We start from the raw sequence: 72,089 nt of genomic DNA on the forward strand, positions 1-72,089 counted from the left end.
TCTTATACTTAATTTCCACTCATACTTTATCTCTGTGTATTACCTGGACCTTCTGTATTCCTAGATAGTGATCCACTTAGCACTGAAACAGAGATGCTTTGACTTAAACTGACTTGACCCTGTTGACTTACTGGAACTCAATCAGCTCAGATGCAAGCACTCTAGATTAACTGGTTTGAGAAGAGAGTTTAATGTTGTATCTTTTCTTTATAATCAGCATTTCAGTTACTTCAGATCTCTACTGTTTCTCTGCTAGATTTTTTTAAAATCTGGGTCTCTGCAGACTCTCATGCTCCCTTGCCTTTCTTCTGTTCTTAACTCCCAATAGTCTCTCCCGGATTCTTCCTTCTGTTATCTTAAGTGCTTTTATTCTATCTGATCAGCTTTGTGCAAATCTTTTTAAAAAATGCTAACTTGACAACCTTAAATTAGATGTACAGTTTTAGAATGCCATCTGCTTTCATCCACCAAATGGGGTTATGACTGAATAGCAAATGAGTAGGAGGGGTACAAATGAAGCCTCCGGTCCTCTGGGGTCTGCGCCAGCAGAACACTTTGAAGCTTGGGTTGTCTGCCTTAAAGTGACTAAGTAAAAAACAGGACATCTGCCAACACAACCTTTAGAGTTAAGTGTTTCTTTCTCTTGTTTTGAAAGATCGTTCATTTGAAGACAGAAGGTACACAAAGCAGTGTTGTTATTCATAGGAAAATATTGCCAATTTTGGTTACTGCCAGCCAGTCAGATTCAACCAGAAAATCCCACTGGTAAGACATTTATAGTATTGGCTATAAATTGCACTATTTAGCCCATCACTTCAAATTCAGTTTCAGAGCAGATGGAAGGACCATCCTCCACATCTGGTAATTTGCTTGGACCAAACCATCAGAAGGCTTTCTGATCTCACGTCCAGCTTTTGAGCAAACAAACACGTTCATGTTGGTTGTCCAAAATGCTGAAGCAGGAAAGGATTTATTTCAAATTTCATTCCTGGTGTCTGTTCAGTGTCTGATGGGAATAGAAGCAAAGTTGTATAAGCTTCTTAAAAACATTCAGAAACTTTCTAGAGCTATAAAGAAGGGAGTGCTTTCAGGTGCCATATATGTTTCTAACTTTTGTATAGACTGTGGCAGCCAAGACCTCCAGGTGTTAAATTACACTTCCAACAGCCTCAGACTGCATGGGCAATGATCAGGGACGATGGGAGTTGTAGTCCAGCAATATCTGGAGCACACCACCTGGTTTAGACATTATAGCATGGATGACCAATTAGAGAACTGGGTTTTGAATCTGAATCCAGATCTCCAGTTCGTTCTTTTTCTGAAAAGGAGAGGACTTTCCTGTGGTGAAAATATGACCAGGGACTTACTGCCAATATTGGTTTGACTTTGTGAAACCAAATTGTCAATGTGTATTTTAAAAATGAGAAGCAGCTGCACTAGAAGCACTAGTATCACATATGCATAGGATTGACAGTGCATGGCCTTGAAACATACAGAGAGCTGTTCAGCTGGTTTGGCTCCTCCAGTCACTATTGTACTGTACTGAAAGAAGATAAACTTTCCAAGAGTTATCCTGGTACACAGATAAATTTGCATGTTTGATTTGAGTGGAAGCCAATTGTTAGATGCATGCCTGAATTGAATTTAAATTTTCACAAAAAAGGCCATTTTGAAGATAAAGCATAGCATCTAGTCTGCTTAAAGCCAGTATTAATACATGATACTTGATGCATACTCATGCAAGTGTCCCAGCAGAACTGGGAAATCCTGCGCAAGAGCACGGCAGCCATTTTGGGCGCCATGATCTCGCATGATTTTGCACTGTGATCGTGCCCCCTAAAAGTGCTTTTTTCAGGCCCGCAATCTTGCATGGCATCCCAAAATGCATGTTTTTGGGGGTTTGTGCTCTCATGCAAGAGCACAGCCCCGGAAAAAACACACCTTTTTGGTTTCATGATCTTGTGTGGGTCACGCGACTTGCATAGGAGCATAGCCAGGAAGACACATGTCCTGGTTTTGAGAGGGTTCAACCTCTGCCACACCCACATACACATGTCTAAGACTTTCCTAACATGAAGGAACTCCACGTGCATATACTGGTCCAAGTATAGAACCTTGTGTCATACATGGAAAAAGTATTGCCAGTGGATGGGCATAGGAGTTTTGAGCATCAGCCCACTGTTCCCATCACCATGTGAGAGCCATTCATATGAGCACTCCTATGGAGAAATGACTAAAGCAGTTACAGACAACTGACACATGCACTCGCATTTCTTGCATCTTGTCCTGAGAAGTGGTTTGTGAGTTTCCTGCTTTGTTACACCAGAAGCGCCGTAAACAGCTACACATAGTCACACATGCAGCTGCTTATCTGTCTCTTACCTGCAGCATCCAAAGCAGGTATCTTGTTCCATCAACAAGAGAACTTTCCACCCTCCCACCTTGCACTTAAAAATAAAACAACAACCACGCAGTCTTTCTGCTGTCTTTCAATGGCAAGGTTTAACATGGGGCGGGGTTGGTTGGGATTTTGTCATACTTTATCTTGATATTTTCAGGGTTACATTTTTAGTGTTTTTTATGCTTTTATCTTTAAATGGTTATAACACACAGGAAGCCAAGATAGCACAAAATAAAAATAAATGAGCTGACAATACATTAACAGAAAAACCTATGCAATTGTTTCCCCATGTCTGTTCAACTGTACTTTGCCATGGCAACAGAGGCTAAGCGACAATATGACTCACACTCTTTAGCTGCAAGACGAAATGGTAGAGATGAATTAAGAGATGTAGATCATCCAGTCCTGTAGACCAGCACTTACTCACCAGGCCAGTTCTGTACCTGCTGCCACCCACTGCTGTGCAGTCTACTGGTTCCCACAAGCAGCAGCCAGTTGGCTTGCACAAACAACTGCTCATGCCAGTCGTCTATTCATGTGAACAGTACCACCTCAAACCCAGTTTCGTATCCTGTACCCAGAAAGGATCCTGTACCCTGTACACATTCTTGCAGAAGGTAGCTGTTTGGATATTGCCTAGCTCAAAGAGCAACATGTGATTTTTAGCAGGTTTTATTAGAGTGTGTGCTGAAAATTTATCTTGTCTTCTTTGTTTTACCAGCCTTCATCAGTTAATGAGAAGATGAATTTTGTTCAAATGTTATGAAAGAGGAGTGAAAATATTAGTGAAATTGCTAGTTTCAATGTTTTTGATGCTTTTGCTTTAGTTTTGAGGTGGTCAAGAGGTGTTTGTGTGCGTGTCTCCTTCCTTTCATTCTGTAAATAATTTCACTAGTGTTCTTCAGTCTGTCTGTCCAAGGGGAAATCTCTAATTCCTCCCATGGGGCTTTTCAGGAAGCACAAGCAGTCAGGGAGGCTGCAGAGAGCTGGACAAATAAGTGGAAATCTTATTTAAGGCAGTCCTTCAAGTAATCAAAGTCTAAACTGTGTTTGTGTGTCTGTAAAATGGGCAGCCTACTTTTAAATTAGGAAATGATACGATGCTCAGCTTTTATGGAATGCAGTGGACGCTTGGGTTGCGAACGTGATCCATGCGGGAAGCACGTTCGCAACCCGCAGTGTCTGCAACCCGCAGTGCCGCGTCTGCGCATGCACGGGTTGTGATTCAGTGCTTCTGCCCATGCGCAAGCGCCGAAACCTGGAAGTAACCTGTTCCGGTACTTCCAGGTTCAGTGCGGTGCGCAACCAAAAATCGCACAACCCGAAGTGTCTGTAACCCAAGGTATGACTGCACCCTTTTTTGCTTTATCCTACTTGATCTGCTTTTAATTGTAGAAGGATAGTGCAGATGGCCTCAGAACTGGACTACATGTTATTCTTGCTCCCCAAGGACTCATGCCAAGGTCTTTCTCATACTTGATACCTGAAGCTGTTGTATCAGGAGATGCCTAGTATTGAAGTGAGCGGTGTGGACTTTTTTCATGCGAAATATGTGCTCTACTCTGCTAGTACTACTGAGCTGTTCTGGTTGTCACGACTTACCTACAAGAGTTGAAAGAAATAGTGGAATAAATGCAGGTGAAACAAAATAAGGTTGTTCCAATGCCTAGAAAAACAATTACGTTGAGAAAGGCATTCATTTTAATAACCTGTCTACACATGTGCAGTCTATACATTTCAAAGCTAGTGAATTATTTTGCTAAAAATAGACGACAAAGGAATTGGCAAATACGACAAGCCCAACAGCTTGGTAAATTGCCTTTGCAGTACTAGACCCAAGTAGCCAGCTGCCATTTACTATGATCCTTTGAGCTGCTTCAGAATTACCCTTTGGAGAAGGTCAAGAGGAATGTGACCATGTAAATGAGAGGAATAATAATTTCATCTTGAAGCCTTCTCCACCACAAAACAACTTGATGATGGAAACATTCCATAGAACCCTGTCTTAAAGTTGGCTACTAGAGTAATCAAACACAAGAAATATCTCTCAATCCAGCAAGATGTATAAGCCAGGGCTTCCAGCTCTCTACTATTCCTGCTTTGATCGAAGGCACTTGGCTTGTTCTAGAATGAAAAGACCAGGCCCTGACAATGTAAATGTGTGAATCTGTTCACAGGACTCCTGCTGTTACTTTTATCATACTGTGCTTTCCTATTGTGTATAGCTGCATGGTTAGGTTTGATTTTTCAACCAAAAAAAAAAAAAAGAAAGAAAGAAAAGAAAGGGAAAGGAGGCCTAGAAATAATAATAAACAGGTGCTGTGCTCGATTAGTGGGCCTCTTCATCTTTCACTGAGGCACAGCAGCCATTTTGACAGCTTGCCCAAAGCTTGAATATCACAGTCAATTTTGTACATTACAGTGCATGTAGGCTTTCCAACTGATGTCTTGCTTTGCTGAAATAATATTTCTCATTATTCTTGTTGCAGCTCCTCTATGGGCTAATTAAATTCAAATGTAGCATATCCCGCAACCCATAGAAGCATTTGCTGTCATTAGCAGAGTTCTCCTTGGTGTGAATCCTAAGGTAAGTTAACATACGTAAATTCACAGAAGGCTTGTTTCCTCTCCTCCTTTGACAGCCACATGTAACCCCCCCCCCAAAAAAATCTTTCAACATGTCTTTCAACTTCATGTATTTATTTATTTTTCTTACCCCCAAGCAGGGAAAAGGGTGGTGCTGTAGCCTCCCCTCCAACCCCCCCCCCACATCAAACCCCTCCCCCAGTGTCTACAAGAGCCAATTCTTATTCTTCTTCTAGCTGGGAAAGAAAGGGAGATTCCTTGTTGAAGTTCCCACCCCCCCCCTGCTTCAGGAGGGTAGGAGTGAGGAGTTAAGTTCTTTTGGACCTGCTCCCGAGCAAGTAGCCACAGGCACCCTGTTCCCTTTGAGTTGGGCTCCTTGCCTCCTGCTCTGTGTCCTGGAAAGGGGAGCAATTGTCCGCTTCAAGGCAGCAGCTTCGAGAAGGTAATGCAGCTGCTCCTGAGGTGGGGAGGAAGGCAGGGGCAGGATAACTGAGTCATTTTTCTCTCTGGACGGCTGGCATCCTCTGTGCCCCTCTCCTCCTCAGTTGGGGCTGCTGTGCTTGGAAGGGGGGGGGCGCAAGTACGCTTTGGGTCTCCCACATAAGGAGGGACATTCCTTCTGCTGCTCAGTGGAAAATACGTATGGGAAATTCTGGACATCCCTTAAAATTAAAACCCCCCCTCAGGACGCCATTTTAGGCATCCGATTTCATGGCATGTATTTTCTGGACATATGGCAAGCCTAGGGTAGTCAAGGGACCTTCTGAACAATGCAAGGGGGGGGGGAGAAGGGGGCTAGTGGGCAATGGAAGGGATAGCAAACATTCCCTCTGTGAACTTGCTTTAATTAACATCTTCGAGTCCATTATATTCCTGCATTCATGCCCCATTGTTTTCTTAAAATGAATATTGACGCTGTATGTCATGTCTTAAATACAAAATAAAGCCTCGTAGATGTAAGTTCAATGACAACAATATAAGAAGAAGAAACAATGTATAGAGTGTGACTCCTACTTAATATTCTAATGATTGCAATGCTGCTGTTTCTACATGGGTAATTCCTTTTTCTTCATTCTTTCCTCCAGTCTCTTTAGTTAAACTTAATTCTCTAGCCTTTTATTTTAGAAGAATTTCAAATGTTTTCATTAGCGCTTCATTATTCTGGAGTTGTCTGTTAGAAGCAAAATTATCAAAACTCTGTTGCTGCAATTAACATATAAATTATCTTCCATTTTACAGTAAGAAGCTCCCCGACCCCAAGGTTGGGTTTATTCCAGTTTCCTTTAGACTCTAATTTTCCTGGGTGCATTTTAAAGTTTGTCCACACATAATCATAGTAAACAGGCATACACTATGTATGTGCATAAGTGTGTGTAAGTATGCACCCTCTAATAGAGAACTCAGCTAGTGTGCACTAACAGAACTGGAACAAAAAAGAAACATATCAAAGGACATATCAAAGAGCGGAATAAAAATGCTTTAAATAAGTGAATAAATAATAAATCCTGAGGTTTCAGTTTAGAAACAGTAAGATATTTTTTGATTAACTGTCAACAATTTATTGAAAATAATTTGTTTGGAATGGCAAGTTCAAGAAAAAGAAACTGGAACCATTACAACCTTCCTATGTCAGGTTTGTAGGAATTGAGTGTCATGAGGATGTGAGACACTAGTGAGAGTCTTGGAGGTAGTAACTAATGGTGGTCCAAGTCATAGCACCACACTCCCTGTGCAGTGGCTATAGTTAAGGTGTTATGAACAAATTCAAGCAGACAACAATGTGGTCTAGAAATGGCAACAATTTTATTGTTTACAGGTGCAGGTGGAATTTTGGGTGTATATCCATTTCAGCCTCTTGCCAGAGGGCTGAAGAAGCTTCAGCTTTGTGCCAAGGAATATGGTCTCTCCCAAGACACTGATCTACTGAGGTGGCCATCCTAAGGTCCCCACTGGAAGCTGTATGACCCATCTGCCCCCATGCTTGGCTTCTTGACAGAGACTTCCACCTAGATACCTCTGACAGAGTACCCCAAATAAGCCGCTGGACTCTTAACAGGTAAGATGTGGTGTCAGAATGCAATGCAAGAAACTTCCCCTTCTCTCTGAAGCTCCATGTTTGGGTGTGTGGAGTGGACGGGTAAGCTTTGCCATTTGAATTTGTGCCAATCCTGGCAAATTTTGAACCAAAAGAAAGTGATTACCTTGCTATATACAGAGCCTTGATGGCAAGAATAGCACAAACCTCAACAAACTTAAGTTGAAATGGGGATTGTCTGTGCTAATGTTATAACCTTCAGTAGTCGTATCAATGTTCTCCAAGAGTTCCATAGGCAGTTTTGTTGTTTAAAAACTCCAGTTGAAATTGGAAGCAATAGCACTGAAGAGCAATCGCTTACTGTTGTTTTTTGCAAGGAAGACTTTTCACCCATGTTGTATTTATTTTTTTATTTTATAATAATATTTTATAATGTTGTATTTATTGTTAATATTTTTTTTTTTTGTGTGTGTGTGTGTGTACATACACACAGCTATATTTATTGATTTTGGGTTTTCTGTGCTAAAAATACTGCAGTTTTGTGTGTTTCCTCTAATAACTTTTGTACTTCATCAGGAGGAAATGCTTAAGAAGTGATATTGTCTCTATTTTCACCTGAATAGAATGTCTCTATTTTCACCTGAGGAATGTTGGCAGAAGACAAGGGTTTGTTGGCAAAGGAGTGTAGGGAAAGGAGCAGGCCTCATCTTATTTCCGATGAGTATTGTTGGTTGTTTTTGCTTGCAGCTATGTTTCCTTGAGTGCTTGGGCTTGGAGGCTCAGACCTGGTGTTATGGGGACAAAGATGAGTCATCTTCAGTTGCTTGGAAACCAGTGGAGCTGCTGGTGGGTTGGCTTAATGCTGTGGGTTAACTGTTGCTGTTGCTTCACCAAGAGCTGAAACATGAGCAGTTTCCCTGATGCTTTTCATCTGTCTTGGAAAAATTGACCTTGGTAAAATATCTGGTCTTCAATAAATCAGCAACATCTTGAGGGATGTTGGGCCCATTAAATTGTTGTTTTAGGGGAGTTAGGATAGCTTGTGAAAAATAGTCTCTGGGAAGGATTGATGAGAGGCTATGAATCCTGCTGGATTTAATTGGTCAAGGAAGAAGTCAAACTGGGACAAAAGCAGGATTGTTGTATGACAGGGGATGTGTCAGTGAGCAGCTTTAAACATCATCTTATCAGGGGTGATATTTGTTCTCTAAGAAAGGCTGCAGCAATTGTTTAAAGTCCTGACAATTGGGATTTGGGAGGGAAAAGAAACAGGAAAGCTCTAGGCTGCCTCCTTCCATGCCAGAAGCTCTGGTTGCTGTGATGTTTGTTGTGTGTCTGCGGCTACAGTCCTGCACACATTTATCTGGGAATATGTCCTGTTGAACTGAGTGCAAATGATTGCAGTCTCTCCATCTCTCTCTCTCTCTCACACACACACACACTCACTCACACACACAGCATTTTGTTATGTACACCAAGCAAACAACACTCCCTGCTTCTAAGGTCTTCAGAGGCCCAGTCCTTACTATTTCATGCTTTAGTCCATCTAGAGAATCACAGAACTAGTAAATAGATGCCACTGGTTGGATGAATTGCATGAGGAATGGGCCTGTTTTAAATTACCAAAGTGAGGGGAGGGAATAGGAGCGAGGCAGATAACAAACTGTAATTGAATGATAGTGATGCAACTATTTCATAAATGCTACACCATTTGCAGATAGAAAATTAGATGCTAAGTTTGGTGTTTTGTTTGTTTTCTCAGGGGCAGCAGTTGCAAAAATGTTTTTTGGGGGTGGGAGTTTCAGGCATTAAGTCAGTGCATGTTACTCTTCTTTTATTTTGCCAACCATTCTGACAGTCGAAACAAAATAAAAAAAATCCTTCCAGTAGCACCTTAGAGACCAACCAAGTTTGTTATTGGTATGAGCTGTCGTGTGCATGCACACTTTTTCAGATAAGAAGAAGTGTGCATGCACACGAAAGCTAATAACAAACTTAGTTGGTCTCTAAGGTGCTACTGGAAGGATTTTTTTTATTTTGTTTCGACTACAGCAGACCAACACGGCTACCTTCCTGTAACTACATTCTGATAGTGGCAGTGAAAGTCCCCTAGGTGGCTGTCTCTTGTCTCCCCAGAATACCTAGGATATATCATTCCAGTACATTCTGGGAAAAATTGGAAGCCACCAGAAAGCTTCCAAGAGGTACTATGCCTACATTTAAAATGCTTAAAGTATATTAATAAAGTCAAGGTTGTAAGCTTATGCTAAAATTTATAGTGCAAGCAAACGAACACTAGATGATTTTAATGTAAAATATTACATAGTGATTTCCTTCTTTTGGTATTTTTGTTCATAAAGAAGTCAAGTTACAGTATGTGTTGTATGATTTCATCATAGCAGTTTGAACTAATTAGATTGCCCCGCAGGAGACTTATTGACTAATACAGGAATTAGGGCCTCATAATTGCTGACGCTTACCAATAAACTCTGATTTAGCTGGCTGCACACACTTACACATGAGTACGTCTCATTCATCCCAAAGGAGTTTTCTCATGAAAAAGCATCATTTATATCTTACAGAACTATCTCACTCAAAAAGATTCCATTACTACTTTTGGAAGTATAGTTTTAAGAGAAGCAAGGTTCATGTCTTAAGAACACAGTGCAATAAAGTGCCCCTGACATAAAGGCATATAAAATTAGCATTTGATCTGGGAATCCTTAGCTTGGGCAAGCACACCAGTTCCTAGGAGCAGAGGTGTCTTTGGCCCCCTCAGTCTTGAGGAGGCTGAGTGTGGAGCCAAGTATGGCAAGATTCAGTGGCTGGCTCCTCCTTAGCATGAGAAAGGAAGCTGCACTGTGCTGGGCTCCGCGCTCTGCCTCCTCCCGATGATGCAATATTGTGCAAGAGCCACACACCGCATGCATGACATCACACACACATGCCATGTGCATGATGTCACACATTTGAGATGCATGCTGGTTTAACCTATCTTTTGGAATGTTTCTCCCTGTATAAAACCTCTGCCTCATAATTTCATTTAGGACAAGAAGAATGACCTCCAGTGGTAGACTCTCAAGTTTTGGTCTTCAAGAGTCAAGGACAGATGTTTGTCTTATAGAAAGATTTTGACTGATGTTCAAACTTTTGTTTGGGGGTTGAATCCAATGAAGTTATTTTGTTCACAGAATAGCTTCTACTTGCTAAACTGAACTTTCCCTCCTCTGTATGCCCCCACAAAATCTGTTCCAGAGGATTGGGGGAAGCCCTACAACAGATTTTCTTTTTGGGGGGAAGGGGAGTTTCCACTGCATGAGTGGGAACATTTTAATTTATTTAGATTTTAGAATCTTGTGTGTGTGTGTGTGTGTGTGTGTGTATTTGTTGTTGTTGTTTAGTCATTTAGTCGTGTCCGACGCTTTGTGACCCCATGGACCAGAGCACGCCAGGCACTCCTGTCTTCCACTGCCTGCTGCAGTTTGGTCTCATACAGCCTCAAAAGGCAGGTGTGACTCCAGTGTCCTTTGAAACTCTGCCAGGGCTGGGTGCCAGCCCTGATGCCCATATTCCACTCCCTTAGAGGGAGAAAATGAACTCTCAAAGAGAGGAACATACTCTCTCACACACAACACTCCCTGTATCTCTATAGCCAGTCTACTGGGGAAAGGGCTTTAGCCCTAGTCCCTAGATAACAAGTGGGAAGGCCTTTCAGGACATACCCTGTTCCACCAGGAATATATTTCACGCTGGTGTGTATTTCAAGTTCCACTGGAGTAATGGGGCTTCTGTCAAAACCTGCACCCCCTCAGGAAGCAGAAATCAAATATAAGATTGTGCTCAAAACATCTTTCCTGATTTAGGAGTGCTTTTTAACTATTTGACTGAAGCACCACGACTCAGAAGAAAAGAAAAGCAGAAAGATATAGAGCCAAAAATGAAGCTCAACTGATATAAGTTAAATGGGTTATGTGATTCAAATAGAGCCCCAGGATTGGTATGTAACAGATATGTTTTTTTAAAAAATCAATTCAGTTTTCCATTATTCCAATGGAAACAACATGGTCTGGTGCTCTGGTGTGTGTTGGCTGTACTAGTATCTATGGTTACAAGCACTTAGCCCCATAAAATGCTCGGTCATGTGCAGTTTGTCTGGGATATCTTTCCTTTCTACATAGCAGAGTTACTGATGTTGCAAAAAAAGAAAAGGGGGAAAGCAGAAAACTGGTGTGTAGAGAAAGCGATGGAATGTCTTAGACCTTTCTCCCTTTTCTATTTTCCCCAATAAGTCCAGCTCCCTAAGTTGAAATTTACTCTGTAGGAGTAGATATAAAAGATAGAAGTGTAAAGACTTCAAAATAAAATCACGCCTGTCTTCCACTTTAGTTTTTAGTTATTCTGTTTGCACTTCACAAAACAAAAAAGCAAGGGGGATAACTTTATGTGTAGCAACATGTGTAGTTTAAATCTTATTAAAAGCCTGCTTTTGTGTGCATGGTTTTGATGAAGAAGTACATCACACTATTATTAGGATTTGGAGTGAAATGGCTGTAATATCAGTGTTACAACTGTGCTGGAAATACAATATGCAAAAGAGACTTGTATGTAGTTCTGGTTGAACAGTTCATCATAAATATTTGATGCTGAGAGCCTTTTTTTCTTCACTTTATGAATTATAAATAGAGGATACCATAAACATTTTGATTTGCTATAGAAATAGATACTTTCCAACCAATATGCTTCTATACAATTATGTGCAGATATGGCCAGCTTTCATCTTGTCTTCCTGAAGATTTTGCTTAGAGGGAGCTCCTGTGAAATTTGTCTGATACATGCAACCAAGCGCATGTGTTCTGGAAGCATAGGATCATCAAGGTTGAATTTGCTGATCACATGATGTCGGAGGTGCTAGAGAAGACAGAGAAAAGGAGGCAACATTCTGTGTATCATTCTGGATTGCTCCCCACATTCTACTATACAGGTACACATGCTGCATGCTGCAGAGCATGGGTTTGCCCATTGATAAATGAATCCATATTTTGTAGCAAAGGTGTTTTATGAATGGTCACTTATCTGGTGATAGTTGGCTTGGTAGGAGTAACTAAATGTTTTTTATGTGTTTTATCAGACTGCAAACTAAACTGCACCATCGTTTAAGAGGGATATAGACAAAATGGAGCATCTGCACAGAGGGGTAGTGAAGATGATGTGTGGCCTGGAGGCCAACTCCTATGAGGAAAGGCTTAAGGGGTTGGTATGTTTAGCCTAGAGAAGAGGTAATCATGAGATGATATTTCCATTTACAGTGGTACCTCGGGTTATATACTCTTCAGGTTACATACGTTTCAGGTTACACACTCCGCTAACCCAGAAATAGTGCTTCAGGTTAAGAACTTTGCTTCAGGATAAGAACAGAAATTGGGCTCCAGCGGCGCGGCAGCAGCAGAAGGCCCCATTAGCTAAAGTGGTGCTTCAGGTTAAGAACAGTTTCAGGTTAAGAACAGACCTCCAGAACGAATTAAGTACTTAACCCGAGGTACCACTGTACTTAATTCATTCCGGAGGTCTGTTCTTAACCTGAAGCACCACTTTAGCTAATGGGGCCTCCTGCTGCCACCGTGCCACCACCACACGATTTCTGTTCTCATCCTGAAGCAAAGTTCTTAACCCGAGGTACTATTTCTGGGTTAGTGGAGTCTGTAACCTGAAGCGTATGTAACCCGAGGTACCACTGTATTTAAAGGGCTGTCACACTGATGGACCAAACTTTTCTCTGTTGTTTCAATGGGTTTAAATTTTGAGAGAGGGTGTTTTGACTGAACACTGGAAACAGCTTCCCATGCTAGAATGCTGGAGCAGATGGCACTGGAAAATAGTGGCCTCTCCTTTCTTGGAGTTTGCACTCTGCTCCATAGGCAACTGGTTGGTTGCTGTGAGAACAGAATGCTGGATAATATGGGCCTTTGGCAGTAGATTTCCAGCATAGGTGGGGGACTTTTGAGGTCCCTTCTAACTTCATGGACCTATGATGTGGGATGCTGGATATGTGGCCCATGAGATAAAAGCACGCAGGAGGAGTTGACGTTATGATATAAAGATTATTGTTTCAGTTAAGGCAGAGGAGATACGAATATTATCTGGTGCTGCTATATTGGCTTCCTCATAGATTATGTGAATAGTGTTCTGAGGCTGGTGCAGTCACCTGGGGTAAGCCCCACTGAATGCAGGTGGAGATACTTCCAAATAAATATGCATTGGCTTGAGCCTTCAGTGCTGCACTTTGTATTGGTAAGCATGTCAGCCTTTCCCAAGATCTGCCTGATGTGGGGGGGGGGATGTGTGTGCGCGCACACACACACACACAGTGAAGAGGAATATGGGACTGGCAAATTACCATAGATATGTGATACACCAAGTCAGATGATGAGAGAGGCAATATGCAGACTAGCATGATAGCTTGGCGGGGGGGGGGGGGAGAAAAGGTAAAATCACTGGCGGCTGTTCATACAGAATAGTTTGTTGTCATAGATTTGGGATCCTCAGCTGCTCTGTGTATGTGTGTGTATGTGCACATCTCTCTGCAGTGGAGAGATCTGAGTCAGCCACACCTCCACATTCTTATTAATAGATACACTTTAGTTCTCTCATCTCCTGCTGTCAATTCCTTAGATTGTTAGACAATCCTACATAGTGTCAAAAAAGGCAAGGGAAGGAGACAGAATTGAGGGAAACCCACTCAGAAATTTCAGCTTCTTTCTGCTCTCCTCTTAAATGTCACATAATTGCATGCTGCTTTCTTCCTTCCATTCTTTAGGGCATAGAGAAGGGAAAGGTGCACACACACAATCAGAGAGTTGCTGCTGCAGTATATGAACCTCTGAAGATGACTTATGCTGTGTCAGCCCTTTGGCCCATCCGGTACAGTACTATTACATCACAATGGCAACAGCTTTCTGCCAAGAGTCCAGTCACAGGTGTTTCCTAGCCCTGCTGTCTGAAAGGCTTGAATGAAGATGCTACAAACTGAAGTGGGATTATTCACATTAAAGTGGCCCCTGTGGGAATGACCTCCTAATCCCAAGTGAGTTTCATCACATGCAAGAAAACATTTTCAATATTTATAGCAGGTGCCCTCCCTCTGCAGACTGGTTTGCAGCCTCCCAGAAGTGATGGGAGGACAAAGTCCTGGCTATATATTATACCTCCATCGGCTATGTTCCACCTGCAATGTCAGAAGCAGTATGCCTCTGAATACCAGTTGCCGGGAATTGCATGTGCGAGGAGTCCTGCTCCCCCCAGTGCTGCTTGCAATGGTTGGCCACTGTGACAATATCCTGGACTAGATGGCGCATGTGTGCATGCGCGCACACACAGTGCTTTAGCTGAGATTCCTGCGTTGCAGGGGTTGGACTAGATGACCCTTGGGGTCCCTTCCAACTCTGATTCTAGTCTGTGATCATAGGCACAGGTTGTATATATGTGTAATTAAACTATATATCATAAATATCACACTCTCCGTTCTCCTTCATTTCAAGGAACCCAAACACTGGTTAAGCACTTGAGGTGGTGTGCAACAATATATCTCTTTTTTGCAAAATCAATCCAAAAGCTTTGGGAAGACCCTGAATGCTTCTGAAGCAACCTCCTTCCGTTTGGGACTTGTATGAAACAAATGCACACCCCTAATAGCCACAGAAAGCTGTGGGAAACTCTAAAAAATGGAATTGTAAGGGTAGGTTTCTAATTCCATGGACACCAGTGATTAAGCATATACAACCAGGGTAACAGATGTTTCAATTAATTAACAAGTGAGCAAGAAACAATACGCTTTTTAATACTTTTCAGCTAAGTGTGCCCAGCTGAGTTCACAGCTCAGGCAAAGTTCCACTCAAAATGTGAGCTTGATATAAAAGAGGATTATTTCATATTCCTCTCTTTCTCCTTACCCTGTAGCTTGTCCTCCTACTCACACTTCTATTTAAAGGCTCATAAATCAGTTCAAACTTTTCACTTTTAAAAAAACCATCATTCTATTTCTATAAATGACTAAATGATGTCTCATATTATTATTATTACAAAGAATGGTATTAGAAGACAAATGGATTCCTTTCTTTCTTCAAAATGTTCACCATTTCATTGTTTTTGATTCCATTTTGTATTTATTTCCGACATCATTTTATTTTTCCCAAAGAAAGAAAGGAAAAACGGATAAATGTTTTTGGAAAAGATAAAACCAATTGTACATCTAAATATACGAATAATGGGTTGGATCCAAAGAACCCCATTACTAGGCTATGCTTGAAAAGTGTCCAAAACCTGCAACTAGTACAAATGCTGCAGTCAGGTGGCTGCCAGGTGCAAGGCATTTTTGTCTATCTTCCAATTACTGGCCACAGTTTCCTGGTCACAAATGGTAAAGTGATATTAAGAGGGCGGTGCCTACAACCATCTGCTTTATTCTACCATGCTACTTCCTTCTGTGTCCATAATCATAACATCTGATCACCCCTTAGATATGCATTAAGCAATATCATAAGCATAATTACATATAGATTTTCTTTCACCTGATACATCCCTAAGGTTTGCACTCACAATCACAGCCCTAACAGCTCTCAAAAATAGGATGTCTACTTAACAGAGGACACTCCAAGAGAAAACCTATGCTATAAAGAAAAATCTGCCAAACAGCTCTACAGGTCAACTTGATCCCAATGTTTGGGCATCGCTTTGAATTGAAATCGTATGCTGTCAGTGACAGTTTAATTTAAGTCAAGCATCTTGCACTTCCAAAGCATAAGGCTTAAATTGCTAACATCCTGTTTGCAGATAGCAACCTTTTTCTCTGCTACTAAAGCTGAAACAAAAGTAAAGCATAAAAAGGAAAACATATACTTTATAAGCTTCACAGACTCAAAAAAAGAAAGAAAAAGAAATGTTATGAAGGTGCAAAGCACTATCTATATAAAGGTAAAGTTAAGGTAAAGGAACCCTGGACAGTTAAGTCCAGTCAAAGGTGACTACAGTGGTACCTCGGGTTAAGAACTTAATTCATTCTGGAGGTCCGTTCTTAACCTGAAACTGTTCCTAACCTGAGGTAGAGGTATCATTTTAGCTAATGGGGCCTCCCACTGCTGCTGCGCTGCCGCCGCACGATTTCTGTTCTCATCCTGAAGCAAAGTTCTTAACCTGAGGTACTATTTCTGGGTTAGTGGAACTGAACTGACCTGATCTGTACCTCTTGGACTAATGTGAAGGTCAGTACACATCTATTCATTGTATTTTTCTGAATGCTGTAACATAGTTCTGCCTCTCTGTTTAGAAATGCATAGTCTGAGGGAGAAATTCTGCATAAATGTTTGCATAAAATACATATTTATATGTGATCCTTCCCAGCAGAAACAAGATGGTAGATTTTCAAGTAAGCTTATGCGAATGACATGGACCAAATACAGATTAATATATATAATTGAGAACTTCCAATTAATAGTACATACAAAATTCAGTTTAACACCATGAAACATGTATAAATTTATCCCCACCACACAAATTCCTAAATACAAGCCTACATAACTAAAGGTGGCTCAAATGGAGAGTACTTATACTGATTTTAAATGATAAAATTAATGCTCACATTTGAGGGTTTTTAAAAAATATATTAAAGAAGTTAGAACCAATACAGTATTCAAATATTCACTAATGAGAGCAATTGTGTCTTGATTCCCTTTTCAAAGAAAAATACCTACTCACAGTCACAGTTCATGATCCCAGTCTGAGGACACATAATGCTGAAGCTAAGCAGGCCTGTGTCTGGTCTGGGCTGAGATGGGAGACCACCTGGAAATGTCAACTATCCTTGTCCCTTGTCTTGAGTTCAACTGTGGAAGAAAGGTGGGAATAAAAATGTACTTATTAATTTGATCTGTATATGCCCTGATACATCTGGGATGTTCCATTTATATGTTAATAGCACCATAACTTGTTACCATGGAAACACCTATGATGTTGTAAACAGTAAATGGTTAAAATTAAATCACTGAAGAGATCATCCAAAAGCAAACAAGAACACCTGTAGATATTTGTAAAAAAAATACAAAAAACCAACCCAAGATTTCATAAATCTGTTTGTTTTTTTAAGGAACAGCACAAACAAGAAAATTAAGCCTGCAGTTATTTTAAAATGCATTTTTAAAAGTTTGTTTAAGTCTTTGAGTTCTGGAGAAACACTGACATTGACAGATGTATTCACCCGTCAGTCTCTCTTAACTGACACTTCATCTCACAGTATTTAAATAACTTTGTATGGTACCATATGCTACATTTGGTACAAAATGCAAGATATTCTACAGATAACATTTCTGTTAGTGCAAGCAGGGAAAGAATGTCTGCACCGATGATGTGGTTGCCTTCATTGATGTGACTGCTGGCAGGCTTGGAATAAAAAACACTATAAATGCTGAATAGTCTCAATCCACATGTGTTATTTTGATTGCCATCAGCAATGTGTGGTTTAGCTGTCTGCTGCTGTGACGTCTATTTTTTGCTTTCACCATCATTCTTTCTATACTAGTTGCCTAATTAATTTTTCCATTACACTCAGTGGTGGCTACAGTCACGAACCACATCCTACTTGTGGTGAATGTGTGCATGTACCAAGATGGTCTACCAGGCTTGCACGCTGAGCACACTGCTTTATGGAAGTGAGTCGTGGGCAACTTACAACCATCAAGAGTGACGGCTTCAACGTCTTCCACATGGACTACGTCAGGAGGATTTTGGGTATCATGTGGCAGAACAGAATTCCAAACAAAGATGTTTTCTCTCAAGTCCACATGTTCACACTCCTGTCTCAGTGACATCTACACTGGCTTGGTCGTGTCCACAGAATGGAAGATTCTACAGGGAGCTGGTTTCAGGCACCAGGCGCATTGGCAGACCGACTCTGTGATACAAAAATGTCCGAAAACATGACAGGAAGGCTCGCAACATCAGCTCCATCATGTGGGAAACCCTTGCAGATGACCACAGAGCCTAGAGACAGACAGACAGACAGACAGGTTGTGAGTCCATAGCAATGACCAGAGGAGGAATGACTGCTGGGAGTAGCGCAGAGAGAAGAAACACCATGATGTTTAGAAGATGATAAATGCCATCCACAGTCACTTTAGAATCACAGAGTTGGAAAGGACCACAAGAGTAATCTAGTCCAACCTCCTCCTGAATCTTTTTGCCCAACGTGGGGCTCAAACCCAGAACCCTGAAATTAAGAGCCTCATGTTCTACTGACTGAGCTATCTCTCGGTTGTGGTGTGTGTGTATATTTTGCCAGTCTTAACAGTACACTTCACTTACTTCCAGTTTCTTGCATGTATTGCTCATCCAAACACATTCAGGAATGAAATGTCAGAGGTATTTTGTGTGAAGAATATAAGCAACATAAAGTGCACATTATCTCATATTGTCAAGTAGTATTATGAAATCATTGCCGTGGCATACTTTTAACTTCAGCTTACTTCAAGTGCTACACAATGAAATTGTCTTGGAAAAGTTTGGAAATGTTGAATATATGGATAATGAGAAGCATCTGACAATTATTCATCCCTTTGAGAAGTTTCAAAACTTGGGAAATATGCTGCTAGATTCTATGATGAATAAGACAGAGAAAAAGCATCTAAAAAGACATGGTGAAGCATAGGCAGAAATGTAGTTTTTTTCAGCTACTCATTATATAAAAAGTGAAGTGATATTCAAGAACAAGACTTAAATGTAAATGAGATTCCATGTAGTGTCATAAGCTGCCTGCAGGCCCAAAAATCTGCAGTATCAATATTCAGAATTTGATATGAAAAGAATAAATAATTATTTTGCTGAATCATAACTCTGTTGTATATGATAGCTTTCTACTATACTTCACAATATGAAAGGATCATTTTGAACACCTGAAGAGTATTATCAGAGCGCAGCTTCGATGACAAACCAAGGCAGGTTTGTAAGACTCACCTCAATATGAAGCAAACATCACAATCCTGAAAATCCTTTTCCAGCTAGGTAGGATTGCCAACTCTGGCTGAAGAAATTCCTGGATATCACCCTCCCGAACCCAGATCAAATGTCTACATACTGCTGTACTCAGCTAAGTGCTGATTAGCAGCAGTCATGTTGCCTAGTTTGCTTGTTTTATTTTTCCTCCCATAGCTATTTGCTACGGCTGTGCATCAACTTTGGACAAATCCATGATCCCCAACTGAATCAAGCCCATTTGGGATTTGCTAGGAGCATATTAAGGCAGCCCCAGATCACCTTGGGTCAGGCTGGGTCCATGCAGAACGATCTGAGGCTAACAAAATGGCGGTGGCAAGCATATGTTTTGAACCCTAATTAAACATGTCATTGATGGTGGGGGAGGAAAGGAGGAGATACAGGCAGAGACTCTTACCTGTCCTCCCCCTGCCAACTGCATGTTGAGTTAGAGTTTAAAACCTTGATTGAACACACAGGGGGAGAGTCTTTGCCTGCATCCCCTTGTCTCCCTCTTTCCTTGATACCAACTGCATGTTTAATTTGGGCTGGAAGCCCTAAACTAGATGATTAGGGCTCTGAAAGTCTCCAATTTGGTTTGGGGCTCAGATCAGACCTAATCTGAGGTTGCCCAATCAGGCTCTAAACCAGATCTGGGCTGTAACTGCCCAGCCCTTGCATTTATAGTGTAATTGTCAGACAGTGCCACACGCAGAGCATCAAGCATAGATTGGATGGATCATTTACATATTAAAGATGCTACAAAATCCTCCTGGGGGATTGCAGGATGATTCATGTCCTGAAGCACCAGCCGTTTTGAGTTTTAAAAACCTTTCAAAGCTCATTTCAAAATGCCACAAACTTTTGCAATCTTAAGACCATACATTGGAGTCCAATCTTATCCTAGAGTTATGCTAGCTGAGGGGCTTTGGGAGGCTCCACTATGCTGGCGGAACAGTAGATTTAGCATTTACATGCTAACACTTTCGGAACAACCCTCATACACTGGCAGAGTGAACATAGCATGGTGGAGAAAGAAACTTATGCTTTATACTGTACGCCTTCAATCTCCTTGATGGTGCAACTTTTACACCAGCTCAAGAATTGCCATAAAGAATTTACCACTCATTTTCTTCAATGGGAAATTTTATATATATGGGGTGCCACAAGCAGTTGCATGCCCTGGCCCCTGCAAGCATAGCACTGCTGGCAAAAGCTGCACTGGACTCGCAGGGACCAGGGCGCATGCCTGTTGCGTCCTTCTCAGCTGCCCCCCAGCTGGAGGGCGAAGATAAGGACACAAACGCTCACGATGGGGCAGGGCACCATGATGTGTCCCCCCCCCAACTGCGCCCAGGTTGATGGCCCCCTCAGCCTCCCCCACATGGGGATATAATAATATGGAACATTTCTCTGGCCTCATCTAGTATACACCTGGGGGGGGGGACCTCTACTGAGGGTGGAGGAAGTCTACAAGGAAAAGTATTTATGCACCACAAAGCAATGCAGGCAACCAGTTGTAAATAAGCTGGGCATTATGTATTTGACTTTGCATTGGACTTACTTTCATTGGACTTAATGATTTTGCAAAATATTTTATACAGTAAATTCATACAAAGCAAGCTAACTCTTCCTACTCACTATTTTCCAAGATTAAAGTCTTGATCTACCATTGTTAAGAAAGGATAAATGTTTTACCTACCAAGGTGTCCTGTTTTTCCTCTTTGTCACTGCTGAAATTCCTCATGACCGATCTTCAACCTGGGCATTCCACAAGTACCTTATCAATCAAAATGATTTCAGTAATTGTAAAAAAAAACCATTGTAAAATCATAAATGACAGCACAATTTCCAAGAAAAGGACAATATTAGGGGGCGGCAGTGCTCATGCTCTACACAAACCATTTTGTCCAGGCAATTGACAGAAATCAGTGTGTCTACAAAAAGGATGATGGATGGTGTCACTACACTTGGGAGACGGATTGAGAATTTCATGAGTAGCTGCAAATAATTAAATTATTGATTAAGTGGCAAAACTATATGTAAAATCCACCAGTTTCCTACATAGACTGTGCTTGAGGATAGTTGGGAGTTACATGTTATTTCAAGCACTGTGGCTATTAAACAAAATGAATTAATCTCTAACATGGGTTTACTTGAATGTCACTGGTGATATATTTGGCTCTTATTTCTGTCTATTCAGAGTTGGACACACACTGGAAAGATCCTGAGAAACAGGCTTCTGGGCAATCTAGTTCGAAAGTGGAATTTTGCTCTTTCATTCATCATGAAGTAGGACTTTACTAAAGTTTTGAGTCTCAAAGGAAACCTATTACATAGGAGACTGGCCTTTCATATATGACTTTCTTCAGTGCATGATCTCAAACCATAGGAGTTGACTGATGTTCAAAGAGGCTTTGTTCTAAGGGTACTAGCTTCTGGGTGTTTTTACATTACGCTGTACTACAGGAGAGGGGACCACTCCAAGAGAATGGAATTAAAAAGTGAGAAGGAATATATATATTTTTAAGTCGGTTAATCAGAACTGGCATACTTCAGCTTTAATAAAAATCAGATAAATGAAAGACAGCTGTTACACTGGGGCATACATTAATTTCACTGTAAAGGAAATCTGTAAAAGAATGGCCACACTTCCTAGCTGTTATATGTTTCCTGAAGCCCAAACAGCTGATGGGCATAAGCCAGTGGAATTACTTTGTGGTTTGATCAGAAGACACATTTGTTTCCATGACAAGCTGTTTTTGTTGTGTTTTCAGAAGTGGCAAAGCAAGTGCAATAAAACTCTGATGCAAATGTTTATTATGCATTTAAAATATATAAGGAGTTGTATCCAGTGTTAGTCATACTTAGAGTAGACCCACTGAAATTAATGCACACAATTAGAAATTAAAAGGGAAGGTGAGAGACTGGTTCCACTACCATCAAATAAATGAAGCGTTTAAACTGGACAGTAAAATTGGCTTCCAGGTGGAAAAATCAAAATTGGAGACAGAACTGTTAGAACCCAGTACTAAGAATTTGTCCAAAATGTACAATTTGCTGCTGAAATGGAATACACAAGATGAAACGGTTAAATCGGTCATGATTAAATGGGCTCAGGACATTGGTCATAATATCTTGTTTGCTGATTGGGAAAAGTTGTGGACCACCGGGATAAAATTTACGGCATGTAATGCCTTAAGAGAAAACATTATGAAAATGATATATAGGTGGTACATAACCCCAGTCAAGCTTGCAAAGATTTACCATGTGCCTGACAACAAATGTTGGAAATGTAAAGAAACTGAAGGTACATTTTTTCATCTTTGGTGGACTTGCCCGAAGATTAAGGCATTCTGGGAAATGATCTATAATGAACTTAAAAAGGTATTTAAATATACTTTCCCCAAGAAACCAGAGGCCTTTCTCTTGGGTATTGTCGGCCAAGGGGTGTTAAAGACGGATATAACTTTCTTTATGTATGCTACAACAGCAGCTAGAATACTCATTGCGAAGTACTGGAAGACGCAAGAACTACCCACACTGGAAGAATGGCAGATGAAGGTGATAGACTATATGGGCTTGGCAGAAATGACGAGCAGAATCCGAAACCAGGGAAGAGAAGCAGCGCAAGAAGAATGGAAAAAATTCAAGGACTATTTAAAGAAATATTACAAAGTTAATGAAAGTTAGAATGATGTTGGACTGGAAAGTAAATGGTTACTATTAGTAATGGTTAAGACAAGGAGAATAAGGAAGAATAGTCTAAATTTAAATTAAAATAAGGGAAGATTTGCTGAACAATCGATAAGAATTTGGAATACAGAAAGGGGAGGCATGAGGAAGTCGGGGAAGATAGGATATGAAATTAGGATATGAAATGATACATGTTTTTTTGTTTTGTTTTTGTCTTTGTATGTTTATGTTTGTTGTGTTGTGTCTATATGGAAAAATAAAAATATTATAAAAAAAAAAAGAAATTAATGCACACAATTAACTTAGGTGCTTTGGGTGTTATTCAATGTTAGTTCAACTCAGTGTAGACACACTGAATTTAATAGACATGACTAATGTAGGTTTGTTAATTCCAGTAGGTTTACTCTGAGTATGATTTTGTTGACTACAATCCATTAACTTTATTAGGTCTATTCTATGTAGAACTTAGTTGGATACAACTCAGGTTCAATGGACATTTTATTAATCCATGCCACAAAATAAATTGATGGTCATCACAACATTAATTTTAGATTAAAACTTCATGATATTATAGATGGTGCTGCTGGATGGAGCCAACATTAGAGGACCTTGGGTTGCAAAGTAATTTTATATATAAATATAGCAAATATATATAACATATATAACACACAACACACACATATATATATTCCACATTTAGTGAAATTGCTGCCATGGCTAATAATAACCCATGTGCTACATAACATCTCTCAAGACAATGTACATAAATAAAAGATAAAAAACCAAATAATCTATTTAAAACATAAATACATCAAAATAGAATCAGAAGACTACCTATCTATCCTCACAAAGCAGGAATTCAGAAATCATGCTATCATACACAAACTCTCAACTATCACACTATCTTTGCATGCACTTCATCACCCACCCAACTCGGTGTTTAATTCAATAAAATGGTTAAACATTTAACAAACAATAATGCTTAGTGCTGTATTAGTGTTCAGAAGGATACGTCTGCTGAATAACAATCGAACCAAAGGTAAAAACCCCAAACGGAGTGATTTTTCACTTCCTTTCTCACCTGGAGCAATACAAACACGCACTGCAAAGTTCTGAGGTTAGTGATAATTACCTTTCTGTCAATAACTGCAAGGATGCTGCCATTGTTTGCAGAAGATGGAAACTGATCAGCTCAGCGATGATCCACTTTAGTCCTCGTCCTCTGGTTCTTGCCCTTCAGTTCATCCCTCTGTACAAGCAGCCCCCAGCTACATGCCTGAGGGAGGAACAAACACATTCTTGTACCCAGCAGTCTCCCACTTGTTTTCAATCCTCCTGATGCTCACCTTGTGCGCAAGCATACATTCTAGGCACATGCATGCATTCTGGTCATTTCCTTCCAAATTATTCTGTTCAATAGACTCCTCAGATATATGTTTCAAATCAGGCTTCATGAATCAATCTTGCTTTACACGTTATCTATTTCATGGCCCTGGTTGGCAGTTACATTGTTTGAGCGTGATCTTTACAGGCGCCACTTTGGTGCTGTTTTATGAGAAGCCTTTCTGCTCAGTATTTTGGTTGTAAATTGATGGAACCTGCTCATTCTTTACAACATAAGAGAATGGCGGGAACATTTAGTAAAATTACTGAGGTGTGACAAACAGCAAGACACAAATAGTGCATAAGCTGTTGCTATATCAGCATAAAATGAGCAGACTGAGTACCTTCTGTATATTAATCGTTGACATAAAATGAGGTGGTGGTTGGAGGAGCGGGGTCGGAAGACGGAGTAATTTAACACAAAATGAATACAAGGAGACCTTGCTAATAAAATGCCATGAAATGTAGTTCACCATGAAGACGCAGCTTTTCCTTGATAGGAAGCAGGAACCTAAATTAAGAGAGGATCCAAAGTATTGCTCCCCATTTAGCACTTCTAGAGTGGTGAACTGGAGTCAGCTGTTTTAGTGCTGTATTAGGGGCTACGATCCCCCCCCCCCCGTAATGGTTATATGGTGTGTGACATTTTGAAGAGCTACTACCCATCAACAGACAGCAATAGTCGATGCAGATCTTGTGAGGGCAGGAGGATGCCATATGCCCATCATTTCAGAGAAGAAACAAATTGTAAACCTGTTCCGTGAAGGCCAGACTCAGGGGCTGCAGTTCATAACATGAAACAATTCACAGAGATGTGGTAGAAGTGCCTTTCCAAATAACGGAGTTATCTCATAAAAGGTCTGAGTCCATTTTTGTGTACTCTAATTGGGGGCACCTCCCCAATGTCTCAAACAGAGAACTGCTACCCAAGATCCTTTTTGAATAGAAGTAAAGGAAGAAGCACGTCAAAGTGCAAGTAAATAAATAGGTACTGCTCCGGCGGGAAGGTAAACGGCGTTTCCGTGTGCTGCTCTGGTTCGCCAGAAGTGGCTTCGTCATGCTGGCCACATGACCCAGAAGCTGTACGCCGGCTCCCTCGGCCAATAAAGTGAGATGAGCGCCACAACCCCAGAGTTGGCCACAACTGGACCTAATGGTCAGGGGTCCCTTTATCTTTTAAAGAAAGAAGAGTCATCTGCGTGAGGTGGCAAAGGGGTGCCCCCCACTCCCTCAACTTGTTAGTAGTTAGAAAGAAAAAAGCCAGAGTTGAGTTTTGAGTGTGTGAGGTAGAAGCTGGATGCAGACTGCAGGCTGAAGCCATGCCTGATTTCTCCTTGAATCTAAGGCTGTGACCCTCTTGGGAAATTAATATATATGTGTAAATAAACCATATGTCACACAGACACCACAGTCTCTGCTAGCCCTCAATTCGAGGAAACTGAACCCCTGGGATTTTGCACTGCTCAGAGATTGGGGTGGCATGAAACACTATGATCCACTCCTATAGATTTATGTCATGTCCAGAAGAAACCAATCATCTATTTAAGCATCTCTAGCTTAATTCTTAGTTCTATAATTGATGAAAATATGACTATCAGGAGGGATGATATGCAGATTCATAGATCTATGCTTTAATTCAGCGCCACTGATTCTGTACTTTTCTGTAAATTACTGAAATAATGGAACTAGCCATGTGAGTAAGCTTCAGCAATTACATAATGCTTTGGAGACAGTTGTTTGCTTGGACTAATGTTACATGCTTCATCTCCTTGATATGATCAATTCTTCAGAATTATTTAAAGTGAAAACTATTGTGCCATAATTTCATTTCGTTTTTATTTCAAGAGGTAGAGTATTTAAACCTGAACCATCTTATCTCATTTTGGTTTCATTGCTGATTACGAAAGTGGTGCACCCATCCGTGTTAGCATGCTGCTATACTTATCATACTTTGAACTGAAATTGTAATTGGGAGAGGAGAAACAAAATCTCTGGGTTTATTTTACAAGTAGTTGATTTATTCACTTGTGCACTGACTGCATTTTCTTTTCTATTAGCATGGAGAGTGTAAACATCATTAAAACAAACAAATCTGCATAACTGTATTTTACTTGAACTTATTTCCATTTCAGTAAAACAATATCCTTTTTCATGCTTTACTTAGTGAAGAGTCAGTGTGGCTACAGTGTTGAACTTGGACGTGGGAAACCAGGGCTCAATGCTCCACTCAGCCATGAAGCTTACTTTGAGGCAGTCCTCATTTAACATTAACCAGCATTTTAGTGCAAATTTCTCCAAAATATACACATTTGTCCTGGGCATTTCCCCCTAATATAATGCATTTCTGATTGACAGTTTCATTAATATATGCATTTCTATGGACACTTTGCTCCAGGATCTGTGTTTCTGTAAACATTACTTTGCTGGAGAACTGTATTACAGAGTTCAGAGAAGCATGACTTTTGAAGGTTGGCTGTGTTTTGGTTTGTATAATGTTCCAGAATGTTCCGATTTGGTAGGTTAGCCTTTAAATGTGAATTGAATAGAATTCCTCCCCCATTCCTAGTAGTCACAGAATCACAGAACTGTGGAGTTAGAAGGGGCCTGAGGGTCTTCCTGTCCAACCCTTGCAGTGCCAGAATCTCAACCGAAGCATCCATGACAGATGACTACCCAATCTCTGCTTTAAAACCTCCAATGGAGCAGAATCCACAACTTCTCAAGAGAGTCTTTTCCACATAGTTCATTGTGGCCCTATTTGTGTTGAGAAAATAACTTCAAAAGTGAGAAGCCTTTTCTATTCTTGGGGGGAACCTGCATGATTTTGAGTCCTTTGTGGTTAAAAAAAAGTCTTTGGCTAGAAAGAGCCACATAGACTCAGCGGGGCTGAATGTGCAGCGCCACTTTTCCTTGTATCTGTGTTGTCCCTTTATGTGAATAATGCATGAAGTGTGCTAATGTTATCCAAGTAAGTACACTGGCAAGATTAACAGCAGGAAAAACTTTCTAAGAGATAGGGGGAAGCATGTTTCGATATAATTCCAAGACAACAGCTAGAGATAAGGGAGAAATTTGATCTGGCTCACATCTTAAGATGAACTTTCCAAATATGCAATTTCCAAAATACAGCTATCTTTTGAAATTTTCAGTTTCTCAATTTTGCAGTAAAGCTCTCCATTACAAAATGTGTGGGAGAGGGAAAAAATAAATTTAGGGGAAAGGGTGCATTAAAATGCACATCTTGGTGAAGATAAGATATAACAATCCACTATAGTATGACTATAGCATAGAAAATTGCTTACAAAAATGTGCATATTAAATACAGACCTTTGTATATTAGGAGAAACATGCAATGAAATGGCCTGGAATGCAATTCTTGTTCAGAGTCCACTTGAAGGCTGAAGTGGCTTGATGCCTGGCCTGTTAAAGTTAATGGGAAGCAGGTCACTTAGTTAGTACCCTGTCTGTGGCTATACTTGAATATGCAGCTATAAGCAGTCAAATCATTGCTCCATCTAGTGCAGTACCATTATAGTCTATTTTAGTGATACGGTTGTGTCTGAAGTGTCTCAGCCAAATATTTTCCCTAGGCCCAAAGATCCTTTCGCTAAAATCCACGGCACTTTATATATGGAAAACATTTGTACCACTATTGAACTGTGGCTCCTTTATCCAGCAAACATATACACAGAGAAGCCCAGACAGTATAGCAAGCATCCTTGATAGAGCCCTGCTCTTCTCTGGACCCATCCTTGATAGAGCCTTCTCTAACCTCATAATATATAGAAATCAATATACAAACCAGAGGTCAACATATTAGACCACTATGGTCTTTAACATGAAAACACTTCAATTAACGTTTACTTAGAGTAGACCTATTGAAATTAATGGACCTAACTTAGTCATGTTCCTTGATTTCAGTGAATCTAATCTGTGTAAAACTTTATTGAATGCCGCCCTAAATGCTATAAACACCCTGAAAGTAGGATGTGTGTATGTGTAAAGGTAGTAATAGAAAGAATGTTTGTTTGAGGTATTGCCCCATATACCTCTTGGTGAATACTTTGGGTTATAACAATTAGAATATGGCCTGATTTAGCAATGCTGTCTATTATTTAAAATGCACCAGCATTTATTGCAACTGCCAGCCGAGTTAAAGTTCATTCTTCAAAATTTCATTCTCCAAAGTATTATATAGTATGTAAAGATTCATTGAACAGAAACAACATTTAGTTTGATTTAATTCTTTGCTTCCTTTTAAAGGTCAAATATAGTTTGCAGCTTCTGAGCCTCATTATACCTTGTGGTTGAAGAATCAGAGTGGGATAGATTCCCTTTGACTTAATCCATTTTCCTGTATCAAGTTCAATGCCTTGTACCATTTCATTTCACCTTTTCCCATTAAAATAATCACATGTATATGGTAGATTGACTAAATGATTTACATTTTCTCTGAGAGTTCTTTAGTGTGAAAAAGCATCAGTAGGATAATTCATTGGCCCATATTTCTGTTGCCTTGAGCAGAAATACCACTAAGCAATATAAAGGAGAGCTTTCCACTATGACAATCTGATGCATATGCTTCCACACAGAAGAAACCCAATGCCATTTCCACATGATGACACTCCCTATGTGGTCTGTGACATTTCTAAGGCTGCAGTCCTATATCTGGGAGGAACTTGATGGGCCATACTTATGAGCAGACACATATAGGATTGGGCAGTGAATTTCTTACTGCATGTACCAACCTAATCACTTTGAAAGTCTTTGCAACAGCACCGCTCATTCCTGATGAAATAGTAATTCATGGGTATTTCAGGGCAGTATTTTAATCACATGAACAACTAGTCATTTTCAAATGTAACTAATATTTTGGAATATAGCCCAATTGAGGAGGATCAATTTTTACATCCTAAAGCATTTCTTAATTATCATAACAATCATAATCATTTTATATCTTGCCTTTTCTCCCAAAGGGCCTTAGGGAAGGTACTAGACCTAATCCAGATACTGCTTCAAATTTTGCAGTTCTTTAGCTCTGTAATGGCTCCCAGATAAAAAATGATGGGGTGGATTCTACAATTGTGTTTTCGGTGAGTCTGGGGGGTGGAGAAATTAAACTGCCAATTGTTTGAAATAAGCTTGTTTTACACACACCCCATGTTTAAATTTGTGCATGAGTACAACATTGCAATGATAAATAACCAGTGGTGGAATACTGTTGCACCAGTCCTCATTTTCTCAAATAAAGACATTAGGTTAAAATGACAGCTCTTTCAAAGTTCTCTCACTCTAAGATTTCAAGAAAAGCCCAATGAACTCAGCTAAGGGAAGCCTTTTCCCAACCCACACCCAAAAAAACTATGGCAGAAGCCAGAATAACAGATAAATGTATACTTAAACTATTTCATCATGGAACATTTTCTTTAAAAACAAAACCAAAGTTCAAAATCAATAATAAAATTATATTTTTGTTCTACTTTTTAGTTATATGGTGAATGTGCAGAATTTTGCAAGGTACATTCCAGAATCTGAATTTCGAAGTAGAATTAAGCTGAGTGTCAGAATTTGGGAACAATTATGGAGCTGAATTGGTTAATTTTGCTTATTCCTAATGAGAGCTAACTCTCATAGACTACAGAAATAGTCACCTTTTCCCCCAACCATGTTCCACAGAAGAGAAGTAAAGTCCTCACAACTGCTCTTGCTTATCTCAAACTTCAGACTTCTGTTTTCTTCCAAATTTGGAGAAAGCTTTGCCTAGCCAAGAAATCAGGAGGATAGTGCCTTGGAGAAGGATACACTGGCTGAAACTAAGGGCTGCTTATTGATTTTTCTACCCCCAATTTCAATCTCTGCTGTGCCTAATTTCTAAGGGAAACACAAACCCTGAATATTTATCAGGAAAATGCTGTGATCTCACACCACTCAGAGATAGAGGTAGTGTGTAACAATACATTCCCTGTCAGAGACAAATAGGGGATTTTTGTGCTTAAGTGAATGGAGAACCCAGACCAGCTTGGTAGATTAGTGCTGCCATCCGGATAGTTTAGAGAACAGGAAATGACTAATTATGAATGAATTCCCTATTGGCAGAAATGCAAATATAGCAAAGACTTAGATGAACTTGTTATGTTGGTTGAATACCTAGCAACCCCAAAGACCAATGTAATTCATTACATTGGTGTTCATGTGACAAGCTAAACAAATTAGCTTCACCTTTGAAATTGTAGGAGCAATACTTTTTTCAAAGAGTCTGCTTTGTCATAACAGCTGTGACCTAGTTGTAATGGCTCCTGCTTGCCTCTCACAGCATAGTTTTCTGAGTTGTATGACACACTTGCTGTTTCACCCCTGCAAGCTTTCCCTTACAGACACAATCACCTTGTACTTTGCTTTTGTTAATTATTTGCAAGAATGACTAACAAACAAGCAATTAGCCCATTATCTACAAAAATCCCAAAGTGATCAATAATGAGAGCTGCTCAGATTCTTGCTACAATTAGCATTAGAGCTGAAAAAAGGAAAGTTAAGACACTGAACTGTTTTGGTGGCATGCTTTGAATGCTGAGAAGATGTGAATTAAAGCAACTTGTATCTCACCCAGTATGTGTCAGACCCAGTTCCTTCCAAGGGAGAGGGTTCAGGGTCACAGCAAAGCAGGAAGTGGCCTTAATACAGGATACACAGCAGCAGTGCCCCCTAACTGTGCTTTTAAAAATCAATGGAAGCTTCTCCCAGCATGGAGATGAAGGGTCCATACGTTCTGTGACTAAATATTTCACAGCTCTATTTATATACAAGTGTGTTGATGGGGGAGAAGAAGAAGGGAATAGCAGCCAACACTATTTTTGATGTCAAATATGTTCTTGTGTATTCCTTCTGTTCCATAGAAACTTACTATGCAGAAGAACACAGGTTGACTTGATTCAAGCATCATGATCTTGGCCCAATAAACCATGGTTTATGGGACCCGTAACAAGCAGTGTGTCTGTACACTTCATCCTCATCCTTTCCTTCCATCACATGCCAAGCTTTGGGGAATATATCCCCATTTTTTAAACCTAGGTTTCCCGTAAAGTTTGAACTGGGCAGCTGTAGTTAAGGGTTCCTTCCAAAGTAGAACATGGAACCAGCATGAGATGTAGCCTTGTGCTACTCAGCCAGCACATTTATGGGACATGTAGAGAAAACGCATATTTAAGTGGTAGTGCAGTGTAGCAGAAGTGTAGTAGCAGTGTGGAAATACCTAGTGAGCTTTTGTGGGTCCATGTAAGAAATTGGTTATTTGTTAGGGGAGGGGAAAGCCTTCCCAAGCTACTCTGCTGGGCAATCAGGTGCTAGTAGCGAACTTGCTGATACAGCTTTTGCATATCAAAGGGAAATGATAGATGATAGATAAATATAGATAGATAGATAGACAGACAGATGAAAGATAGATGGTAGGTAAGTAGGTAGGTAGGTAGACAGATATAGATAGATAAAATTATTATTGTGATTATTTTATTTTCATAACAAACAAATGGAATTCAAAGACGTATTTGTTCAGTAAATGTTTCTGATCAGAACAATGTGTGTCCCTATCTTATGTACATTGAGAGTGCTAGCATGATGTTACAAAAAATGAATACAACTCATTTTATGATAGAGCCTCTCTCCAAAATGAAGCTTGTGCCATTTGAGGTCTCACTGCCTCCTCACTTCTGTTAACAAAAAGTCATTAAAGGCGACCAAATGTCCAGAAAATTGTTGTTGTTGTTGTTGTTACCTTTCCCTCTCAGCTCCCAGCACTGGTTAAAACACAATGTTAGAAACAGTTTAAAACAACTTACAACCAGAAAAATAAGGAGGGTCTTAAAGATATATCTTCACTGTCAAAAGCTAGGGTAAAGTGGTGTGTCTTCAGCATCTGCCAAACACTATATAATGAAGATGCCAGATGAAACTCTGCAGGGAGGCAGTTCCACAATTTAGGGGCTGCCACAAAAAATGCCCTCTCCTGGGCCACTACCCCTAAAGCTTCTGAGCATGGTGAAGAACCAAGATTACCCCTTCTGTAGATCTTAGTGCCCATGAGGGTCTGTAAGGAAGAAGGCAGTCATTCAGTTACTCAGTGCCTAAGTCATTTAGAACTTTATAAAGTAGTGTGAGCTCCTTGAATTGGGTCCAGAAACAACAGGCAACCAGTGCAGCTGTTTTAAATGGGGGCTATGTGAGATCTCAATGGAATGCCAGCCAATAATCTGGCCACTGCATTTCGGACCAATTGAAGTTTCCAAGTTGTCTTCAAAGGCAGCCCCATGTAGAGCATGAGCTGCAGTAATCCAGTCCAGAAGTTACTAGAACATGGAGTAAGCCAAGTCATTTCTGTCCAAATGTGGCTGGATCTGGAAAAATACACTCCTCGCCACCAAGGTCACCTGAATCTCCAGTGCAGGGGCGCCAAAGTGGGCCCCATACTATGGGTGCCCAGTGATGTGTGTGATGTGAAGTGATGTCATGGCGTCATGTTAGATCACGTTCACTGCAGCAGTGCCTGGGAGTCCCAGAAGTCACATGCGAGGCCCTGTGAGGCCTCGGATACCACCTCTGAGGCCCCGCAAGGCTTCACAAGGATCTGGAAGTTGCATTGGAGGCCCCAGTGCTTCATGAGGCCCGAGAAGTTGTGTCGGAGGCCCCGTGGTATGGGTGCTGAGAACCCACAACAATTTTTTGTGGGTTCCCAGACCCTCAGGGCCCCCTATAGTTGGCATCAGTGCTCCAATGACAAGGTTGAGTCCAGCCCATCGCCACATCCAATAGCTATTCTGTATCAATCCTCTCATCTCTTAGGAAATACTGCATTTTAATGCATTCCCCTCCACATCAGCTTTTATACAAACTGAGAAAAGAGCTATATAGGTACATTTTAAATTGGTAAAACAACATGTACGCAGCCTTAGTTCCCTCCATCTTACTTCAGCAGCACATTTATGCAGAAGCCATTCACCGCTATCATAGGTTTCTTGAAACATTTGACAGCAATCAAATGTTGTTATCACTCGACAACAACACCTGAACACTCTTGTCAACAGCCTTTGACTGTCAACAGCATTTAGAAAATTGACAGGATTCTGCTATTGATGCTTTCAGAATTTGACAGCATTCAACAAGATTAATTTAGACTTTTTAGAGCTGCTACATTTTTCAGTTACAACTACCTTTCCACCTAACTTTGTAGCACATGTCTATATAATTAACACATCTAGTCTACCACCAAGATCCTCAGATGGGGTAATTCTGGTGGTTCCCCATGCCCCTGAAATTCAGTTGGCCTTCACTTGGCACTGAGCTTTTAGTGTGTCATACCCTGCTCTAGGAAACTCATATATATATATATATATATATATATATATATATATATATATATATTTCATATATATTGTATACCAAGTTGATATATTTTTATGGACAAAACAAAAAAAAATTTTTCCTTCCAGTAGCACCTTAAAGACCAACTAAGTTAGTTCTTGGTATGAGCTTTCGTGTGCATGCACACTTCTTCAGATACACTGAAGAAGTGTGCATGCACACGAAAGCTCATACCAAGAACTAACTTAGTTGGTCTTTAAGGTGCTACTGGAAGGAAAAAAATTTTTTTGTTTTGACTATGGCAGACCAACACGGCTACATATTTTTATGGAGCTATTGATTCTAAGTATGCAAATAAGTAAATAAATAAATAAATAAATAAATGAAATAACAATTTCAGATGATGAATATTAATAGTTTGAAATTCCAAAGCAACCAAAAAAATTCAAAGATTTTTACATTGGAAAAGAATTGTGACGATTTGGTTGCAACAAAAAGTTGCAATGTGGAGTTTTCCTGTTCACAGTACTTGCCAGTCTTCAATCATACTGCAATCCCCTCCCGCCCCCCCCCCATTTTCCATTCATCATCCAGCAGTCAGTTAGCATTCTCTGCCCACTGAGCACACTCTGATCTTATAGGATTGTTTTAGTTTTCCTGCCCACTGTAGGGTTTTTGTTTTTACTTTTTTTTGGTAGTTCTGCAACTCTTTGGGCTCTCCGAAGCCAGCTAATATATTTTGTGTTAGATGGTGCTATACAAATGGCTGATTATAAGTTTGTTTGTTGACTTACAATTTATTTATTGACATACTTTCAGACTAATTTCCATTCTCAGTGTTGCTCACACTTAAAGTCATATCCCATATCTAAAAAATGCAGAGACCATCTTTCATTATCCTCTAACTGGAGAGCAGTTTCAAACAAAATACATGCAACGTAACACAGAGAATAAAACAACCATGTCAATGTATATATGAAAATATAAAAACCATTGCAAAATAGCAGGAACAGACCAGACCAAAACAAGACCAATTAAAATCAGCCTAACAGTTGAAATAACACCAAAACCATGAGAGAACTGAATTTTTTCCCCTATACTTACATAGGATATGTATTTAATTATGGGCAATGCTGAGAATAGAAATTAAATTGCAAATCCACATTCTTAGTGACCACTTACATTTATTGTATTGCTAATGCTAAGGAAAAGAGACCCTATCAAATGCTTTGGATGCGGAAGGTCTCCGGTCCCATTTCTGCCATATCAAGTTGAGAAGTAAAAGACCTCCTGCTGATACCTGGAAGAGCCACTACGAGTCAAGAACAGGCAATACTTGACTTGGTGTAGTAATAATCTAATTTGATATCAGACAGCTTCCTACTTGGGTTCTGTACAAGATCCAACTCGTGGAGGGGGCAAGTTTAATAAAACATTCATGAATGTGGTATTTTACTTAAAAATGAGTAGAACATGATGGGTAAAACTTCGGGCTGTCTTGGAACATGACTTTATGCCAGCAGGAATAATTAACTTTAAGACTTTTATGTCAAGGTAAGGCATTCAAGGGAAACGAAAATTGCTGACATGAGTGAACAATAACTTATGCCAGTCTGGCCTTCACATCTCCTGTCACTGACTTTGATGTTGACTTCTAATAGACAAAAGGACTATAATAAACTGAACTCGGGCACACCATGGTTCAAGGATAGTGCAAGCAGCATATGTCAAGTGGAGGGGGAAGAGTCTCAAGTCAGCAGTGGTTGTAGGAGCAGCAAATGCAAATGAATTCTAAGGCTACAATAGCTTGTAAGGACCAGATCCTATGATCACTGTGAGGGAGCCACAGGATAGTTCAGATCTTCCCAGCTAATACTGGAGACATAGCTTTAGTGTCAGAGTGGGGTATCTCATTCTGGTTCCTCCTTTCTCACCACCACTGAATCCTCTGAAGCCTTGGCTCAACCACCCAGTATCAGTAGGGCCACAAGGAGCCATACTGGAAGTGTGCTAGGCAACCATTTTTATCCCAGGAATCCAAAGCCATCTCAGTCACCCAGCATGCCCTGAAGTTAAGGAGAAATCTCTCCTTTTCTAATGAAAATATGAACAAAAATTAAAGCAAAAGACAAATAGAGGAATACTAGATCATTGCTTAGCCCTGACTTCTGCCTTTCTGACTTGAGCCAATAGTCCATTGTTTATGATGGTAAAAATGATATTTGTATTCCCAATACAATGACCTCAGAATTGCAGCCTGTGGGAGTTTATCAATTATCCATTTCATAAAAATTATATACCGCTTGATACAATTAATTTTTTGCTCTGCAGGTGATTTTACCCAAGTTTTGTTTCGACCTGAAAGAAACATTTCCAAATACAGACCCCCCCCCATATTTAAACCACCCCAGGTTTTAAGCTGATGTGTTGTACGGCAATGGAAAAACCACTGATATAGGCATGATAGCCAATAATTCAGCTGTAGGAAATTTAACTCACCCACAAATTGGTTTGCACAAAAAGAGCCATTCATTAAAGCTAAATTTCATTACATAATTAATTCTAAAGAAGCAGTTTAAATAAACAAGAAGCTCTAGTGAAATTTTCCATACACCTAGTTATCCTTTGAATGAGTAAACCAATGAAGCCGGGTGGGCGGGGGAGGGTGTTGCCATAAATTCATATAAAAAGAGTATAAATTATATGTTGCTTTCATGAAAGTGCAGGTGTGATCTTCTGTTCTCCTTCAAGTCAGTAAGCATGATTTTGTCTGATTAATTACTGCAACATCAGACCTATTTTTAAGGATAGAAATGTGCAAATACACTCTACAGCCTTTGATTTTTCTGCAAGACAAAAACTTCTGTTTGGAAAACAGCAAAAGCAGACAGAAGCAATATAATTTAAAGGTCAGGTAGTGGGGCTTGCACATGAAGATCTAAATTCAAATCCTTGGCTCACCATATGGATTATTTTGGAGCAAGTAAATATTGTTTGAGGCTCTATTTCTAATTTTAAATGCAAAGAATAATGTAATCAATAGAAAGCTTCTGAGGATAACCCCCAACTTTACCTTTCATGGTTATGTAGATCAGAGGGGCCAATATGGTACCCCAAAGAAGCTGCTGATTACAAGACCCCTCAGCCTCAGTCAGTATTGCTAATGGTTATGGGTGAGGGGAGTTGTAGTCCACAGAATTTGGAAGGCATCATACCTTTGAAATAGATTGTGGAAGGTTTTACACAGCAGCAGCTCCAGTCAAGCACTTCTCAGGCTTGCCCTTGGTAGCCAAAGTGTTCCTGCAATCAGGAACATCATAAGGGGAGCCCAAAGATTTGCAGAAGTACAAAGAGGTCATCATGATGAATCCCATACTTGCCCTTTCTCTGATGGTTTCTCTGGCCCTTTTATACCCCAAAACAAACATCAGAGAAGGCATCCAGGTGCCCTTTCCCATCTCTTTCTCGACCCCTTTACAACTTTCCCCAGCAGACGGCCACACCCTCTCCAATCCCCTTTGTTTTGAATTGCATCTATAGAGAAATGCCCCAACTTCTTTCTTCTGAAGCCTACATAGATTTCCTACAAACAGCCACACAAGTGTTTCATACTACAGTGGTACCTCGGGTTACAGACGCTTCAGGTTACAGACTCCGCTAACCAGTGGCGTAGCGTGGGTTGTCAGCACCCGGGGCAAGGCAAGTAATTTGCGCCCCCTAAACCCGTGGATTTGCGCCCCCTAACCCGTGGATTTGCCCTAACCCCAGATGTTGCGCCCGGTGCGGCCGGCCCCCCTGCACCCCCCACGCTACGCCACTGCCGCTAACCCAGAAATAGTACCTTTGCTTCAGGATGAGAACAGAAATCGTGTGGTGGTGGCACGGTGGCAGAGGAAGGCCCCATTAGCTAAAGTGGTATCTCAGGTTAAGAACAGTTTCAGGTTAAGAACGGACCTCCAGAACGAATTAAGTTCTTAACCCGAGGTACCACTGTATGCTTACTATTTCATATTGTTTTATACTACAGCAGCCATGGCTCAGACCAGAAGTAGCCAACATGTTGAACTACCGCTTCTGTCATTCCTGACCAAGCTAGCTGGGGCTGATGGGAGTTGGAGTTCAACAATATTTCTCACTCTTCTGGAAGTAATTGTGGACATTGTAGAAATCACCCAGTCCACAGCCCCCTCCTCTCTCCACTGCCATGCCTTGGCAAAAAGGGATTTTAAAAACCCATTTGATTCAAAGGTTAATTAGCTCTTCTAGCTCCAGTAGGACAGAACTTACCCAGTGCTCCCAAGGACTCAACACACTTCTGCTTTGTTTTAAGGGCAGGTGTACTTTTCTCCTCCCTCCTTCTCTCCACTTCTAGCTTCTGCCCGCATTTCTTTGGGGCTTTTTAGAATAGTTAGGGAATCTTTTACTCTTTAATCGAGGTATGTATTGCAGTTTGCTACCTGCTTGGTCTGCAACTTTGCTGTCTGTAGCCATATTTTTATATATTCTGTCGCTAATTTTTCATGTAATAAGCCCAACTTTCTTTATTTCTTTATGTGAAATCTTCTTGTGGGCATAGGGTTAAAAGTTAGCATATGTCCATAAAAAGCACACGCCATAATTCTAGCAAAAGAACCTAAACCTCCCAGCAGTGTGTATATGAACATATATGAGTGCTGGCTACAAACATGTGAGTCCAGGTATACAGTGTACACTGCCCTGATATGAATGAATGAACAAACCACATTGACCATTCTTGCCTCAGAATATCAAGCTGAGGGGAAAGTTTTGATCAGAGCTATGTTAGAACCTATTTGTTGTAGCAATTGCAAAATTTATAGATGGTTATAGCCATCCAAAATGGAATGCTTGTCAATAACCTTCTGGATCTCAACTGTTGCAGAAAAATGTATTTGACTTTGACTACAAAAGGTCACTCAATGTTTCCATTGTCATCTTTCCAATGCAGCCTGCTTAACTAAAATGCCAATGTGGAATCCTTGACCGTCCTTGCTTTAGTTGTTTCTGCTAACACATAAATGGTCTTGGGTCAATAGATCAAAAACAATGTAACTTAAAGCTGATTCCATGGATTACTGTAAATACATGTTTGTACAACGTGCTCAGGAAAATGCCAGGGGGGTTAGATGCTGTGGCAGAAGGTGGGAAATAATTTCCCTGAATAATAGGCAATACCTCAGAGGCTCTTCACCTTCTAACAATTAAATAAATGCAACAGCAGCAGCCACATTTGAGAAATAATCAAATATTTAAAAGGTTAATGTGAAGAAACTATTTTTATGACGAGCAATTTAAACGTTAAAGGTTGTTCTGTTATGAACACTGTTGGGATTGCAAATAGTTTACTGCATGAAGGTTTTATTCCTAACTGAAGCCAGAGAAATACATTGTGCCGGGGTTCACCTGGCAGTCTGCCAGGAAGCAATTAAACTGATACTGTTGCTAAGGAGATGACTATGTAAACAGTGGGACTTCAGTTATGATAGTTTGTGAAAAGAGTCAGCATTTACATGAGTCAGGTTGTGATTGGTCAGCATTTCATTCAAATGTATTGAGTCATATTTAAAGGCCAATGAGGTTTCAGTATTCCCCTGAAAAACTGGTGATTGGTTGGAGGGTTCTGACTGGAAAGAATAAAAGTGCAGGCTGAGCAATGTTGGGGACAGTTGGATACATGGTGGGGGAAATATGAAGAGATTCACTGAATCTCAAGCAGCAAGATTTGAGATAGTCTGAAGGGGAGGGCAGCAGCCACAGTGGGGCGGGGACAACAGCTGGCATCCAGAGGTGGGCAGAGAAAGCTAATGGGCTAATGGGCAATCTCTTAAAGCTAAAAGCACTGAAAGAAGAAACAGAGGGAGAGAAGATTTTATTAAGAGGGAGAACTGAGGCCGGAGTGTTGGAAGTTGCTGGTTAACCTGAAGAAACAGCTAGTCCCTGGTCAGACATAAGAGTACTAAGAATTGAAGTCTGTGGGGGAGAGAAACCCAACCATGAAGAATACTTCTGTAAAGTTCTCTATGATTTAACAGGGGTGTATATAAAAAAGTTCATTGTCCAATGGTTTAGTACAGAGCTGGGAACTAGAGCAAGTCTCTAAATAACCTCATTTAACCTTTTTAAAACAGCAGCAACATCTTTAAGCTATTATCAAGCTATGCATTGTTATAAAACCAATTTGCAAATAACCCTTATTCCATCAATTTAAGTAAGCTTTAAGAAATTATAATATTTTGGTTTGATTTCTGAAAAAATAATAGTCTCCTGGTCCCTTTGTCCAAAGTCTATACTCAGCTGTCATATGCAATAAAAGGATAACAAAAGGTATTTTATTTTTTTTAAATGGTGGCAGTAGGAATATAATAGCCCCAAGGAACGGTCTTCTCCTAGCTATTGTATTAGTGGTGTTTTGTGTTTTATCGTTGTACATCACCCTGATTTTTTTTATATATGGTGGTATAGAATTGCTTAAATAAATAAATAAGGGGTAGGTGAACACAGTGGTACCTCTGGATGCAAATAGGATCTGTTCCGGAGCCCCGTTCACATCCTGAAGCGAATGCACCCCGCGTCTGCGCGTGCCGCAATTTGCAGCTTCCGCGCATGCGTGTGACGTCATTTTGAGCATCTGCGCATGCACGAGTGGTGAAACCCAGATGTAATGCGCTCTGTTACTTCCGGGTCACCGCAGAGTGTAACCTGAAAACACTCAAACTGAAGCACATTTAACCCGAGGTATGACTGTATTCCAGTTTTAGTTTCTCTCTCTCTCATTTTTCCTGTCTGAAATTCTATTCTCTACATTTTCACATCAGTTTACTTTATTTTTTTTAAGTTCTCATTAATATTCCAAAGCATTTCCATTTTTCTTTGCAATTTCCCCGTTTCAGACTCTCCTATGAGAGAATGAGTACCTGAAGATGTCTGTGTGGTCTGAAATAGTTCACGGCTACCCTAATATGCCTAAGATGGACCAGCATTTGCTTGGCCCTGAAGGAACATGCTTCATATTCCTAGAGAAGTGCTTCAGTTTCCTTCCTTGAAAAATTCAGGAGTAGGCTAAAGAACATTGCACCACTCTAACCCCATTTATTAAAATGAAAGAATCATTCAGTTGATTCTGAGCATTGAATGGACGACTATAAAAGCTCTATAATAAAACACTAATATTCTTCCATTCATCTTGATTAATGCTTATGTTTACATACCTTTTCTCCATTAAAGTATACTGCAGGATGGGGCGGGGGGAAGCATGCACAGCACATCATTAATCAGGTTGTCATGTAGACAATATCATGACTTAGACAAACATGACTACAAATCAGATTCCTTCATACTTTGGGTTAAAACACAAGAGTGTCATAGATTTGCAGAGATCAGTCAACTTGACGGATGTTGTTATGACCCATAATAATGTTGTCCATTACATGAGCTAAAGAGGCAGTTGCATCATTTATAAAAGGCATGCAATTTGTGTGATGGTAGTACTAATGGTGCACAGTAACTCAAACAAATGAGTAGTGTGATTTAGGGAAACCATCAAGCAACTAATAAATCAGCAATACAACCTTTAATTCAGAAGCCTGATTTGTAAATCAGTCAGCTCAATTTTAAACATGCATGATTTATATAACAATCTAATGATTTATTAAGGTTATTGGTTGCCCTGTTCAGAAAATTAAAATAAAAAAGTTACCAAACACTACAGAAAGATACAGAAGACTAAATTTTAGGAAGTGACGCTGAAAGTTAAATGTACAATAGTTGCATTCATATATGTAAACAAGGATAGTGCAATCTTTGGCTGCAGTTCATTTCTGGGCTCAATTCAAGGTGCTCACATGAGTGTATTAAGCCCTAAATGACTTAGGCCTCAGATATATGAAAGACCTTTATATCGGTCCTGGAGGTTTTGCTTAATATGATTAGGAGGGACCAGTTGGTTAAAGGGATTCAGGTCGGAGCTAAACAATATAAACTGAGAGCATTTGCAGATGATTTAGTACTTACATTGCAAGAGCCAGAAGCTAGCACGAAAAGAGTTTTGGAAATAATTCAAGAGTTTGGTCAAATGGCAGGATTTAAATTGAATAAGTCTAAGACAAAGGTTTTGGAGAAAAATTTGACACAGATAGAAAAAGAAAGGTTTCAGAACGAGACAGGGTTGACTGTGGTTAAAAAAGTGAAATATTTGGGTATAAATATGACAGCTAAAAATGTGAATTTGTTTAAAGATAATTATGAAAAAACTTGGAGAGAAGTGAAAAAAGATTTGGAGATTTGGTCCAACTTAAAGCTTTCCTTGTTAGGCCGTATTGCAGTTATAAAAATGAATGTATTGCCAAGAATGTTGTTTTTGTTCCAAGCATTGCAAATAATTGATAAAATGGATTGTTTCAAGAAGTGGCAAAAAGACATATCTAAATTTGTCTGGCAGGGCAAAAAGCCCAGAATTAAATTTAAGATATTAACGGATTCAAAGGAAAGAGGGGGGTTTGCCCTGCCAGACTTTAAATTGTACTATGAAGCGGCAGCTTTTTGCTGGCTGAAAGAATGGCTGCTTCTTGAAAACACAGACATTTTGGATTTGGAAGGTTTTAACAATATTTTTGGGTGGCATGCATATTTGTGGTATGACAAGGTTAAAGCACACAAAAGTTTTAAAAATCATATTGTCAGAAAAGCACTATTAAATGTTTGGGTTAGATATAAAGACTTGCTGGAAAATAAAACTCCAAGGTGGCTGTCGCCAATGGAAGCTAAGGCAGTTAAAAAGTTAAACATGGAGTCTAAGTGGCCAAGATACTGGGAAATTTTGGAAAAGGAAGGGGACAAACTGAGATTGCAGAGCTTTGAGAAATTAAAAGGGAAGGTGAGAGATTGGTTGCACTATCATCAAATAAATGAAGCGTTTAAACTAGACAGTAAAATTGGCTTCCAGGTGGAAAAATCAAAATTGGAGACAGAACTGTTAGAACCCAGTACTAAGAATTTGTCAAAAATGTACAATTTGCTGCTGAAATGGAATACACAAGATGAAACGGTTAAATCAGCCATGATTAAATGGGCTCAGGACATTGGTCATAATATTTTGTTTGCTGATTGGGAAAAGTTGTGGACCACCGGGATGAAATTTACGGCATGTAATGCCTTAAGAGAAAATATTATGAAAATGATATATAGGTGGTACATAACCCCAGTCAAGCTTGCAAAGATTTACCATTTGCCTGATAATAAATGTTGGAAATGTAAAGAAACTGAAGGTACATTTTTTCATCTTTGGTGGACTTGCCCGAAGATTAAGGCATTCTGGGAAATGATCTATAATGAACTTAAAAAGGTATTTAAATATACTTTCCCCAAGAAACCAGAGGCCTTTCTCTTGGGTATTGTCGGCCAAGGGGTGTTAAAGACGGATATAACTTTCTTTATGTATGCTACAACAGCAGCTAGAATACTTATTGCGAAGTACTGGAAGACGCAAGAGCTACCCACACTGGAAGAATGGCAGATGAAGGTGATAGACTACATGGGCTTGGCAGAAATGACGAGCAGAATCCGAAACCAGGGAAGAGAAGCAGCGCAAGAAGAATGGAAAAAATTCAAGGACTATTTAAAGAAATATCACAAAGTTAATGAAAGTTAGAATGATGTTGGACTGGAAAGTAAATGGTTACTATTAGCAATGGTTAAGACAAGGAGAATAAGGAAGATTAGTTTAAATCTAAATTAAAATAAGGGAAGATTTGCTGAGTAATCAATAAGAATTTGGAATACAGAAAAGGGAGGCATGAGGAAGTCGGGGAAGAAAGGTATAAGAAACTAGGATATGAAATGGTACATGTTTTTTGTTTTGTTTATGTCTTTGTATGTTCATGTATGTTATGTTTATATGGAAAAAATTCTTGAATAAAAATATTATAAAAAAAAAAAGACAAGATGTAGGAGAAAAAAAAAAAACCAGATATATGAAAGACCATTCCCATCCCTATCGACCTCTTAGTAGTTCCATCAACCTTAGAAGTGTGGGGAAGGGTGATGCAGAAGAAGATTTTCTCTGCAGCAGGCCCTAAATTGTTCAACTTCCTCTGTAGAGAAGTGCATCTAGCATCTTCATGGAACACTTTTCACCATATGCTATTTTGGCCTTTGGCAGTGAAGGTATTTTGCTGTTTGTGACCCACCTCCTTTGTTGAATTCATTTTGCCAGGGCTTTTTTTACAGCTGGAACTTACTGGAACTCAGTTTCATCACCTCTCAGGTGGGCGCCATTGCCATTCTAAGAGAACAAAGAAGGTGTTCATGTTGAGTTCTAGAAAAAAAGCACTGCATATTGATCTATTCCATTTTGAAATGGTTTTATGCAGTGCTTTTCCCCCTTAAAAATGTTTAGCGGTACCCTTATTTTCCTACTCATATTGAAATACTGCCCCTCAATGAGGCCAAACTTAGAGTCACAAAATGTTGAGGGGTATGCATACCCCTTCGTCTCCCCAGAAAAAAGCACTGGTTTTATGTGTTTTTAAATTGCAGTGGTTTTCATCTGCTTCAATATTGTGTTTTCTGGTGGTTAACCTGCCTTGGTAAAGGGTGGGTAATCAATCTTATAATGAGGGATGCAGATGGCGCTGTGGTCTAAACCACTGAGCCCCTTGGGCTTGCTGATCAGAAGATCGGCAGTTCGAATCTGCGTAATGAGGTGAGCTCTCGTTGCTCTGTGCCAGCTCCTGCCAACCTAGCAGTTTGAAAGCACACCAGTGCAAGTAGATAAATAGGTACTGCTGCAATGGGAAAGTAAACAGTGTTTCTGTGCACTCTGACTTCTGTCATGGTGTTCTGTTGCACCAGAAGCGGTTTAGCCATGCTGGCCACCACGACCCAGAAAGCTATTTGTGGACAAATGCCAACTCCCTCAGCCTGAAGTGAGATGAGCGCCACAATCCATAGTCGCTCTTGACTGGACTTAACCGTCCAGGGGTCCTTTACCTTACCTTATAAAAAAATGAATGAAGAAATGAATGAACTATCATCTGGGACAAATGTGTGAGTCACTAGATGCTGTGAGGTCTATCAGTATAAGTGGCTCGCTTTTTAGAAGAATCTGATTAATGTGGAAAGCACTGAAGATGTTAAGAGAGCACCACTAGTGGGGAGATGCAATGTCATCTCTTCACCAACTTCCACAGTCACACGCCACTGAGCAAAGTTGTCGCAAGCTCTTTTGTGCCTGGCATGAAGTTTCTATGAATGCTTACAGAAGTTTTTCTTTTATTATTTTTAGATCCCAGTTTTTCAAAAAATATTGCAAGTGCCTGCAAAGTCAGATAAAAGCTGAATCACATCTATGTGAACCTACAAGTGTGTCTACAAATAGATGGCACATTTGGTCTATACAGGGGCATGAGCACGCATGCAAGTCATGCACACCCTTGTGTGTGCATTTGTCCATACACTAACACTTCATATCCCCCCCCCCCTATTTATAGTGATGCTTTCCAACCATAGTGGTAGGTGGTATTTCTGCTGTCCCCTGCCCTCAATTACTACTTCCCCATCCTCCATTACCTCCACTATTATTATTTTTATCAACTGAGCATGTGTGCAAGTATTTCTCTAACTGTGTGAATGCACTATGGATGTTATATACATAGTTATAAGGCCTGGTGTGTTTTCTGCATTGCTTTAAAAATGCCTGTAGGATTAGATTTTGATCTAATCTATGCCAGCATGAATAAGATATTATTCCATTTTAGAATGGAATGTGTGCTGTGGTGGCATTCTTTCACAGCATTCCTTGTGTGTCCTCAACACAATATTTTAACTGAGGCTTAGCATATTTTATGATCACATTTGATCCAAATTCCTTTCCATATTTTAATTCCATTGAAACTATAATGTATTCAGTGAAACCAGGGGTTGTGTCTTTAGCATTTCATGCCATCGACAATTCATTAGAAATCCCAACAGAAATCAGACAGCATTCTGTCTTCAAAAAATCTAAAATAATGCATAATATGACCCCCCCAACTGATTTGCCAAAGTAACACAATGAATAAGGACTTCCGTGGTTTGGCACTAAATGAATGCACTGCTTTGAATGCTATCCAAAAGCTTCCTTGCACATATTTTTTTCAGAAAATAAATGAATAAATAAATGGTCCCATAATGTAATCAGATGAGATCAAGAGAAAAGACACCAGCACAAAAGAAGATTAAAATTCGGTAGAGCATTAGTCTCTTAATGTCAGGTTTGTGGGTTTGAGCCTCACATGGGCAAAAGCTTCCTGCACTACAGGGGTTTGGACTAGATGACTCTCGTGGTCCCTTCCAACTCTACAATTCTATGATTCTGTATTGAAATGAGAGGTCTTCCATGGCATATAAGGAAGAAAAACCCACAATCAGCCAATTGCTACTTTCACACTCAAGGTAATGTGAAAGTTAGCATCCCTATTGTAACATTTTATTTGACATTCAGTAATATGAATTAAGGGACGCGGGTGGTGCTGTGGTCTAAACCACAGAGCTTAAGGCTTGCCGGTCAGAAGGTCGGTGGTTCGAATCCCTGCGACGGGGTGAGCTCCCGTTGTTCGGTCCTAGCTCCTGCCCACCTAACAGTGCGAAAGCACGTGCAAGTAGATAAATAGGTACCACTCCGGCAGGAAGGTAAACGGTGTTTCTGTGCGCTGCTCTGGTTTTGCCAGAAGCGGCTTAGTCATGCTGGCCACATGACCCGGGAAAACTGTCTGTGAACAAATGCCATCTCCCTCGGCCAATAGAGCGAGATGAGCGCCGCAACCCCAGAATCGTTCGCAACTGGACTTAACTGCCAGGCGTCCTTTACCTTTACCTTTAATATGAATTAAAATCTGCTACAAAAGTAATATATTTGACATGTTGAATTACAATGCCATCCACATACTAAAACACACACACATACACGAACGATGTGTGTTATGCATTGAACACGTTAAAAGGGCAATGCCATAATACATGGAGCATAAATCTAAGTTCATTAAAGTGATTGAATAAATCACAGTCCCGGTGAACAGCGGAGTATTCATCTGGGAAAAAGAAAATGTAAGTCTGTACAACAACATTCTGTAAAGAACTAGCTCCACAAAGAGCTCTGGATCCCACAACAGTAGCTAATCTTATGTCATTCGTTCTACTAGATTTTGTCACCTGCATCTTTTGGCGTTCTGGTCTTTTTTTAATATTCTGCTTTAAAACAAAATCAGAAAGCTGCACTAAGGTAATGCACATTTTGTGCCAAGGGGAGCTGATTAGTGCCACCTAGATATGTAATTCATGTGCAACATGTTTGCACATTGTTGTTTCTGGAAAGTTACTCTGCTTCCGCCTGTCTTGGCTAGGTGCAAAGAACTGTGAACGCCATTGAAGGAGCTTCCTCCACCCACTAGAGATGTTTTACAGCTATGTACTCCAATCAGTGGCTTTCAAGCTCTCAGCAGACATCACCACTTTTCAAACTTATCTCTTCAACAATATGGCCTGGAAACATCTTTTTAAAAAGAAAAAGAACAGATGTAAACTGAGCTTCAGCATGTTGACTTATGCACTCATCATTTTGACAGTTCTGCATATATACTTACAGTGACCTTTTATGATGCATTAACTAAAAGCAACACTTTCCCTGCCTACGTTTAAGAAATTGCTACTCTTTGTGAACCCCTAAAGAGATGCATGGCAAAATGACACTGTACAAGTTTTACACTTCATCACTTCATCAGAATAATAAAATGGAGCAGCAGGCTTTCAGCCAGTATTTGCTCTCCCAAGGCTAAATCTCCCTGCGTTGCTGACTCATCTTCACTATTAAGTAGATGGACACAGGAGCTCTTTATTGTCAACGTATTATCAGAAACATTTAGAAGCCACTTAAGAAAGTGCAATAAATTTTGAATTTCTAATTTAAAAAATGAACACGAGGCTTCTCAGAATACGGAATGTGAGAGGAGGAGATCACTTGTTTTAATGGTCTCATATTTATGCCCTACTTTTCTGGCTTGCTAGCACTCCTATATTGCTTGAAAAAGAAAAACAAGGTGAAGAGGGCTCCGTTTACCTGGAATCCTACTGGGTATGGCAGCAAAACAACATCAAAGAAGTGCATTTAGACAGAGAAATGTGATGGAAACACACTTTATTTTTCATTAAAGTGGGATTGCTCTGCTTGTGGCTTTTTGCACATTTGGATGCAATGGTCATACACCTGATATCCTGGGGATCTTCACCTCTCCATTCGCAATTAATGGAAATTCGGTCATTCACTGCCCTTGAGATCATATCCAAGTCCTTTAGAGATAGTAGACTCAAGGCCTTCAGAATTGGAAGCTTGTCCATGTAAAATCCAGCTTACTAGGAAAGATCAAAGGTCTATGCTGCCCAGCACTTGTCACTTGCAGCATCATTGCCAGCTGCTCAAGAAATATGGGATCTGCTATAAAGATGTGGCATACTGGTCTCAGTTCAATTTTGAGGTGAGCAATCCTAATCAAACAATGACACTCCTTGAGGTGGGCTTGATGTTTGAAAGAATGCAAAAAAGAAGCTTTCTCTCTACCCCTCTCCAATTCAGCATGGTACACAAAGAGGGAAAGTTTACCTTGGGCATCATGATAGGGTAAGCATGCAGAGGCTCCAAATACAGTATCAAAGAGGCTCTGTGGCAGCCTATTGCCTCTTCCTTCCACCTAAGAACAAGTAGATACAACTCTCATCAATCCCTGGTGGAAAATCTCTACCCACATGATCCCAGGTGGAAGGACATGCTGCAATGTCAATATACTGGCAATATTATGTTCCCATTTCACATAAGCATTTCTTGTAACACTTCAGGAGCCACCAGCTGCTACCCCATCCTGAGCCCCCTGGAAAATTTTTCCTTCTGGGGATCTAGACAGCCTAGCACGTAGGGTGCATATGTAAATAGACTGAGGCTCACTCAAGGTGGGCCCACCCAGGCAAAGAAGTTGAGCAGGAGTGCTTACCTGTGAATACAGAGGTGGCCACTGAAGGGATGTCAAGGGCAGTCCTCTATCTGAAGGTGTTGTGTGTTAGAATGGCTTTCTTGTACAAGCCCAGTGTGAATATAAAGGACCTCAGGAAGAGAGAGCAGATACCATGAAGCTGCCATCAATTGTTAGCACCTGGATAAGAGAATGAGTAGAATCAGGTCACCTGGCCACAGTCATTTCACCCAGGTGAAGAAAACAAAACTTAGTAAGAGCTGTTGATTTGGAAATGAAGCAGCTCAGATGGGGAGCTTATATAGGAGCTAGAGGCTTAACCCCTTCCTGACTTTCAGTCAGGTCCTAATCTGAGATGGTATTTCCCATTAGCTTCCCCTTCCTCACTGGCAGCTAATTAAGCACTTTGATGGTGGTGGTTCTGCCGTGTCTGCCTGGCTCACCACTTCCCCTGCTCCTGTAGTCATGGGGTTGGCCAGTTAAGAATCCAGCCAGCTGGTGTGGGGACCTCTAGTCCTGGGACAAGGATGTCCATATCTGATGGCTTTCCAGGGTGATGGGGAGACTTGCTAGAGGGTCCCACCCCTCGTCTAACGAGACCTCAGGGTCAAGCTCTGAACCCTATCAGCAAAATCCCCATTCTTTTAAGAAGCTAAATGGAACAGTGGGCATTCAAGAAGAAGCTTGAACAAAGGATGGGAGGGAGTTTTATAAAACTTTTATAAGCAAATTGCAACACACAGAGAGAGCATGCATAAACAACCTTTGGAACTTTCATGAAATAATCACCATAAGATTCTGGGTCATGGCAGCTGTTTAGGAACTTGCTGTTAATCAGATTTAAAAGAGTACTTGTTAATTGGTTGAAGGCTATATAAATGTAATAACGATAGTAGTGCTGTTAGAGTAGGCATTCTCTTCCCTTAATGCCAGTCTCTTACAACAATGAGAATGAGAATCAGCCAGAAAAGAAGAAGAGAGGTTATCATACAAACTCAAAGAAGCTTATTAAGCAAGGTACTACTCACAAAGGACTAACCGGAGGTACAAATTTATTACATGAAATATTCAAAGACTGAGAGCACTGTGGGCACTTAACTCTGTAATTTTTACAGGCCAATATTCTTTCTTCAGAATGTTACTTATCTAATAATTCTCCCAGTGCCCCACTAATGATTTTAGAATATTGGTTTTTTAAATACTTACTAAGCTATTTGGATGATTTCCTAAATATTAGTTTGCTAAATTGTCTACTTTTACTCTTTTTCTTTTTCTGGGACAGCACAAATATGGAACCAGAAAATAGGATAGCTGTAGTAGTGCAATCCTATACATGACTCCTCAGTGACACTGAATGAGGATTACATTCAGGTAAGTGGTGTTAGGGTCTCCCTCCATCAATTCCTTTTATTTATCCGCTCGGAAGAACGTCAATTGAAGGTGTGGGGAACCTGTGGGCCTCCAGATGGTGTTGGACAGCAGCTCGCATCAGCCTCAGCCAGGATGGTCATAGGGAAAGGATGATAAGCATCACTTTCAACTGCTCTCACATTCCCCTCTGGGCATGTGGGGAATGTTAGATCAGCTTACTGAAGGGAGATGTGATACAACAGTGAGGTGGGGGCTGTGTGAGTGGGATGGGACCACTGGATTGGCTTCAGGAATATGCCCTTGCAGCCACAATTTCACCACTGCCTCATCCTTCCCCCTCCTGGTGAATGGCAGCGATGCTGCTGCCAGAGGCTATTGCTATGGCACTGGCCCACTGGTCATTCTGTTCCTGTGTTAGGCTGATAGTTTAGGAGTGGCTGGATGTTTGTAGGCCATGCTTCGTTCTAAGTGTAGAACCAATGAAATGTGACAAGAATAAATGAAAAGTGAACAGTTTCCAAGACATTACAATCTCAAAAGATTGTCAACAGCAACAGAATAGTAGCACAGTAGGTGCAGAACAAGTTCTTGTTTAGTAAAAACAGCAAGAGCGAGATGTACAAACACCAGGTTGACTTCTACCCTTGGCTATGCTCCATGGCCCAGTGGTGTGCCAATCACCACAAAGAACTGAACAACCACAGCAAGATGTCTAACGTTCCGGCTTAGGCAAAGGGACGGATGCTGCAGAGCTTTAATAGTGAGCAATAGCAAACACAACAGGGAAACTGACACTGATGATCTAAACATTGAGAAGACTGCTGGGGTTGGAGTGAACTGTTGTTCAGTCAAGCTCACAACTTGTGAAGTGGGTGTGAAACTGCAGCACTATTCAAATACTAGAGTGAGGAGGAGACCTACAACTTGCAGAAGAAGCATTTGGAAAGAGCAGCCTGGGACAAGAATTAAGTCTGAGAAAATGGTGACTATGTACTGCTTCACCCCCACTATATGCCTGCAAATGGGGTGGGAAGCTGCATTCAGTTTGCGGAGAACTGCAACAAATCCAAATTCTCTGGCTTGAGTATAACACACATCGTCATTGAAAGCACACAGTTGTGATGGACACACATGTAAAAATTTTTTTACAGGTTGTTGTAAAAACCCATTGTATGCTGCCTTGTAATAGTAATTAAATCCTATCTCTGCTGTTCCTGAAACTAGAGCACATAGTCGAGCTCTTAGGCTCCCTGACTCAATTCATTGCTACAGCTAATGCAAACAGAGTATGTCCTGCCACTCTACATGGTTCATTGCTAATGAAAAGGAGTTGCCTAACCTCTTGTAAAATTAGTAGTTACACCAATTTTAATCAAATCAGGAATTAGCTAGTCTGATTTACATTAACATAAGCATGCCACATGGGTATGCCATCCCCAAAACAGCAAGTGGAGCAGCGCCCACAGATTTCATGTTCTCAGTAGTAACCCAACAGCTAGAATAACGTGTTTATTGATTCGATTGATTTGATTTGATTTGCATACTGTTAAGTTGTGGGTGAACATATCAGACAACACAGCGATTCTTCAAACAGCTCTTGTTTATTCACAGGCCAGAACAGAACTGAAGGGTTCAGCCAGCCTGTTTATATAGAGCTCCACTAGAACGCAACAGTAACCAATTTCTGTAACTATCCAATCACTGAACGTCACTTTCAATCCCTTATTTGCATATGTGGACCTGAGTGAAAACTATCTACAGTATCCCCCTGCTGGCCCAGGGTGAGAACTTCAGTACATAACACATACCACCCTTCATCCAAAGATCACGGGGCAGTTCACAACAAAAAATACAAAATGAGAACACAAAATAACAAGGCTTAGCCAAAGGCCTAGTTAAAGAAAAACATTTTCATCTGGCACCTAAAGATATGTAATGAAGGTGCCAGGTAAGTCTGGCACTTAGGCCATCAGAAACCAGCCCTTGTAGGCATGTATCCTAAAATCAAGGCTTCTTGCTATACACAGTAAAGCTTTTGCCATTCCTTCCGCCTACAGCTTCCACTCATCTGTGCCCAAGCATTTGGAGTTGGAGGGAACAGGAGGAAGTTCTGGTGTGTACATAGAAGCATTTATGTCACTACATGACTCTGAGCCTACTTACTTGGGTATATGATCAACTGAACATAGTGGAAATACAGCCAAGTAAACATACATAAAATTGGACCATAAGATCCAGTGTGGTGTAGTGGTTAGGTCACTGGGAGACCAGGACTTAAATCCCTACTTGGCCATAATGCTCACTAGTGACCTTGGGCCAGTCATAATCTCTCAGCCTAACCTACCTCATAGGGCTTGTTGTGGGAGGGAGGGGGCTGAGGAGAAGGAGAGCTATGTATACCACCTTGAGCTCCTTGGAGGAAAAAGTGGATTAGAAATGCAACAAATAAAGCAGTAAATAAAGAAGGGGTTTGCTCACATGCCATTGTTCATTCATTCATTCATTCATTCATTCATTCATTTATATGCTGCTTACTGTCCAAACAATAAATGGCCAGCTTTTTCTTATTTCTAAGAAGATGATGCAAGATAAAAGGAAATGTCTTTGCTATGTATTTCATTTCTGCTTATTTTCATCAGTAACCTCTTAGAAGAAGTCACTCTGTGATTGACTTGGACATTAAAAAGTCTGCCAGAAGACATAATATACCCTTTGTTAAAAGGGTGGAGCTGTCAAATATTCTGCTTGCAGTCTTTCTATTCTGCTACATAGAGACTGAGGTGGTTGAACTGCCAAAGGCTAGACTTTCAGTCCCTGGTCATTCACGATCCACAATTTATTTTTTATTGTGTTATAATTTCATCATGTTATGCATCTCATTACAACCATGTTGTTGTTTAGTCATGTCCGACTCTTCGTGACCCCATGGAACAGCGCATGCCACTAATTATGATCACTAATAACCACCAATAATCAAATGTAGCTACAATACATTGTCCAGTCACTCAAAAACAGACATGTAACCAATTACATTTTCAGAAATAGCATTTATTTATTTATTTATCTATCTATCTATCTATCTATCTATCTATCTATCCACCCAACATCTAGCATTCAATCATATCTTGATATCATTCCCACTTCTCTTGTCACTGACATTAAATCTACTATATATCAGCATCCAAATGCTCTGCATTAGCAGTGTTCACATTGGACGGTATTTGGCTCAAATTAGCAGCCAAAATGACATATTAGACACACAGTCAGTTTTTTGACAATAACTGGCAACTGACATGCTGTACATGTCAACATTCAACTGTATCTGATAGGCAGTATTCAATTTTTTTGACATAACATGACCTTAGGCTTTCAGATGACAATCCTTATTTGACAATATTTGATAAGTGACATGCAGCAGCAGCACTTAAAAGTATATGACATGCAGCAGTCAACACCTGAGTATTCGTGAACTTATTTATTTATTTTAGAAGCATTTATGAACCAAAACCACTAAGCAGAATACAATATTAAAAACCCAAACACCATTATTAATAGAAAAATACAGCCCAAAACCAGTATAAAAGCAGTATAAAAACATACAAAGCATATAAAACCAACTAAACAGGGTTCAGTCTTATGGGTGTGGGAAAACCTGGGCTAAAGGATAAGCCTTTACAAATGTCGATTGCTGCTTTACATACAACAGAGGAAAGGGAAACAGGTAGTATAGGGATTACAGCAGAAAATCCTCATTTTTGGGTCACCACCCTATGATATTCTGTAGTGTGCAGTGCTACAAGTAGAATTTCCCCAGATGATGAAAGTGAACTTACAGGTCTGTACAGGGACAGGTTTTTCAGATATCCTTTTCCTGAGTTGCTCAGGTCTCTCTTTGTTAACAAGAGCTTGAATATGGCCCAGTAGATGATAAGTATAGTTACCTGGGCATTTGTGCAGCATGTGTTCATCCAAATGCTCCACTCAACATCCTGTCCACAACATTCTGCACCAACTACAGCTTCGGGACCAATTCCAAGGGAAGCCCCACATAGAATGCATTACAGTAGACCAATTGTTAGGTTACCAACACATAAATCACAGTGACTAAGCTATGCCTGTCCAGAAAAGAGTATAGCTGGTATATCACCCTAAACTGATAATAGACACTCCTTATCACAGAGGTCACTGCAGCATCCAATGACAAAGATGGATCTAGAAGCATTCCCAAACTATGCACCTGCTCTTTCAGAAAGAGTGCCACCCTTTTCAGCACTGGTGAACTCCCCAACTCCTGGACCTGGGAAGCACGCTCACAAAGTCTCCATCTTATCAGTATTCAGTCTCTGTTTGTTGGCTTCATCCAGCCCACCACTGCATCCAGGCACTGGTTTAAAGCTGTCACAGGCTCTCCTGATTCAGAAAGAAAGCTGGAAGTCAGCATACTGATGGCATCGTGTCTCAAATCTCCTAATGGCCATTCCCAGTAGCTTAATATAGCTACTGTACTAGGCAGATTTCAGGATAAGATAATGTCCTGTGGCACCCTACAGCACAACTGTGGACACATAAACCCCCAACTCTATTCTTTGAACCTGACTCCGTAGGTCAGAGTAGAACCACTGCAACACTCTGCTACCAATTCCCAACTCACAGAGATGATCAAGGAGGATATTATGGTAAATGATACTGAAAGTTTCTGAGAGATCAAGCAGGAGCAACAAGGTCACAATCCCCCCATGGCTCCCCCATACATCATAATGGCAAAGACTGATTCTGCCCCCAAACCAACCCTGAACCCAGATGAAAATGGGTCATGATGTGTGTCTGCAGCTGGACTGCCATGGCCCTCTCAAGCACCTTACCCACAAAAAGTTATTTGTGACCAGACAGTATCTGTCAAGTACCTCAGGGTCCAGAGAGGGCTTCTTTAAAAGTAGCTACACTACAGGCTCCTTTAAGGTGCCAGACACACGTCTACACACACGCACACACACACACACACACACACACACACACACACAGAGAGAGAGAGAGAGAGAGAGAGAGATGCATTAGAAGAAGAAGAGAAGAATTTGGATTTGATATCCCACTTTATTACTAACCCAAGGAGTCTCAAAGCGGCTAACAATCTTTTCCCTTCCTCCCCCACAACAAACACTCTGTGAGGTGAGTGAGGCTGAGAGACTTCAAAGAAGTGTGACTAGCCCAAGGTCACCCAGCAGCTGCATGTGGAGGAGCAGGGAATCGAACCCGGTTCACCAGATTACGAGTCCACTACTCTTAACCACTACACCACACTGGCTCTCTTTGGATTCACCTGGCCTACCCCCTTCAGATAGCTCAAATTAGTCATGATGAACAGGAGAAAGGGGAGCATGTTGTGGGTCAAAGTGATGCAAGTTCCTTGTGCATATCCTCAGACCTCATCAGGGAAGATACTGCTCTTGGCTCTGTAATAATGGAAGCATTCAACTCAACATGGAGAGGAACAATTTTATCCTCATAGTGATTGTCACAGCTGGCCTCTGTGTCAACAGGTGTCCACAGCCCCCTCACTACATGGAAAAGTTCTACTGGCTACTTGTCTCTTTGCCAAAATTAAATTTTCTAGACACACATTTTTTAAAAGCCACAAATACCTGCAGTTACCTTATTTGACCTAAAGGTTAACATATTATCAAGGCTTTGAATCTCATCACAACTGATTTACTTACTAAACAACACCTGGAACCTGGAATGGACAGTTTTCATGAAGCGTTAAGTTCTATTCTGTTTTCTTTCAAAGTTAAGCAATACCACAAGATGAGATCCAAAATATTTTTTTCTAGCATGCCCTGAGGCAAATCTGTGGTCTGAATAAGAGAAATGAATGTTTGCAACCCAGCAAAATGGAACTATTTCTCTCAGAGAACTGCAGATAAGCGTGACAATAACTGTGAAGAGATAACTGAAGAGCAAAGGGTAGATCCTCTCATCACTTACAGTCCTTGAGAAACATCAGTCTCACTTAGATGAGCTGTTTAGACAAGTACTATAGTAGGCTAGGGAATAAAACAAAGGAGAAAATATTTTACCCCTAACAAAAGGAGGCAGGCAATTTAGTACTGTAATAACAAAAGAAACATTTTGCTGTTAAGGGAAGCACAATTATTTTTGATTTGGCTGCACTTCATAAGCTAGATACCCAATCTACAGCACAGCTATATCCTGGTTATCATTACTGATATAGAAAGCTTACATTAAAGGACATAATAGAGCTGAACTATGCATTTAACCACAATATTTCACAGGAAACCGTGATTACTTCCTGGATGATGTTTGATTATACCCCACACCAGTTTAATAAATGAAAATAGTAATCATACCATGAAACTTGGTTCAGGCCATGTTTACTTGCCTTCCTACTGCACAGTCATGTGTCAAGTTTAAATTATGTAAGGCTTTAGATGCAGCAGGGATGGGAAACCTGTGGCCATCCAGATGTTTTTAAACTTCCAGCCAGAATAGTCAATGGCCAGAGAAAATGAGAGCAACATCTGGAAGGTCCCAGGTTCCCCATTCCTGATATAAACAGGAGGCACATCTGTTTGTCCAAGACAGCACCTCCAAATTCTTGCTCTTTCCCTGTCTCACTGCAGTCTTCACAATTTACCACCCTGAACCATTCAGAGGGACATCTAACCACCAGGAACTTTTTCAGGGATACACAGGGGACGGTGGGGTTGTGGAGGAGACAGGAAAGCCCTGTTGCATGAACAGAGTTCTGTTCACTCATAAAGGCTTATGGGGGTTCAACTGAATCTCTCAATTTTTCTCAGCAGTGGTGCTGGTTTAGAGGATGGGAGAACTGGATTACTTGAGAAAGCATTCTACTCTCTTAGGAGTTAGTGGGTTTGAAAGGTTAGAGAAGACCCTTCTGTGTATGAAGCAGAGGAATGGAATCAGCCCCCTCCCAATGTGATTTTTGGAACTAGGTACAACAGTCATGGAAAAGCCAAGGGTCAATGGAGAAAGTTTACCTAACATTAAATTTCAGTTAGAATGAGTTTTTATTTTTATTTTTGTACTTATTTTAAGATTTATTCTCTTTCAGGATTTTTAAGAAGGCTGCTCTTCAGCCTTAGGGAAATGGAGATAGCAATTCAGACAGAAGAACAACATAGAAGATCCCAGTTTGGTTCTCAGCTAACTTTGTGTTTCTGAAGGCTGCTACTGTATCATTTAGGTTCTCTTGGTTGGATGCTATGTGCTCCAAAAACATATGTTTTGAATTCAGTTGTTCACCAATCCATGTACCAGATTACCATGAAGGTGGGGTATTTTTCCCTTTGAGAAAATGTATAGCAAGCAACCTGATATAAGAGTTTGTTTTCTTTCCGGACAGACTGTGTACCATGAAACAGGGACTTAGGCTGCAGTCCTAACCCCGCTTACTTGTGAGTAAGTTCCATTGAATTCAATAGAAATTCTGAGGAGACAAGCTTAGGCTTGCATCATCAAATGGAAATCGGTATTTGTTTTCGTTTGTCTTTTTGGTATGTATTTTTATATTGGAAACTGCCCTGTGATCCTTGGATGAAAGGTGATAGAGAAATTGAATAAATAAAATACTATGAATATAAATAAATATCCAATTAGCAATAGGCTTAAAGCTGATTCATGCATGCAAACTAGTTTCTTATTTTCCCCATGTGATCCCTCTCATTTTGGGATGATGTGGAGAAACCTTTGTCCCTAACCAATGAAGCATTTGCAGCCATTTCAGGGACTGGGGGAGCTGGGGGGAAAGCCCTACTTTTATTACTGTGGTACCTCTAGTTACAAACTTAATTCGTTCTGGAGGTCCGTTCTTAACCTGAAACTGTTTTTAACTAGAGGCGTGCTTTCGCAAATGGGGCCTCTTGCTGCCACTGCGCCACTGGCACACGATTTCCGTTCTCATCCTGGGCAAAGTTCTCAACTCAAGGTAACTCTTCCAGGTTAGCGGAGTTTGTAACCTGAAGCATTTGTAACCTGAGGCGTTTAACTCGAGGTACCACTGTATTAGAAACATATTGGTTCCAGCGCATTCCTAGCCAGTATTTGCACCTTCTTAGAAAGCTTTTCTTTTAAAACACTTGGAAAACACTGGCCATCTGATGATGTTGCTTCCTTGTGGACTGCAATAAGTTTTCTCCCCCTTACGTGGACAAAATTGGAAACTACTCTGCCATATCCCTGTTTAGAGAGCAACCTCTACAATGTTTCCAGTCACATAAGCATCTGAAGGAAGATTTCGGTCTTAAGAGGCAATATGGGCTGAGTGAACTCTGCTGGATGTCCTTTTATTTGCCATGACACTCACCATCATCAAACTATAGGATCATTTGGCCTGCCTTATTAACTTTTGCGGGAGATGTACAGCTTTGTGCCTTGGTTTTCGAAAGTCAGCGGGGGGAAAATGCAGACAGATGACTTCATCAGCAGAGCAAGGATTGAAAGACAAAGGGAATTCAATGAGGTGTAAACAAAACAAAGCAGCAGATTGAGCTGGAGGGTGAGATTGGAAACCGAAACATATTAGTTCCAGCAACAGTTTTCCTAGAGGGTCTTTCCTTTTTTAAAAAAGAAAAAAATGTAAATCATTTTAATAACCAAAGAAGATTCAGAGGACCAAGACAAACATGAATCTCAAAGCAAACTGCAATGAAGGCTACCCGAATATGTACTACACTTAAGTACAGTATAGTGAATTTTACTTGCATGGCTAATTTTTAAGAGACTTTACAAACAAGCCTATGCCTGTTAATTGGAATCAGACAGATTCTACTTTGCTAAATGATCAGAAATTAAATTGCATGATCCTATTATGCCTTGATAAAATTCTCTCTATCTTATAGAATATTGGACCTTTGCAAAATGCTCTTTATGCTTAAGATATTTAAGCAACCTTTTGACCCTACCTCACCCTTAGGCAAACTAATTTAAAAAAAGATAATTTAGAGATGCGTGCTTACCTCTAAAATCACTATATATGAAGACCACATATAGGACACCTTTTTTGGATTGACGTGTGCATTCACAGATACATTGACAAATAAATTTGAACTGTGCTGGTATAAGCATTTTTTATTGTATTCCTAAGCTAGATGGAACATGAACTATCCAAGTTAATTGGCACCATTAGAAATATTAGTTGTCAATGGAAGCAAATCACAAGATGTTGAAATCAGTGACATTAACTCGCATTGATTTTAACATCACTGGTTTACATATAATATTGCCTGTCACTGGGCTGTATGGTGTATTCAGAGCTAACTCTAGATGGGGAAATGAGGCATTTAAAACTTGAATAATATCCTTTAAATATTTCAAAAATCATTAGTACCTGAAAGGGCCATGGTACTGTTCATCAGCATGGGACTCTTAAACTCAGGCTCATGGGTTTGAGCCCCAACTTGGGCAAAAAATTCCTGCATTGCAGGGGGCTGGACTAGATGACCCCCATGGCCCCTTCAAGCTTTACAATTATATGATTCTATATCCCAGCAAAACAGCAAAAGTGTCCTTACACTGATCTTCTCTGAAAAATTGTGCTTAGCAATACTTTGGTACACCATTATACTTGATCCATAGAATGTCACTGCTGTAATTATTTAACAGAAAAAAAGTACTGAGAGCTATTGAAATCACAAATGGCATAGCTGTGTGATGTGTCATTTGCAATGAAAAATGGGGAAGGGAGTCAAAGTTAGGACTGGGGAATCAATCAATTTCGGTATCTCTCTGTTCCTCCCCCCTCCCATCTTACATATTGTTTTCCACACTTCCACCTCAGTTAAATTTTATGAAATATGCTTTTGATTTTTTGAATTGTTTTGCTGCTACTAATTATCTTACTGTTTTATTTTTGTATACCACTTTGAGGTTTTCAACAATCGAGCAGAATGTAAATTTTATGAGAGAAATAAAACAACAACAAAAAAGAAATCAGTTTGCATTAAAAAAAGTTCCTGTGAAAATTCAGAACAGTAGCTCTATTGGTCTGTTGTATTCCTCCCCCCCTTTATACTTATTTGACAATGACCCCGTAAAACCCAGTGGGAGTAATCCTGACCCCTGATGCTAATGGCTTGGGAAGAAGGCATAGGGTGATATTCTTTCTTCTCTTGCCAGTCTCTACAGGGTCCTGAAATGGGATGCTTTGGGCAGAACTGGGAGAGCCAAGGATCTGCTAGATGCTATGCTAGGGTTACCAGACGTCCCCACTTCCTGGGGACAGTCCCTGGATTTGTGAATAAGTCCCCAGACAAATCCCATCCCCTGAATGTCCCCGTATTTTATCTAATGTCCCCAGGAAACGCAGCAGTGGAAATCTCAGCAGCCCGGAGCAGCTGGCTCTAGGAGCTGCTCGGAAGTCCCCATATGATGGTGGTGCAGGGGCTTCAAGATGCAGCTTCCGCGCTGCCTCCACCTCCATGACCCCAGCAACTAAGCTGGGAAGGGAGGCTTCATGCTGCCTATTGGAGCAGCCTCCTAACTCCTAATTGCGTGCAAGCAGGAGCAGGATGGGGATTTCTCAGTTAGCATCCCTTCCCAGCTGAGGGATCCCCGCCCCCTCCTGATTCCATGCATATAGGAATAGGATTGGGGCTGCTCCGATGGGAAGGGAGGCATTGCACTGCCTGAGAGATCCCTGCCCCCTTCTGCTTGCACACAAGCAGGAGTTGGGATGGGGCTGCTCCAAAAGGCAGTGTGAAGCCTCCCTTCCCAGCTGAGGGATCCCCGCCCCCTCCTGCTTGCACGCAAGTAGGAATGGGATTGGGGTTGCTTCGATGGGAAGGGAGGCATTGCTCTGCCCAGGCCTCGCTGCTGCTGCCGCTCTCAGTCCTCCTCCTCTGCCTTCCATGCCTGACCCACCGCGCACTGCTTCCCTACCACCACTGTAGAACTAACAACTCAGGGGCCACCCAGGCTCATGGAGAAAGGAGACAGAAGCCTTGGAGGAAGGGGAAACGTGGTGGTTGAGGTCAAGGTGGTGGCCACCCCTCTGCCACCGCCATCGCTGCAGCATCAACGTCCCGAATGTGTAGTATTTATTTAATTAAAGTCTCCCCAGATTCATTGAAAAAAATATGGTAACCTTATGCTATGTGGGTCTATTGTCAGCTGAGAGGCCCAGTCTGGGTCCCTCTCTGCTGCTCTATCCCAGCATAGCACAAACTCCAAGAAACCTGCACCTGTTCTGCCTTGACTGTCAAAGCTTCAGATGGGAAATGGCTCTGCTTCTCTGACCATCTCCCAGGCAGGGTTAGCATTGCTGTGTCCCTTCTGGGCAGACTTGTATAGGACTGGGGAATCTAATCTGAAATAGGATAGAGGAAAATAGGAACAGGGTAATCTTTGCTCTGAATCCGTTAGTCAAGAACACTTTTGTCTCGGGCTCCATCATTGATTCTTGCTTTGCAGAGCACTGGCAACGGATTGCACTGGAGGGAGTGTGGCTTTCAACAGAAAAAAAGGTTGCCCACCCTAATGTATAGCAGCTGTTAATCAAATCCAACCCATTGATGGAAAATAGCAACTACAGTACAATTAGCTGCCTGCTTTAAGCTATACTCTGTGCTCTTACAGGCCTGTGATAGTCGGAAAAGAAATATAACTCATTCTCTTAGCTGCTGTCAGTTCTTCAGATCTATCAGGGTCAGAACAACCACCAGCTCTGGGCAGTGGAAGATGAAGATGTGACGCAGAGCCCAGAATCAGATGAGAAAGCAGTTCCTTTATGAGCATAACTATAGTTCCCAGTGTCAAATGGGTTAGAGCACATGAAAGTGTTTGGATTTCAGCTCAGAGGGTCAAGCATTTTAATATCAGCTCCGCTATGGAATTTATTGACTCAAGCACATGCTCTTCCTCCTACTCCCTCTTTTTCCAGCATTCAGTTCCTGAAATATATATGATGATGCATGCAGCCAAATAGCAGGTTGCCATAGGAACTGTCACAATCCCACATCATCCACATCTTTTTAAAAGATGGTCGTTTGCGCTTACATAAAACAGCTTGTTTCCATTGCATTTGCAAATCGTTCTGGAAAGATGATCTCATCGATCACAATTTGACTAAAGTGAGTTTATGCTGATTTGAATACAGTCTTATTTTCCGCTAGTTTTTGTACAAATCACACATTACCAACTTGCATCAGCACTTGTGTATTGATTAGCAATGAAGGTTTAGTGTCTAATGCTATTTTCATCCGATACATGAAAAGGTGTTGGGGCTAAAAACGCAACAGTTAGAACTAGAAGGGAATGTTACTAATGAGTTTCTTGGGCATGTAGCTTACAGTGTTTAATGAGCTCCTACTATTAAATAATCGAAGTAACATGCTTATCATACTTTCCAGAAGAACTAGCGGCTTAATTATTTGAGATATCAGTATGTAAGCAGATATGTGAACTACGTATCACACAAGAAAACCTGGAACAAAATGTGTGGAGTTCTCCTGTTCATTGTACAAGTCAGCCAGCCATGTTATTCTACAATATTCTCCATTGCATTTCTTATATCCATGTTTTTCTCAGTCAGCATTCAATCAGTCACTGAGGAAACTCAGTCCTCATTGAGCTAATTTGGTGGGTTCCCCCTCTGGTTTCTCCTACCTCTTTTTTTGTACTTCTGCAACCTTGGGGTTCCTCTAAGCCAGCTGATTCCTCCCTTGTGTGTGGATGGTGCCATTTTGGGCACAGAAGGACTGGAATCTGTCCCTGAATTCTGGAAATAAGAAGGGTTGATTTAAAGCATAGAACTGTCATCTTGGAAATAATAGCAGCCATCAAGTAAAATATATGATAGAATCTATTGGATGTCATTCCTTTCTAGAGGTTAGCCTATACAAAATCCAGGCAATAGTATGTAATAAGTAGGGTATGGGAATAAAAAGTGACAGACACTGTATCAAGGTGACTGTAGAACAGATAGATCCAGTTGACTCAAGAGGAAAAGTCATGTGCTACCAAAGATGGTAGAAAAGCAATTTGGGGAACAATTAGCTCCTATCACCAAATATGGCAGCTGGTTCACAAGAGTATGCACATCATTTGATATATTCAGCAGTTGCTCACATGCATCTGGATGTGGAAACATTGTATAGTATAGTATAGTCTTGCAGTTGATTAACCTGTGGTGATTAACCTGTGATTCTTACTCATATCTGAAAATATGCAGCCAATCTAGGCTTAGAGCCTTATATGAAGTAAAAAACAAACAAACCACCCAACAACTTCTAAATGTGGTTTAGTTGTTCATAGCCACAAAGGTGGGGAATTATTGTACAAAGATGGGAGTAGCATACAAATGTGTGGGATTCTGCTATAGTATTGCATTGGACACCCTGCCTCTTCTCCCTGCCTCTTCCTCACCAAAGCTAGCTAACTACATGGAGAAACAGAGAATACCATTCTTGTTTTAGCAATACTGTGGCACAGATATAGCTTTGTGGTGCTGTGATGTCACCAAGCTTGTTTCTTGATCCCCGATTGGGTCATGGAAATGGTAAGAAGAATCCTAATGATAAAAAGTGCTAGAACTGCTGTCAATAGGAATCGTGAGCAGGAAGAGTGAAATGCACACACCCTGAAAATGTTCACCTATGAGAAATTTCAGCCCTGTTTTTTTGGCTCAGCCATTTCAAGTAACATCATTTACAAGGTCAGAAGCATCTGGTTGTTTTAGTGGGCACATTCCCATCCCAGCAAAAGTGAATTTCATTTTCCGTTATTTCTGTCACACCGCTTACTTAATTGAATTGCCAGCCATTTGCACTTCATTATTTTCCCCATTTGACGTATAGATTTAAATTATGGTAACAATTGACACTAATTAGAAGGTAACTTTATAGAGACCAATATAACTTGATGAATTTGCAATTGCAACAGCAGCGAAGGCAGTGGGTAAGTACATTTGGTGACACAAATGTTATACATTACAGGACTTAATTTGCACATAGGATGTGCTTGGCTATTGTATATCTGGACACACACAAAAGAATATAGGGGTAAACACGTCAAGCTTGTATGCTGCCACTCATTTAGTTTGATCTGCATTGACAACATCTTGAAAACGTAATACTGGATTAAATGCAGATATCACTGTTGCCGTTCTCTGTGAATTATGCAATGCACACATGTTGTGCAATAGAGTGTTCAATGCACACCAAGACCAGAAAGAAGAGATGAATGTGGAGGAAAGATGAAATGGGCACAAGACTTATTTATGTGTCTCTGCAATAGAATACATTGTACATGGAACAATTTTATTGTTTGCCTTCATCACCCACAGGACTGCAGCCTAGACTACAAATAATATAGAAATGGCTTAACCTTTGTTAATAAATGCTGACTGCCTTCCTGAGCCTTCTTCTTTACTAAGTTTATGAAGAAATTAATCAGTACAAAAAGCAGGGAAAATAAAATCATATCACATTTGGATAGTAATAAAATAGATTTTAATACCACAGCTCGAGTCACATTCTTATTGATTTGGTGAATTTTAATAGACACAGTTCTAATGCAGATAAATTAAAAAGGGGTGGCAGAAGAGGAAGGAGAATTGAAAATCTTCCATTGCTAGGGACTTAAATGCCAAGATTTTTCTTGTAAGGAAGCACAGAGTGATAAAAGATATAGAGGGAATAACAAATAAGAGAAGAGTAGATTAGTCATCTGGTCTAACAGAGAGGGAAATAAATCACATTTGTCTCTCCCATCCCATGTGTTTAGCTTCTATATGCATTAGTCACTTCTCTTATGGATCAACTGACAGACTCACAGATTTATTAATTGCCTCTCAGACAGTCAGAGGAGCAATTTGTGTGGCTGCTCAGAGGAAGTAGTCTAGGATGCACTTTCAGAGAGTAAGAGGAACCTGTTTAAAGAGCCTCCAAGATATCAAAGTGGAGAAAGTGATGATCAGAACACAAAGCCTAAACCAGAATTAAACTGCTGTTGACTACCATACCCACAGAAAGTATTATGTTGGGATCGAGACCACGCTGGGTCGGACTGTCTGTGGTGTGTGTCATTGAAATCCTATTGCTTCAGAAACAGGCATACTGAACAAACAGAACTAGAACATTATTTTCTTCTTCATAAGAAAATTATACCACTTCTTCAAAGTTTATATAAATGCTATATAGATGTTTCTATAGCAACTATCCTTTTTATTGACTAGGCAAAGATTTATGTAAAGCAAAAAGATATGCATAAATTTTCATTGCATAAATTATTGCTGGGTTAGATTTCTAATCCATGTGTCTATATTTGTATATTTTTTTTAAAGAAATCAGAAATGAAGTTTGCAGAGTAAATGAAGTAACTTTAACCTATCAGGGGGGAAAAGCAAAAGAATCTAAGCATCAATATGGCATAGCACTTGCAGTTGATGACAGCTGAAGTCTGTATTCCACAATGTTAAGACTGTCAAGACTGGGATGCTCACAGCTTTCCTTGCTTCCACCCTCTCCCAGAACAGCCAGCCCAAATGTGCCTACCAAATGCTGTGGCGCTCCAAAGTTTCATTCTAGTCCCATGTAAGCAGGGGGCGAAGTATCCCATTTCGCCACTTGAGTCAAAATGGGACTTGCCCCTTTGCCTTGCTGCTCCTGCTACTCCCACCACCACCTGCTCCTGCCGCACACCCTGCCACACCTTCTGGTGATGGAGAAGAGGCACCATGATTGATGCTGATCTCGTCCAAAATCACGTGAAACATTGTGTGCACCACAAGTCTCATATGCCGCTGGTGGCAGTGCTTCTCTGCCACTAATGGAGGTGGGGGGGGGCATCAATGGGTGTGCCACCTGGAGAGCTTTTGCTGCCTGAAGCAGCAGCCTCACCCTGCCTAATGCTTGGCTGGCTCTGAATGTACGTTTCATTAAGTCCAACACTTACCTGTGTGTTTCCTTTGAAATTGCTTGCAAAGTTGCTCAAATGCTCAAGCCTCACCTATGGCTCACCTTTACACACCAAGCACAGCCTAGCCAAATTTAGTTTGCATCACTCCTATTTTAGGAGAACTATAATTGGCAGACATTTCTCTCACACACTTTTTTTTCCTTGCCCAGCATCTATCTTGATGAAGTGTTTTTAACTAAAAAGCTTAATTTAGAAAGCTGTCTCTTTCTCTTTACATTTTAGTTGTCCCTCATGAATATATTATTCAACTATTACTTTGGGATTTTCACCCTTAATCGTCCAAATTGCAATATTTTCCCTAGTACATGTGGACAAGCCAAGCCTATATTTACTCTTCCTAAAAAAGGCCCCAAAATCCTCACAGAAATTATGACGGAAACAATTGTTCCATTCTAAGCCACAGACTTTTATGAGTTCTGGATGCAAGGAGGTGTTTATTGTGTTGAAGGTGATGTCAAATTGAAGGGTAGGCCATATAATGTGTTCTGCTTGTCTTTGCAGAGAAACTAAACCAGTCAATCTTAAAAAAGAGCTCAGGCACTCTAGTGTTTGCACAAGCCTTGGCAAAACACAAAGTGATGCTCAGTATTTGATCTCTGATATATTTCTGAAATTATTTGAACTGCACTTTAGACTTCAACATGACACGCTGACAATGAAATATGGCATTGTCATCTTGTCTGTGAATCCAGGAGAAGAAAATGGTGCCTTTGATTCTATATAGCAGCCTTTGCCAACTTGCTCCCCTCCAGATGTTTTGAACTACAGCTTTCATCATCCCAGCTAGCATGACCACACGCTAAAGTTTAAAACATTTCAGGGCACCAAGTAGGTGAAGGCTGACATACCACAAAGCCAATTCTTGGTTTCTGTCCCTTGCCCATGTTGCACAATTGGTACATCCCTCTTGGGCACAAAGGCACAAATCTGAAGCCTTAGGACTTGAAAGGAAGGGGTAAGTCATGTGCCTCAATGTATCGTCATCAACAACCATGTGTAAGACACTTCAATAAGAACAGGTATACCTTGTGTCTAGGGCTAGGCAATCTAAAATAGTCATAAGGAAGGGAAAGGAAGGAAGTGTATGGAGGCAGGTGCAGAATAGGGGATTATTTCTATTACACATACCCTGTCTTAGATATAATAAGACATAGGTACTAGGGGGATGAAAAAACAACAATTCCAGGGGCAACAGGGCAGGGAAGTCACACATGGTTTATAGATGTTTAAAACAACAAGAGCAGCCGGTGCTACTTTCCAGACAAGGGGAATGGCCATAGTACGTGGTCACAAACTGCACATGCAAAAATGTGAAATGCTTTGCAGGAAGCTATGGGACCAATTGAAACAAAGCAGGATGCAGGCACAAACGTTAATGAAAGTGGGAACAGGTATATCCAGCGTCTGGTGCCTTTATGAGCACAAATAATCATGAATGCGCAATAAAAAGGGTTTGTGGAGGGACCTTTCATATATGCCTGCCTGCCTTACGAACACAGGAACACAGGAACATAGGAAGCTGCCCTAATCCAAGTCAGATATTTGGTCTCTCTTATTCAGTTCTCCCAGCATATACTAGCAGAAGCTCTTCAGGGTTCTGGACAGAAGTGCTTTCTGGTCCTACCATGAGATGCCAGGTATTGAACATGGGACTTTTTGCATTCAAAGCATGTGCTCCCCTACCGACCTTTCCCTTACAGCATTGCCTTGTTTTGTGTTGTCTCACTGCAACCTTCATTAGCTGCAATATGGGCCTGTGGTTCCACCAGCTCCTACATTCTGTGTGCCTCTGCATAACTTCATACTTTGTTCTACAACAGTGTTTCCCAAACTTAAAATAACTGTGTACCCCTTTTGGGAGTTTAGTCACTGGTGTACCCCTTCTCAGCCGAAGATAATTTGGGGGTAGTTTTAATAATACTATTTTCTGTATTTTAAAAAGAACCTATGATAAAATAGAATTTTAAAAATCTGTCTGTACCCTTTGAAACCCTTTTGCATACTGCCTGTGGTATGCATGCCACAGTTTGGAAAACACTGCCCTATAGGCTTCAACCTGCCAAGCTAGGACATTATTTGTTCCTGCTGGCAGTGTATGTGTGTCTGGTGGCACGCTTGCCTACAGATCGAGTGGAACTTAACCACAAGTGCTTCCTTTTGAAGAAGGTGCTACAATGGGCAATCAGATAAATTGCCTTCTCTGAAATATGCACTACTTTTGAAGCAAAGCAGTCCTTAATGATAACATTTTCTTACTGTCACATTTCAACTTCCATGTGCATAAGCAATTAGTCTTTTTAAAAATTATTTCTTAAAAAAAATATGTTTAGCTGCCTCCAAGGCACTTGAAAGGAATTCGAGTATTTTGAGCTATTTCATTAAGTTTGACATATTTTACTGACTATATTAAAAATTAGTTCCAACCACATTTCCTCCAACGTTTTGAATCATTTTGCTCTTTTGCTAATTGTGTGACACCATCCCCAATTCTCCAGATGGAATTGTGAATTGTAAACTCCAACTTAGTTATTTAAAGTGTATTCACACTCAAATCAAAATGGCATGCGTTGTCAAATCATCACATGTAGCAGACTTTGCCACCACCTGTCTTTCATTGTGAAAGACAGCTTGACATTTTGCATCTAAATTCCTCTCTGTTTTCAATCTGTATATTGCCAACACCAAAGATCTTACATTGTTTCTGCTCCTATAATCTCAGTTAAGACTATAGATTACAACTAATAATATATTATAATCCAATAATCTAATCTTTAGAATGTTTATTTGTTTAGCGGTGGCATTGTCTATTTGTGTAAAAGCAGTTCTCTGAGTTCAAGTTCCAGTCTTCATAAATGCCATTTAATTCTTTAGCTACTGAATCTGATAGGAACTTAGTGACCTCAAACCTATCACCATCTTTATGTAACTTTAAAGCATCACCAACTTCAGTCACTTTGCTAGTACGTCTCATCTGTGGGGCTACAGTCAGAATCCCTGTCTTAGTGAAGACAAGCAGTGTACCAGTGATGACATTCAGACCAGAAACTCCCTTTTATAATGTGTCAGTTCTGCTAGAGATTCCTTCTACTGTTTGTTTTGTCAAGAGACATTAGTTGCTTAAAAGTTCCCACAGTGAGGGAGTTTCAGCCAAGTCTATTATGGCAAAAATTTTATTATGCATTGTTGAAGTTTTGTTATATGGGTGAAGCCGAGGTTGCCTGGAAGCATATGTATCAGCTCCATCAATTCCAGATCAACTAATGAGTTAGCTAAACTTTCATCAGAGGAATATGTAGCAAAATATCTTACTTGTGATAAGGCATCTCTAGCCCTATTTCTTGTACACTCGCCATGTAAGGAACCAGGACTGAACATAAATTAATTGTTTGGCCTCTGCCTCCCTTGTTCCAGCTGCTGATTCACAATAGTCCACCACAGATTTCTGGACTAAATTTGGCAATGGCATTCCAGATAATTTATCTGAAGTCCTGTGGATCTGTGCTCGTGTGGTAACCATATTAAGAGTGTTATAAATGGCAAAGTCTTCCTCGTTGGAGAGGAGCTTCTAATATTTCTTTATCAGCTAAACTCTCCCAGTACCTGTGCTTCAAATTAAAATAAATGGCTTTTAAGCCCACCTAAAAGTAAAAGCCCACTTCCTCCTAGGGATGTTAGAGAATTCTGACAAAAAGGAAATGGGAGCAGAAATTGCCGGTGTCTTCTTATTCATCCCATGTCTGGCACAGAAGTCAACCCAGTTAGTACAATCAGTATTTGTTGCTGTTGTTGCTTTCAGTCTGCAAAAGACGCATAATTATGTCCTGCCTCCATTTGCAATGCTTTCCCTTTGCATTAAAATGAATGCAGAAAATGGAGAAGATGCTGAAAATGGAGACGAGGAAGAGCAAACCCCAAGCCAAATGACTATTCCAATAAACTCATTCCATCCCCTCAGGAAATCCCAGGAGGCTTCCTCATTCATTAGGTGGAGTAAACTCACCCCCAGCTAAAGTTTGGGAAAGGTATCCTTCAATGCAAAATGGCCTAAAGCTTTGCACAAACACATTGCATACATTTCCTTATATGTCTCAACATTTTGTGCCACAGAATAGGCAAAGGTAGTTGAGGTACCCTACACCAGAGAGGCAGCAATACAACAGATTCCTGAGAAGCCACTGGATTGAGGAATAGTCCTGATTTGAGGAAGAGACAGCTTTCAAAAAAAGGAAAAATATGTTATCCTAATGAGCAATGCACAAACTTAGCTCAGCTCAGTTTTGAATCATTTCTATCTTTGAGAATTCTCAGGAAAAGCTAGCCTTTGAGACTTCTCAATCAGCTCACAAGACCAGCATATTGCCTGGCCTTAGCATTTTCAACTGCCTATCAAAATTTAATCACTAATCATTTATCACAGCTCAGACAGAGATCTGCAAACTTCCCAATCTAGCTTTCCCCTCAGCTTTCAGTATAGTCACTGGCAGCAGCACAGCCCCAGCAGCAATGCTGCTCTGATTTCTCATAGATCATCAACCCACATCACTTGTTCTTGTTTTGTATTTGTTTGCCTTTGTGTCGTCCAGCTGCCTGTCACATGCAATGTCCCTGCTGAAGGAGGGCCTTCAGAAAGGATCTCAAAGGAAGCTGCCGAAGCTTCAGTTTATTTAGGTCAGGGAGCTGTGCCAATATCCATCAGATAAGCATGAGACTACAGAGTTCCCTTGATCCCAAAGCTCAGGATCTTTGCAGAGCTAAGTTCTGTGGGCAACAGCTCAGGGACCCCTCTGTTCCCCAGAGCCTCAAAAATCAGCCTTTGGGGGTGTTTGCACAGCTGCGTTACAGCTGTGATTATTAGTGTCCTGAGCTTGAAAATAAGAATAGACTAAAAGCAAAGGAAGTCTGTCTGTTTTATTGACTGTTCACTGAAAAAAAATATATTTCAAGTAATTTTTTGTGCATGTATGTACATGCCAAGTAGGCTCATCAGCTTGGATACTGACCATGTGCATGCAGAGCCTATAGAATCCTTTTTTATGGTCCAAATTGGAGAATAATTTTTTTTGAGGGGAGGGAGATATACGTGTTACCAATTAAGTGCCATGTTAAGCATTCCAAGCTCGATAAACTAATATTCTGAATCAGGCAATGGTGCTGTGGTCTAAACCACTGAGCCTAGGGCTTGCCAATCAGAAGGTTGGCAGTTTGAATCCCCGCGACAGGGTGAGCTCCCGTTGCTCGGTCCCAGCTCCTGCCCACCTAGCAGTTCGAAAGCACGTCAAAGTGCAAGTAGATCAATAGGTACCACTCCGGCGGGAAGGTAAACGACATTTCTGTGAGCTGCTCTGGTTCGCCAGAAGCGGCTTAGTCATGCTGGCCACATGACCCGGAAGCTGCATGCTGGCTCCCTTGGCCAGTAAAGTGAGATGAGTGCCGCAACCCCAGAGTCATCCGTGACTGGACCTAATGGTCAGAGGTCCCTTTACCTTTATGACATCAAAAACCTGTATGACTCTTCACATTAATTTTTATGCATGTGCAACTGAGAAACTAGTCCTTCCTCAGCATTATCTATTTGGAATTTCAGCAGCAGAGGTGACCCATTTTGAACAGGGGCTCCCTCTCATATCTTATACCCCATCGTGTGAATTTGCTCCAGCACCAAAGAACAGAACTTCCTTCACACCATTTAAGAAAAAACAAATCTGCTGAAAACAATGGAGTGAACACAGATTGTGTAGGAAATAGATTGCATCCCCATTCAAGAGGAGAGGGAAGGGCTGGGTGTCTGCACTGGAGAGTCTTCCCTACTATTATAGCACCCCTCTATCATCCATGTGAAAGAGAATCCCAATCTTCCAGGTTTCTAAATCCCTCTGATTTCTAAATCAGCCTAGATGAGCATAGGCACCCCACTGCAAACAACACATGGAAAACTTAGGGGATGGTAATGCAACAGAGGTTATGAGGCCAAGAATCACGTCCATGCTGTCTGTCCTCATGAAGGTAATTGTGCTGGAGGATGAAAGCCTGAGCAGAGTTTAGATCATTGGGTGAAGGAGCATCATGCAATCCTCATGAAGATCCACAGATGACAGATCTGCCAGGGCAACAGGAAGAAGTAATTTGTGCAATACTTTCAGGCACTTGTTCAGTCATGACCATTGTCATCTTCATCATCATCAGGATCATTGTCACCCTATTGCATTTATTAAAATGGCTAGTTGTGCTGTACAGCAAGACTTTAAGATGATTCCCTGCCTGCTTGCAGTACAAAATTCTGAAATGT

General features: G+C 40.6%; 4 long non-coding RNA genes across 8 annotated transcripts in view; 3 read left to right on the plus strand and 1 right to left on the minus strand.

Moving 5' to 3' along the window:
- LOC310762017 overlaps positions 1-5,045 on the plus strand; it is a 556,856-nt gene extending 551,811 nt beyond the window's left edge. For both annotated transcript variants that reach the window (XR_014547787.1, XR_014547788.1), the window contains one exon: positions 4,891-5,045. This is a non-coding gene — a long non-coding RNA (uncharacterized lncRNA). The remainder of the gene's footprint in view (positions 1-4,890) is intronic.
- Positions 5,046-10,572: 5,527 nt separating this feature from the next.
- Positions 10,573-18,897, plus strand: LOC310762032. The gene is made up of 5 exons (XR_014547812.1): positions 10,573-11,019; positions 11,783-12,003; positions 12,151-12,272; positions 13,837-14,103; positions 17,620-18,897. It is a non-coding gene; the product is annotated as an uncharacterized lncRNA (long non-coding RNA).
- On the minus strand, positions 11,848-52,094 carry LOC310762028. Of its 4 annotated transcripts, none has more exons than XR_014547805.1 (6): positions 52,013-52,094; positions 48,500-48,658; positions 23,866-24,009; positions 20,740-20,817; positions 16,770-16,897; positions 11,848-11,930 (listed from the first exon to the last, which is right to left on the minus strand). It is a non-coding gene; the product is annotated as an uncharacterized lncRNA (long non-coding RNA). The 4 variants fall into 4 exon arrangements; XR_014547806.1 differs by having other exon boundaries at positions 23,815-24,009; XR_014547807.1 differs by lacking the exon at positions 52,013-52,094 and adding an exon at positions 48,866-49,079 and having other exon boundaries at positions 23,815-24,009.
- Positions 39,150-40,662, plus strand: LOC310762029. Its single transcript, XR_014547809.1, has 2 exons — positions 39,150-39,272; positions 40,376-40,662. It is a non-coding gene; the product is annotated as an uncharacterized lncRNA (long non-coding RNA).
- Positions 52,095-72,089: the final 19,995 nt, after the last annotated feature.

Source organism: Podarcis filfolensis (assembly GCF_964270895.1).
Source record: "Podarcis filfolensis genome assembly, chromosome: 4".
Classification (NCBI taxonomy): Eukaryota; Metazoa; Chordata; class Lepidosauria; order Squamata; family Lacertidae; genus Podarcis; species Podarcis filfolensis.